Source organism: Brienomyrus brachyistius, chromosome 22 (genome assembly GCF_023856365.1).
Source record: "Brienomyrus brachyistius isolate T26 chromosome 22, BBRACH_0.4, whole genome shotgun sequence".
Classification (NCBI taxonomy): domain Eukaryota; kingdom Metazoa; phylum Chordata; class Actinopteri; order Osteoglossiformes; family Mormyridae; genus Brienomyrus; species Brienomyrus brachyistius.
The window spans coordinates 2,712,326-2,773,273 of record NC_064554.1 but is presented as its reverse complement, the minus strand read 5'-3'; the positions used below and the strand labels follow the sequence as shown (position 1 = coordinate 2,773,273).

Genomic DNA, 60,948 nt, shown 5'->3' with positions numbered 1-60,948 from the left:
TTCCTTGCCACAGTTCTTCACACTAATGGTTCAAAAGTGCTATTCTAATCTGTAGTTATTTCTGTTCAAACAATAATTTCCAGTTACATGTAATGTGCCTCAGGGCCAATGTTCTCCACCCAGCAAGGTTTTCCTCAGATATGATGCTCCACCCTCCTGAGCTGGCCCCTCCCACAGCCAGCAAAGTCACTCCCAAGCCTTGATATGATCAGCGCTCACGTGGATGCTGGTTTTCCTGTTTTTTTTTTTAAACCACAACTGAGAAAAATGGTGCTCTAGTCCACCTGGTGGCCAAGTCTCCCAAATGTGTGCTGAAGGACTCCAGTACTTTCGCTGGCTCAGCCCCAAGACTGGCGATGTCATCTGCATGGTTGAATGTCTTTTGAATCTTTCTTTTTGGGAGCGTGGGCAAAATCAAACTTAATATGCTGTCGAGATTGTCTGATGAAAAGGTTTAAGAGGCACACAGACTAAGTGAGTCAAGGGGCATCCCAGTGCCACTGCAGAGCAAGATGTAGAAGGATTTTCCAAAACGAGACTCATGAATCACAGTGTGAGGATGTTATTGCATTGATGTTTTCATAATATCCATATGAATATATGCATATTATCATGCCTGTGCATGTGTGTATACATATATGAAGTGTGTACAGAAATAATTTGTCAGGCTGACAAAGGCAGACAGCCTGCATGCCTGTATTTGCCTCAGTCAGTGGCAGCATACTGAAGTTGTTAAAGAGCTTAGGTTAGAGTTTAAAAAAAAGCAACACTGAATGCCAGAGAACAGAGATCAAGCAAAAAGCTCCAGGTTTCTTCTTCGCTGTAAAGAAGATCTTCGCTGAGATCTTGCAGCAGCTCAGTAGTGTGAATGGTCACAGCAATGTGACTTTTTAAGTTGAAATATGCTTTTCTGTACCAATGGCTCTATTTTACTAGACCTGCATCTCCCCCCTCCCCACCATCTATATGTACAAATGTTCCAGTTATCAATAAACAGACGAATGTTCTCTCACAGAACTCAAAAATTCAGGATGAAACACAATACATGAATTCAGGCTCCCTGGGATGAGTTGAAAAAATAAAAAAAATCCTGACTGTGGGGTTCAGACCTTTATATATACGTGGTGGAAATGAAATGAAGTCATCATCATTCCATGCCTCTCGGTTATGGCACCATGTCAAACACAGCCGTCTCTGCACTGGTGTTAACTGCTGCCTACACATGGGAGGGTGAGCCCGTAGTCCAGCTGATGCCAGTCCTCGAGACACGGTGCGGGATGACATACTTTACCCATCTTAGGCCTTAATGTGAGAACGGGTACATTTCTGTTCATTTAACTGATATACACTTCACGGGCAAAAAAAAAAGTTGTCATTTGAATTTTTCGTTGGACCACCTTTAGCTTTGATCATGGCGAACATTTGTCTTGGCATTGTTTCCACAAGTTAATGCAGCATCTCACCCTACTTTTCATCCAGATTTCCATTAATTTCTCCCTGAGATCCTGTATTGACAAGTGAGTTGAACCTCCATAAAGCCTCCTTCAGCTCATCCCAAAGACCTTCAATGAGGTTAAGGTCACAACTCTGTGGTGACCAAGTCATCCGTAAAAATGATTTCTCGTGCTCCCTGAACCACTCTTTCACAATTTGAACCCAATGAATCCTGGCATCCTTATCCTGAAATACGCCCATGCCAACAGGGAAGAGAAAACCCCATTGCTGATGGATGGAGGTGTTACCTGGCCAGTCAGTAGATTCAGGTACTCAACTGACTTTACTTTATTGCTGCATAACGTTGCTGATCCAGTCATTGGCTCTTAAGTATTTGCTGATATAAATTCATATGGGGACTTTTTTTTTGGCAGGGCAGTGTATTTAATATATATTTGAAATATTTAATTATATTTTCCAATCTAAATGTAAGTAAACTCACGTTCACTTTTAAAAATGTTCATTGCCCTTAGGGAAACAATGTTTCTCTCGGCATGTTGCCATCTTGCAATACACTGTATAGGAACTTAGGTTCAATTCAACTGCAGTACTCGTATTTGCCACAAGATGGTAGGATGGTAAAAAATATGACGTAAAAATTATTTTCATAGACCCAAGTACTGGAACTCTGCTTCCACATTACAAACGATTATATGTCTGTTTTTGAGGAGATGTTGATTGTTACATTATAGACATCAATAAATATTCTTAAAGCATTATTCCTTTGCACTTTTGCGAGTACCATTTAAGGTTTATGAGGTCACAAATACTGGCAAGATGGGCTGTTTGTTTAATACAATGAGGAATACATCAGTTGCTGGCATATTAATGAAATGTAACGGCTTGCCAAAATTTTAAACATTTATTCAGTTACAGGTGCCCCCTATTTGAATTATGTATGATATAAGGTACTACTGTAGTCCTATGTATCACGCCATTTCTAACAAAGAAAATACTCATATTGGCATTTCTAGAGAGAATATATATAATCTGACAAGTTCTGAGATTTGTTCAATAGCAGCAGTACGTCTAAAGAGCCTGTAGATAATGATGTATTATAAAATGTGTTACGAAGTCACATAATATTGTGAATAAGTGATTAAGAATAGCTGCTCTGCACTGCAGTTGTTACTGCACATTTCCTGCTGGGTTTTGCACCGTGACCAGAACCAATGTGCCCCGAATTTTAAACATTTCGTGATGGCCTTTAGTTAAATGGCAGTTTAGGCTGAATTAGGCGGCCTGAATGGTCAGTTAAACGGCATTAGGGGAGAGCGCTTCGTCTGTTTTAGGCTTATGTGCTTTTAGGGGTGAGTATGGAAATTCCGCCAATGCGTGGGAGACACGGATCAATCTACTATAGTGTTCGTTTCCGCGGGAAAACTGCTATAAAGAAACGACGAAGGGAATACATTAATTACCTGATAGGACAAACCTAAAACATGTTACCGACTTAATACTTCAAAAATTACAAAGGCAATTCCTTCATCCGCCAGTCGACTAATTGTATGATTTTGTCATTTGGACAAACTGCATTTTCAAACATATCAAGTCATACATCTTATAAAATAAAACCTCGTCATGCTGTTCATTAGGACGTCAGATAAGTTTGTAGCTTAACGTGCTTCAAACGCAGCTGTCTGGGTAAGATATTATTCTAGACAAGATTTATTCTTGAAATGAACTATAATTACAGGTTTGATTTGCATTGGGGGCACATTATGCACATCCATGTTTATTGTTTATACTTAGAAAATAAAATATCAAGTATACATCGTGTGCATTTGCACCGACCTTGTTTCGTGGCGACCTGGCGCCTCTGCATTTTCTAAAGCTGCTTCAGAGCTCAAGATTAACACGAACATTCATATATTGATAGACCTGTGTCGACCAAAGTGTAATATTGAGAGGTATTTCGTCCCTAAAACAGTTATTTAAAGGTATGAGTATTAGGAGACATTAAAGATCGTCTCCCTCGCGGGTAACTGGAGTCCAGCTGCTGTTAGAATCGATCCTGCGTAGTAATTCATTATCGAAGTAAACTTTTTATTTGGGTATAAGTTAAGGTAAACCTTGATGTTTTGTTGTTTATTTCTCTAGTACACGATCTAGTACACGAAAAGGCGAGCTTGTGCCGAATATAGGCCTAGTATGAATCTACAGTAGAAAAGACCTTTCCTCAATCCTTGAGACAAAGAAACATACGTGTTTTTATTGTCCTAACTCGTAAATAATGAGGAAAAATGTATTTTAAAACACGTTAAAGTCTAGCATTAGGCTAATTTGATTGAAGTTAGAAGGGGACAATGCATAGTACAAAATAATGTAGCTTAGTGATTAGCTGTGTCAGGAACTTTGCTTTCAGTTGTCGCTGAACTAAACGTGATGTTAATTTTCTCATTCATCTGCTGTCTTATGAAAGATACATCAATCTGTTATCCAGCTGCTTATGACACTGGGGGTTGTTCTATGAAACTAGATTTCTGTTTGGCTGGGTTAACTCGAGCTAGAAGCCATGATTGTCCAATATGAGCTTAGGTAAGGAGCATTGCTATCGGAGTCACCATTGTCTAATAAAAGTTTAGGTAAGGAGCATTCCTATTGGACAGTCATCGTCTTCCAATAAGAATTTAGGTAAGGAGCATTCCTATTGGACAATCTTCATCGTCGTCCAATGAGAGTTCAGGTAAGGAACATATCTACTGGACAGTCATGATTACTAGGTTAAGTTAACACAGCTAACTGAGAAATGCAGGCTGGGTTACACCCTAGATGGGATGCCAGCTGATCACCAACCGTGCGTGACATGGGGCAAAGGTGCAAACTTCACACCCACAATGTGATGCAAAACCAATGTGAGACATCAGTGTAGTCCATTACATTTTTTTTTAAATTACAAATGCAATATAATGTTTGTTCCTTATTATCTCCCTATATTAATAAGTACATATTCTTGCATTAACTTACCGGCCACACGGGTGCAGTATTAGCCATCGCTTGTGTTCACGGATGAAAAATGAGCAATAGTTGTCAAAAACCTCTGGGTGTCGCTGCCAGAGTTTCAGAAAAATACTGAGGCTGCATCGACGAATAATGTAATGCATTTGCACAATTTATGTTGCTGACAATTATTAATGCCTTGTTTCCTTTTCGGGTAGTTGTACATCTTTGGCCCAAATGTGTTTGGAATGCTGCTTATTGCCGTTGTCCATTTTTTCACATTACATAACATAAAGCATTGTTTTTCTGGCAGAGTCTACTGGCACCAGAATCGAAAACGGGAGTATGGAGTCAGAATGAAGACATAAAGGGAAAGGAAATATGTAAAAGGGTGCTGTAGGAGGGGAACGAGATGCAGATGAGGTGATGGAGTGAGAGACGGAGGGGAAGCTGCTAGGAGAAAGGGATGGAGGAGGAAAGACATGAGAGGGAGACGCAAGCGAGGAGGTTGACAGAGAGGAGATGGGAATAGAAACTGGGTGTGTACAGACATTCAAGTATGTCTGTGGAATATCTGTCCTTGATGGGCTGGCTGTGTTGTGAACCAGCCATAAGGCAAAGGCTGCATAGATTAAAGCAGGTCTGGTTTTCTCTATGTACAGATGATAACAAGAATTCCAGTTTAACCTTAAGTTGCCATGGTAACACTAACCAGAATTACTATTTAAGTGTAAATAAAAAGCAGTTTTTTTAAACTGGATACAAGCATACTAAACATCTAGACTCTTTTGTATGGGTGCTAGAATTGTCATATCGGTTAGGGTGACAGAAAGGCTGTATTTAGACACTAGCTTGAATTACAAACCAAACTGTCCAAGCACCGCTTCTGACCTGATGTGGAGAACATGGCAGACTGGACTCCCATGAGGTCAGTGGGAAAAGCGAGAATTTCCAAGAAAGTTGCTCTTGCTGAAGGCATCACACGCAATCTGTGATTTCTAGCAGCAGACGGTGTTGTGTTCTATAAATTTATTCCTCGGGGACACACAAATACACTCTGTAAAGACACATCCTCACACTCTTTCACTCTTTTGACCCCCCCCCCCCTGAAAGGACACACCTCCTTTCCTCCCTCACTGCATCTCTTTTTTTCCCTGAGGTGGGTGGGAGCATCCAGAGCACGCTCTCGGCTCAGGGCAGCGATGGCGTACCAGCCCTGCGTCCGGCGCTATCCTGATGCTGCTCCGCGCCGCATGCAATGAGGCTCTGCAGAGACAGATCTCACCGCCGAAAGGACGCTTGTACATCTCTGCATTTTTAAGCTAAGTCTGTGCTTTTTCTGAAGAGGCATCGGAAAGCTGTTGGCGGTGAGGGGCAGGGGGGTTAATGCCTGAGAACCCCCCTCCTTAAAAAGATATAACGGAAATCTCCGGAGTATTCATACTTCTGTTCCGCTGCTTCTTCTTCATCATCCTCATCGTGCTGCTTGGGGGCACTCTGTCACTTCACCTCTTTACACTCTCCCTCCTCTGCCTCCTTATCTATTTCTCCATCTACCTGCTCTACAATTTTTTCCTTTTGCGAGCACCGTGAGGATTAGGGGGGCTGACGGGGGAGAACACTTGATTTCGCATCTCTTTCCCTCATCATCCCCATCCTGGGCTCGCCAGTCTCTCTACTCCTCTCACTTTTAACCCCACCCCCCCCTCCCCCACTTTCCCACACCCCTTTCTAAATGCAGCCCATTTAAACTGAGATTTGCCTTTTTTTCTTTTTATTTTTTAAACGCCCACCTCTCCATTGGTGTCACCCGCATCCTGGCTTTCACTCTCTGCTCCTTGCCTCACTCTTCCTGGGATCCTTTATTAGCCTTTTAGGTAGGTTTGTTCACACTCTGTTCTCCATCTGTCACTCCCGTGTGCACTTCTGTGTGTGCAGCACATTTGCGTCAGACGCTTGCCGGCGAGCTCTGAAGTATGGCTGAGAGAAGTTCTGGTTTGCCCAGCTCAGTCGGTCCATGTGTCGCCGTTTTCCATGATAAATTCCGCCCCCTCCCTCCTATCACTCTATCCAGCTCCTCTCTGACATGCAACAAAGAACTACCTTCTCATGCTGTGACTTTAAGAGTAGACACTTGTTCCTTTCTGTCTTGCCGGTGTTTTCATTAAAGTCTGCCCGCCGTGTGCCTCATTTCCTCCCCCCTCTCCATCTCTTTCTCTCTTTCTTTCAACCGCTCCCGCTCAGTCAGACCCTCCATCAAAGTCCCGGAGGCCTTCACTGCCGCGATCTCAGCATGACCAAAGTGCCATTTCAAAGGCTTTTCATATGACACATGCCAGCCGGTCCTTCCAGGATGGCGTCCATGTTGCCGTTTCGTGCTCACTAACCTGTAATCTGCTTCTCGAGCTGCACTTTTTAATGACAGCCTCTTAGCATCTGCCGCAGCACTATTTTCCAGGCTGTCTCTATGTCTGTTCTCCTACTCTACTGGTCCGTCACCTGTGCCCCCCTCTCTTCGTCTCTCTCTCTCTCCCTCTCTCCCTCCCTTTCTCTCTCTCCCTCCCCTTCTCTCCCTCGCTCTCTCTCTCTCTCTCTCTTTCTTGCGCTCTCTCACTCTTCCTCTGACACACACGCACAAGCACTGAAATAGAATGGACTAAAACCCTCGCTGATTTTTTTTTTACCTTTTTAAAGGATTTTTTTTCTTTTCTCCCCTCATACTTTCTCTCTGTCACCCCTTTTTCATCCCTTCATCTCTATACAGCCATTTCTTTCCTTCATTGACTTTATCCGGTTCATCCGTTGATTTGTTTTGTTTTATTTATTTTATTTTTTTTTTTTACATTCGATAATCATAAATAGGCATTGTGGTCTCCGCCTCCATGAAACTCCATTCATTTCACAGTTTCATTTGGGTTCATTTAAAGGGGGGGATGCTTTTGTGTTTGAGTAAGTGTTTTTAAAAAATCATTTTTAGCAATACGAGGATAGGAGGGTGGGGGTTTTGCAGAAAATTTTAACTGGATTACCAGCCGACCAAAAACTTATACCAGAATTAGTGTGTGTGTGAGGCAGAATTTTGGACATAGCTGGATAAGTGCAGAAATTTATTCTGCCACCTCATAGTTTCTATGCTGATGTTTTGCCTCTTCTGCTAAGAATAAATGTTCCACCTCAGCTGTGTTTGAAGTTCGCCGGAGAGGTTTTATAGAGCTTGGTTTAATAACTGTGATTAAATGAATTTTGGATTGTCTTTTTTTTATTTGTATGTTTAATTTTTTGAGGAGTATATGTATGACTGGGAACGAATTCCTGTTTGAAACAGTCATATTCTTTTCAATTCTGGACTGTATTTTTCTCTACTGGACTAAAAACTGATTTTAATACTTTTTTCTACTATTAATTTTGAATGGAATTTTCCCATCCAGGAATAAGGACCACATTTTCAGTTTTTAGCATTAGTATTGATACAAATATGATGTAATACTTTTCTCTCTTGAGACATCTGAAATGCAAGCAGTGCATGGAAGGGGTTAATTAGGTGAGTACCGATTCCCTCCTTCCTATACATCTGCTGTATGCAGTGTGTGTGTGTGTGTGTGTGTGTGTGTGTGTGTGTGTGTGTGTGCGCGTGCTCAAGCGATATATGTGTGTGTTCATGGTGTAATGATCTTTTTATATATTGCACTCCATAGCATCACTGAGTGTGTTTCACATGCAGGTGTGTGTGTCTGTTTCTAATGGTACCCTTAGTGTTAGTGTGCCAGTACAGTAATGCTGCGTTTTTTTGTGTGTGGGTCAGTATATTACTTTTGGTATATGTCAGGGTATGGCTGTGTGTGTGTGTGTGTGTGTGTGTGTGTGTGTCTTTGTGCCAGGGTGGGATTGAATGTAGGTGGGCTGTTGAATCACAGTCTCCTTTTTCTAAACACTTCCCCTTTTCTTCCCTGCTGACCCTTTCTTTTCATATCTCCCCGTTACTAAAAATGCGCCTGTCAGATAGCTGGGCTCCCGATGCCTGTCTCTCCCTGTCTTTCATGCGCTTATGTAACCTGCATCTTCATATGTCATACCGAAGCGTCCTTCCCTTACGCTCTTCTCCCACACCTATTCCGGCTCTCCGTGCAGCTGTTGGATACATTGTTAATTCAGAGCTGTGTGTGTGTGTGTGTGTGTGTGTGTGTGTGTGTGTGTGTGTGTGTGTAAATGTCTGCTTTCAGGCTTCTGCCTTCCCTTCCGGCGTTCTGCCTGTCACACTCTAGCCTGCGGAGCTCGATGCAAATCTCGCCGTCGCCCCGCGATCTGCGTTCCCGGGAAGTGCTCGCGTGCGGCCGATTCCCCCCCCGCCCCCTCGCACTTCTGCTGTGGCTCAGTCGTCCAGCCTCAGCATGCTCGCCAATTAACCTAGCAGTCATTTTGGCAAGGCGACGGATTGGGGGGTGGGTGGGTAATCGCTCCTCTGCTGTCGTTGCGGTCAAGGTTACACTCGTGGTTTACTCAGGAGCTGCTTGGAATCTCTGCGATCCCCATCGTCATCCGGCCCGGTCCGTCATGTGTTCCCCAGGTCTGTGTGGCTTCAGATGACCTGTCGCCGTGTCCCATTTTCCAGCCGGCTGTGTGATGCGGTCATGTGACTAAATGCTTCAATTTGGGGGGGGGGGGGGTTAGGTGATGGAGCATCTCTTAGATGCACCTCTTACCAAATCTGCCCACGTACGTTACCCCTGGCAGGGGGAAGGCGAGGGGCTCTGGAATTGGCTCAGGGGACGGTTGCCACTCTGTCTCGTTAGCGACTCACTAAGCCTGCCAGCTCTGGAGCAGACTGAGGAGTGGACACCTTCGGAGCGTGGAGCCATCGAAAGCCCCAGTGGTTAATGGGATGGATCGGGATGCGGCGCTCAGGCGGCAAGAGTCCGCCGGTGTCCGCTGGGACGGAGTTAAAACGAGCCAAACGCCTTAAAGCAGAGACCTTAGTGGCCAAGTTAGAGTCCACTGATGATGGACGAGCCTTCAGGTGTGAATGTTGCACGTGGAGCCAGAATTAAAGCGAATCCATCACTCAGAATCAGCGTTTAATTAGACTGTCCAACATGACGTGATTAATTAATTTCAGAGGTTAATTCTTACAGTGCTGTCGCGTTCCGCTGCCCCCTGAAGGGGTTGAATTGTCATAAGTGGTTTGCTATTCTGTTAGTGAATCGCGCGGACAGGCCGCGTGGAAATGGCAGCGATGCCGAGCGCTGCTCGGGGAGGCGCTTAGACCACATGACTGCTCTTTGGAATCCTGGGTAGAACTCTGACCCTTTCAGTTAACATTCGCTTGAGTAAGTAGGTGGTATTGGATGAATTTATCTTTCTGGTATCGCTATAAATTTAAACGTGCTTCCATTCAGTGATTAAATCATCATAATCATCTTCTGTTATGGAAGAGCTACAGTGTATATCAGGCACACGGCCCCGCTGTGTATAGCACTAAGACATTGTGTGAAAAGGCTACTTTTGAGTCCTGAGGCCTAACATCTCAAAGATCTGTGTAAGGATCTGTGGAATATAATGCCCTCCCTGTCTTCTTCGCCAATGCCGAGCATCATCCTTTCCTCTCCAGCTCTCATGCTGCACCTTCACAAATGTGAATTATGAACCGGAACCAAGCCCTCCTTCTCCGAAGATGCCGTTTATCTCTGCGGCTGACGGGACCGTATCGCAGTCTGATAATTCATTCTTGGAGGATAATGCTGACAGAGTGACAACCTCAGCACTTGTCATTCGGAACCTGTGGGCTGACCGTCATTCCTGTAACCTTCCTCCTCGTGGTTTCGGCCGTGTGTCTTATGTGTGCCGTTTACCCGTGTTTGAAAACTTAATGTGTGTGTGTGTGATAGAGAAAGATATTATCAATTTATAAAATATAGAAACCACAATCTGCTGCCTCGAGGCCAGTGTTCATTATTAATCTGCATTTTTAATTTATTACTTATTTACCTAGAGTGCTGTCTTTTCCAGTAGAATCTAGATCGGTCCTACCACCTGCTCAGACCGTTTTAGGGATGGGACCCTATAAACAGATGTGTATGTGCGTGTAATTAACGTTACTAGAAGTTAATCACACCACCACTGAACTAGTTTTGGGTAATTAGAGCGAGCAGGAGAGGGAATTTTGTACATAAATCTGGGTAGAATACATAATTTATCACATTGCCTGGCTGGATCAAAATTATTCTCACACAGCCTTGATCTCCTCTGTCTCTTCCAAGAAAGGGGGGGGGGGGGCAGCGAAAGACAGAAAGAGGTGGACGCCCACTTTAGGACAGAGAAGAGGAAAATAATGGCTGGGATTATAATTTTTTTTGGTTCCTAAGAGCTTGCAACTATGATGATGCCGAAACACACGGACGGCGTCTGCAGGACAAGCATTTCAAAAAGCATTTCTGTAAAGTGTCGGTTTGACTCAGTCTGAGTCATGCCGGACTCTTGACAGAAGCGTGATTTGAGTTTGCCGACCTTTTTCATATCAACTTTTTTTTTGATTTTCATTTAATGTTATGCGGTGGATGATGAGTAATCGCAACTGTTGTTTCCTACAGACTGCCGCAGTGAAGCACCAAGCCGAACAACACGACAGTTTCGGCGGCGATGAAATAAAGCAGTGAAGACGGACGCAGGACAGCAGAAGAAAGAGAAAACAGCAAGTCTGTTCCACCCGCTTCTTTGGACATTCCGGAAACTTCCCCCATACGTTTCCTTCAGCTGCTGTGAGTTTGGTTACAATGGAGGAGCTAAGAAACTTGAATCACCACTGAGAAATGATTTGAGGAGTGATGACTGAAAAGGAACAGCCCAAATCATTTCTGTCCTCCATGTCCTGTCTCTCTTTGAGTGCACAGTTACATACTTTCAACGAATCATAAGTAAATCACTACTCACACATATTAATTCTCAGTCTGATGTTTATATTCTTTGACCGTTCACTGTTATTTTTTTACCTTGCACTTCCATTTAAAAAATACATGAACCAGAATGGCAAACCAACTATGTGATTAACTGTAGAACAGCCGCTGATTTGAATACAGTGAATAAAAGTGTCATTTTGTCATATTTTTGGGGGGGTCCTTCCTGTCTTCTCCTTCTCACATGTGGTACTCCGCAGTTTGTGCAGTTCAGCCCCCTCACTCTTCTTTTCTCTCCTTGCTATTGTCTCGTCTCCAGCTGTTATCAGTTCACCCTCCCTCTGTCTGGGGCTATGAGAGGGAGAGCGGAGTTCCTGGTCACTCCATCATGCCAGTTCTGAGAAGCAGGGATGAGATCCGGGCTGGCAGTTCACAAGGTGAGGCAGTCGGATGCAATGTGTGTCCCCCCCAAACACCCCTGCCCCTCTAATTTCCTCCGACACTACTCTTGAATGTGCCTCCGTATCCATGTGTGCCCTTAGACCCTGGAAAGAGGGGATGACTGTTTGACCTTGTGGTTGGCAGTATCGCTGTTCACCCAGAGTTCCCTGGGATTGTGCAGTCCTGGCTTCCCTGTTTAACAGGTCGCCGATGGATCGATGGACAGCACGGCCGTGTGGGGGACTGGAGAAGGTGTCAAGGCCCAGTCTGTATCGAGTATCGGACTCATTTGCATGGCTTTACAAATATCGAAAAATCAGTTAAAGCAGTGTTTCCCAATCCGATCCTCAGGGACCCACAGACAGTCCATATTTTTACTCCCTCCCACCTCCGGCAAGCTGGGAGGGAGCAAAAATGTGGATAGTCGTGCAGAGGGAGGGTTCAAGACATTGAGTTAAAGGATTCGTTGAGCAGGGTTGTTTTCATCTGTATGATCTGTCCTTTTCTGTGCCCGTTTCCGAACCAGTGAGATGGCGGAGCAGACAGGACAGTCCCTGACTGGATGCGTATCCCGTGTCTTTATCTCGTGGTATAGCGTATTTCGGCACCTTCGGTGAAAATCGGTCATGTGACGCTCGGAGACATAACACCCACCGCCAGTGGGCCTCCCTGCCAGCCGGTTCTCGTTCTTGCTGGTTGATAATTTCCTGTTTTTCCCCCTGGTGTTCACTGAAGCTACTGTTACACCCCCTCACTGTTTTAATTCTACAGTCAGTTGGCCAAGCAGAGATTTTTAAGTGGCAAAGCAGAGGCACTGTATGGGGTCGCGGAATAAATACCCCCATTAGTTCCTCTAATGCTTCATTGCCGTTTCTGTCCTCATTCCTATCATGGCCTCCAGGAGGTGTATGACTTACAACACCAGGAAACCATTTGCTGTTTCAAATACCGGGGATAACCTGAAGATTACTCCATCCGCCACCCGTATCTGTTTGAAATATTCAAGGTTTATTTTTGACTTTGTCAAGATGGTAGCGGATTTCTGCTCCATGCCGGCTTTCCGAAGGTGACAGCAGAAGGCGTTGATTTCAGGGCCCTCAGCTTCTTGGCCACCTTGCCCGTCCCCAAGCTGTCCCGCCCAGCCGGGGTGGGGGCTTTGGGTGGCGTTTGGGACTCTCTGATGTTCGGGAAGAGCGCGATTGAAGAGTAGCAACATGGCTGGGAGCTTGAGTCAGCTTGAGATGGAGACAAAGACTGAGAGAAGGAAGGCAATTCGCCCATGTGTGTGGGAAGAAGGAACAGGCTGTGCGGTGATGCGTTTGAGGCGGAATGGCGTGAACGTGTTATTTAAAGGGAAATGCCATATAAGTCAAATAATTCTTCGTCGTATTCCCCAATGGTCACGGTCAGTGCCAAATAACGACATGTCGTGGTGAAAAATGACATTTTGCCTTTCTGTCCTTTGAGTCTTCGTCCTAGGATCGCGCTCCGAGAGTACAGCACCAACTGTCCGTCTGACTCAGCCTGCGCACAAGACACTTGAATTGTCGATAACCAACGGCAGATTAAAGAGTGAAGCTGTAGATTTTTAAAACCATTTCTCATAAAAACAGCAGCAGCAGCAACAGTCACATAGATGACAAATTAACATGACCCCGCTGTGATTCGACTGCTTCGATCTCCTGTATGTATAAGTCATCAAGTCCTTTGTTTACGTCCTTGGTAATGTCGGAAATGCTACAAACGTGGATTTGATTGTATTGTAATGGAATCGATGTCATCAGTTTAACTGGATCTCACGGTAACATTTAATGACATGGAGGCTGAACACCTGCAAATAGGGACAATCAATTGATTTGGTTTGTGTGCGCTTTGAGGAAAAGACGCTGCCTTATGGCGGATTAGCTTGCTGTCAGCAATGCAGCTACTTAAAGACTTTTCTCTCTGGAACAAAACATTTGGAACAGCAAAATGGCTCTGAAATATAGAAGCGGCCAAATCAGCCGCATGTTAAACGGGAAGTTTTGGTATAGAAAATGGATGGATGGATGCATGGATGGATGTACTTGTCAGTAGTACATTTGATTTCCTAAATGAAAATAAACTATAAGCAGTTTACAAAACCTCTGTGCATGGATGGGTTAAAAAAGCAATCTGGTCACATACATTGGCATAAACAATTGTTATGCTGTGACGAAGCTTTTCTTGTACATTTTCTTTTTTTTTAAGTAGGACAGAGAAATTATTCACCTTTTTTGTGCCTTAAGCTGATGTTTCTCAAGCCATATCTGTTCCGGGAGCTGGGAGGGAGAAAATTGTGGACCGTCTGGAGGTCCCCATGGACCGGACCGAAACATACTGCCTTAAGCGTGGAGCAGCTGGGGGGGACTGAGGTGTGCGTCCGAGTTCGGTCCCGACTGGAATCTGGCCCGGCAGGGACCCTGCATGAAGCGTCAGGAGCCGGGTGTGTGCTGGACCTGAAGACATTGCGGGCCTACAGCTGCCGCAATTTGGGAACAGCTTGCTTATTAATTAACAATGACTGGAGAGGGGCAAAAGGGGGCTGTTAAAGACAGTGGTAAGGTAAGTGGGGGGGGCGATGGTTCCGGGGGGGCTGGAGGGGACAGGCGGCAGCAACAGCCCAATAACTTGCCCCCTAGGCAAATGAGACAATTACGATAAGTCCGTCCACAGCCCCCAGTGCACGGCTTTATCTGTGAATCAGCTCTGCCTTAAATATAAGGATCAGTGCCGCGACAATAAAGCAGAAATCCAAAGTAAGGACACGGTGAATCCTTGAGAAAATGGCAGGGTTGCGTCGGTGCCACAGAAGCAGGCCAACGACCTGAGCTCTTGACCTCGGGGCCCATGACTCATTAAAGCTGCCCGTCACCCACTGATGGATTTGGCTTTTTGGAGAAATTATGGCTCATGAAAGAGGGAGAACCTGATTTGCCAGCAGCTCCACTGGGCTGTGGCGGATGGACGGTGGTTTCACTGCAGCAGGTGTATGTGTGCCCCCCCCCCCCGACAGTGAACTTTGTCCTGTTCAGCAGTCACTCGTCACCTGCGGAAAAGCGCCATAGACAGAATGTGCAGGCCGGGCAATCGATAGAGCCATTTCCATATTTGTGTGTGTGGTGTGTGTGTATCAGTGGGAACATATATCTGAACGCTTGGATTTATATGATTGTTCCTGTCTATGTTTTATCAGTAATTTACGTTATTTATGTCAGGCACGGAGGTGACTCTGCTTATCATGTAATACATAAGCGTTTGTTAAATATCAAAGCTGGAGAATGTCCTGTGAGCTTTTATAATGGCGGAAAATCAATCAGGTAAAATGACAGAGGGAGAGAGGTGCTAGAGAAAGAGGGAGAGGAATGGCCACACTGCTTTAACACGTGGAAAATGGAAGACGACAATAAAGAAATATAATGAACTACCTACAGAGGTGATGCAGGCCTGTAGTTCTATTCAATTTATTTTTATATAGCGCCTTTCGCCACAGAGTTGCCCCAAGGCGCTTTACATGGGTAAGAGAGAATAATTCAAAATTGTTGTCAGAGCATTTCTCTTTCTTTGAATCCTTTCACTCCTCTCTGCTGCTCTCCCATAAGCCTCTAACCTCTCCTCCACTTTCCACCACAGTCCCCTTCTGTATCTCCTCCCCCCCCCACCCTGCTCCCTATTTCCCTCTCCCTCTCTTGCTGACTTTCCGCTGCCTCTTTAATTAAAATCGCTCAACACCGGCGGGGCCTCGGCGTAGCTGTGATTTAAACAAGAGAGTGACACACGGTTGACGTCGCCGTCAGGTGCAAAGCGCGTCACGTTGGCCATAAAGAGGTACCACTGCATCGGCTTTTCTCACAGCATGCGGGCATCATTTACAGTGCGGGATGTGCGTGCGTCGTTTGCCGATCCCTCCCATGGGGGACTAGGCAGCTACGCTTCTGTGTTTTTTTTTTATTTATTTTTTTCCTCAAATTCGGTTTTTGGGCGGATAGCTTTCAGTCCCAGCAATGGCTGAAGCTCACGGAGGCCGTCGGCATGATGGTACAGTCCGTTTGACCAGCATACAGGCACTTTTAGGGAGGAATCTGCCCAAGGGTCCTAGCTCAAGGAACTAGCATCTACTCAAGATCATGGCAGGAGAAGGAAAGTAGACAGATGTAACCAGGGGCACCATCCCTAGCTGAAAAATGATTGGCCCCCGTGTTGGCCCCGCCCCTTCACTCACCTATTCAAAACATACCATTGGCTAATGATAAGGTTGGCCCCTCTGTATGAATTATGACTCCCTCATAAAATGATCCTAGAATTCCTCCTGAGTGTTATGAAACTTATAAGCCGTGTTATTCTTTCCTGAGGTTGGTCATATTATGAGAGCAATAACAGTATCACTGCCAGCATAATTATAATTATGATAATACTGCTGCTACTAATAATGATAACAACAATTATAATTGTATTGTGTGTAAAACAATCAGCGGTTTGGCCTGACCCTCTATATATCATGTGGGTCGCGAGGGAGCGTCTCGGTTGCGAGCTCCCGGAATCGCTCAGGCGACGGCCACCACATAAATGGTTAGGTTAGAGCTGGTGATCCGCCTGCCTCATCACCGAAATCCACACTGGTGTTCTCATGCATCTGACAGCGAACTCTGTGCATCCCATTCGACACTCGCTTGTCACCTGCAGAAAAGCGCTATAGACAGAATACACAGGGCGGGCCAGTCGGCTGAGCTGGTCATTGTCAGCGGTTACTATTGCGACATTAAACATGGCCACAGATGGCACCGGGGCCTCCACGCTAAATGGGCTTAGAGCGTGTGCCGCAGTGAAGCGCTACTTCTGGGTGGAGCTTTCTAGTGAAGAACACAGCAGAAGGAGAAGCGCACAGCCAGTAAGGTCAGGCGCGTCGCTGGAATGAATCAACATTAATTCTGCTGATGGCGCTCGGGGTCACAGGGCTGGCGAGCTCATCAGACACGTGCTCCGGAAAAACCGAATGACATGTCCTACACGGCACCACGCGTGCCTTGGGGCGGGGGCCGCCATCACGTTCAGGTCCTGCTGCCAGGAGCCAGAGTATATGCGGAAAGGCGCGGCAGCCCTGTCCCACCGACTGAATGTGGTTTGCAGTGACCGCAGAGGAATTGCTCATGAGCGCCCCCTGCCTTTAAAGATGGGTGGAGTATAGCTTATAGAAGAAATGGAGAAGACCAGCGAATAAAACACAATAATTTATTTGGCATTCAGATGAACGAAGCCTGATGGCCTTTGTGTAAACATGGCTGTTTACTTATGAATAAGGAGCAATTCCTTTTCAAATGGATAATGAGCTACTAAGGGACCAAGACGAGTCATTTTCCCCTCTGCAGTGCAGTAACTTCAGTTGTTCCTCAGAATCATTTACACTTTCAAAAAATGTAGTTTCTCGTTTGCTGTTGACATTCAGGTTATTGTATTTCAGTGGATGAAGCATCAACAATTTCGGAATTTTTACAAGTCTGAATTCACAGATTTTATGGTATTCGATTATTTCCATCACAGGTTTTGTTGAGTTTTCACCCACTGTGTACCTCTGCTGCAGCGTAGAGAGGAGTAAACCTTCATCCATCTGTTAGGGAAACACAGACGCTGCAGAAGATGGCAGCTTATCCGCCCGCTTTCTCGTGTTTGCTGCTGGGAGCAGCACGGACAGCAGCACTGATGGCCCCATCTTTGTAATTAGCTATCAGCCAAGGAGGTTGGAGTTCGCGGTAAATTCCCGCTTGCGTCCTGACGACTACCTCCTGTCCATGCGCTGGGAGATCGCGCACTGCCTCTCGCGCTTAAATGTACTCGTTAATCCCAGGCTGGCCGAGCCAGAGTCCTAAAAATAACAGTTTGGAATGAGATGGACCGAACGGGAGAGATTAGCGCGGTGCTAATCTGCGAAAAGCTGTCAATAAAACACATTTTGTGCGATTAGAGGAAGGCGTTCATGGGGGGTCATTTTGGTTTCTTTGTCATGTCTTGGCTCGTCAGGCTCGGTCTCTGTATATGAACGGAGTGGCATGTGTCCAGGCCCTAATGGGACTAAACCAATGACCTTTTTAGACAGTAATGATATGAACCAGTTATCACAAGGCGAGACACAAGACAGTGATTGAATATGTTGTCTTTTTGGCAAAAATAAAAGAGGAGGGTGAACAAGTGTAAATGAATTCTAAGCCGAATGAATTCTGTGAGCATTGTCTGGGCCGGACCAAGAGGTGTTTGAGATTTAGCTTGTGGCCCAGTGGGGCTGTGCAGTTAGACTGGCGTGTAGAGTGACCTTCTTTAAACTACCGCACCTACACTCATTCAAGACCCCAGACTTTACTTCCCAACCCATCTCAGCTTCTAGAAAGCTGAAACCAGCTCTGATGGCGTAACTGTGGAGCGGCTTCTCTGTAACCTCTACCCTCTACCACCAAGGCCATCCTCCTCCAGCTTGTCTTTCGGTCACCCCGCTGTGGCGGATTTAATTTGCGTTACTTATGCTTACCTTTCTGGGGTGGCGTAGTGGCACGGTAGCACAGTGGTTAGCGCTGTTGCCTTAGACCTCTGGGACCAGGGTTCAAGTCTCTAAATTGCCCATAGGTGTGCATGTGTGAGTGTGATGGGTTTGCGCCCCATCCTGGGTTATTCCCTGCCTTGCTCCCATAGGCCCCGAACCCCTGTGACCCTACGTAGTGGATACAGAAAAGACTGGACGGATGGATATTTACATTTCAGGCTCTCATCATGAAATCTTCTCCCGGGTGCTTTGCTGGTACTTATACTGTCTTAAAAAAAGGCAGAGAGGTAAAGGTCTCTGTGATGTAATTATCCCTGCCGCTTGGCCCTGATTTCGCGTCCTCCCTGTGGCCTCTAAGGACAGCGAGCATCCCGGGGAGAGATCGCTGACTTTGTGGGACAGCCGCCGTCGCGAGCTCTGCACGTAATCCATTCACTTCAAAAGCTGGTATTCCGTTGGGGGGAGGCGATTCGCCGGCGATGCCGGGATTGAAGCAGCTTACAACGAGCATCTTTTACTGCACACCTCCTCATGTACTCTATCTTACACGAGCACTTTGAATGCTGCATGAAAACGCTTATAAGATTGTAACCCCCACCCCCATCCCCGGGTAAATTCTTCAGGTTGTGAATCAGACATGTCATTCACGGCAGAGGCAGCGTCGAGGTATATCATGCGACCAGCTGCCGCTTCTAACCTGTCCGGCGTTTCACTGAGGCAGCGTCTCCGCTGCTAGCTGTGCACCTATATTTCCTGCTCCTTTCCAATCTTTGGTATTATTTGGCCCGTTTGAGGACAGTCACACTTGTTCGGCCCTCTGAGGAGAGCCACACTGCTTCTGTCTGCTTTGCTTGCTGTATATGTATCCCTGAATACTCACAATGAAGCTGCTCAGGCTGAACTGCCCTGTCGTTTGCCCCAGGCCAGACTCTGCTGCTAAGGGGGTCCGTTCCAGTTGCCAGGAAGCTCACGGGCGTGTGAAACGGATCTGGCCACGGTCGCCACATCCCGCCCCCCCAGGCAGGTTAGGAGAGGCTTTCCCCTCCCCGTACGCGTGCCAGTGGTGGGAGGGCACCGTACGTGCCAAGTTATCGGCTGTGCTAAGAGAAGCCGGCCCCGCATTGCCCATGTGTGGTGCTCGCCGGTGCCCTCCAGTGGGCGGGCGGATGAGCGTGTGGGACATGCGGATTTGTTTGTGTCGGGGAACGCTGGTGTGTGAGGGGTACCAACGTGTATCTCTGTGTCCATCATCAGCGTTACACTGAGAGGGCCTATTTTAACAGTTGCTATGGAAACTGAGTGCTGTTGGAGAAGTAGATTCAAATGGAGCATCTCTCTCCGTCTCACTCTCCATCTCTCTCTTGCCCTGTACCTCCCTCCTTTCCTCAGTCCTCTTCCTGCTGCTCCATCTATCTGTTGCTGATTTTCTCTTCCCTCTTTCTGTCATTCTCTCACCCTGTCTTTAATTCCCCCTCTTCCCTGAATCCGAATCCCCATCTTGGTTCCGCTTTCCATCCTCTTCCTTCTACCCCTTCGTTACAGGCCCCATCCCCCCGCCACCCCCCTTGGACTTACACCCCCACGTCATTTTCCACCCTTAGGAAGAGTGTGCAGTTGACAATTAACACAGGGACCTGTAATTAACCCTGACGAACTTCTAGCAATTAGTTCTCTTAAAGGAGCCCTTCTGCTCTCTCAAACCCCCATGTTCCTGTCCCTGTTTATCTGTTCTCTCTCTTTCCATCTTTCTCACTCCATCATGCGGTGTGTTTGTTGTGCGTTTCTATGTTTTCATCTCTATCCCCCCTTTTCCCCCCTGTGTTTCAGGTTGGGAACCCCAACCGGAAACACACACAGACATATATGCACATGTACATATACACACATATACATACACAAAACATGCCTGTCAGAACACAAGCTGTGCATACTCTTTCGTTCGCACTTTGTCATTCACTCCCCCTCTTCCCTCCCCCTCTTCCTGCATCACTGTTAATGGAAAGGTCTATAAATAATGGTTAGAGATTTGTGGTCATTCAGAGAGAGGGAGAAAGAGTGCAGCAGAACAGAGGGGCGTGGAGGCAGGGTCAGACAGTCTATCAGTCAGTCCCTGAATCTGTCCGTCTGTCAGTCTGATAGTCAGTTAATCAATCTCAGAGCTGCTCTGAGTCGCCCTGTCGGCGCATCACTCAGCCCATGGGTCTGTCCTTTAGAGAGTCGATAAAAATCCCTTTTTCCCCCCCATCTCCCATCATATATCCTCTCTGTTCTTATTCATCCTCTCCCCTCCATCTCCTTTACCTCCTTTCTCTCATTTGGTGTCACATCATCTGTGCTTTTTCCAGCATTCCGTCATTTGCGCCTTTGTGCGAATGCAGTCAGTCTGTCTGTCTGCCTGTCAGTTTGTCGATCAGTTTGTCTGTCAGTTTGCCCATCAGTGTGCCTGTCTGTCTGCTTGTCAGTTTTCCTGTCCATAAAATTGTCCAGTTCTCTTTCATACTGCCCATCAGCCTGTCTCTTAGTCTGTTTGCCAGTCTGTCCATCCATTTGTCTACCTGTCAGTTGGCCTGTCTGCCATACTGTCCATCAGTTTGTCAATCTGCCCATCAGTATGTCTGTCTGCCTGTCGGTTTGACTGTCTGCCATACTGTCCATCAGTCTGTCTGTCAGTCTGTTCATCAGTCTCTTAGTCTGCCTGCTGGTTTGCCTGTCTGTCAGGTCGCCTGTCTATCACCTTGCACCTCGCCCTGCAGTGGCCCAGTTTCTCTGGCTCTGTTATGCGCCGGCATGTGTGATAGAGGCGCTGCTGTGTCTGCTGTGGTAAATTAGCGCTGATCACACAGCTCCTGCACTAACTGCTTTTGCTCACCTTTCCTTCTGTTCCCTCTGCCCAGGGATTACGTCTCCACTCCTCCGTCATGCCTGTGTGCCACGGTCGTACGTCCTCCGCCTCCCAGGACCGCCGTGTCTTTCCCAGGGGCTCCCTGCATCTCTCCCCACATTTCTTCCTCCTCTTCTTGTACGTCCTGTCACTGGCCACCCCAGGCATGTGTCGGCGGGACAAGGGCGGACCCGGCGGACAGGAGAGGGGCGGACCGCACTACATCCCTGTGGCACCGCCCCCCCCGCCGCCCAACAAGCTAACGCAGGGCCTGAGTATTGCTGTGGTGCTAGTGGGCAACTCCAGCGAACTGGCGCTGGCTGAGGGCCGCGAAAAGGACGATTTCCAGCACATGCCACTGCCACCCAACGTGGAGCTGGTCACCATGAATGAGACGGACCCCAAGAGCATCATCACGCGCATCTGCGATCTGATGACCAAGCACTGGCTGCAGGGTGTGGTTTTCGGTGATGATACCGACCAGGAGGCCATCGCCCAGATCCTGGACTTCATCTCTGCCCAGACGCACATCCCCATCCTGGGCATCCGTGGCGGCTCATCCATGATCATGGCGGCCAAGGTAGGCTGGCTCCGTGAGGGGTTGATTGAGGGGCCAGGGGGCTCGGAGACGACTGGAGGACATTGGATTAAGTTGCAGACTGAATTGCTGAGAGAGGGACGAGTGACAGGGATGGGGGGGGGTTATGGGTAGGAGACACAGAACAGTGACTCGGAAACTTGTCCTCGGTGGCATGACGTGGCAGAGAGAGCTGGCTGAGTGATGGGGGGCCACCTTTTTATCCTGCCTCTGCAAACAAAACTGCGAGAACAGACAACTTTCCATACCACAGAGTGTCCCTACTGGCTGAAACACGCATTCACACCTGCACCTGCATACTCAGAGTATCCCAACTGGCTTACACACACACATGCACATATCCTTGTACATTTGGTGCGTGATTACAGATAATTTCCGATGGCTTCCAGGTTGAGGGTTTGCAACTCATATTGACTATACTAGCCTTTAGCAAAGAACAGCCAAAGGGGAGGCCAGGTATGAAAAGTTCACTTCCGTTTGTATCTACGGACAGAGTATTTGCGCTGACATTGGGGGGGAGAGGGGGATGGCATCAGACTGGGGCCGTAAGCAAAACGGTACATTGCCTCCACTTTGACTGAGGTAGTTAACAGCCTGGAATAATTTAACGGAATTAACTCAGTATGCATCACGTCTGCTGCTCCCGGGTGCCAGATCCAGGCGGGATCACGGAGACGCTCCGCGTTCTTCATTTAACCGATTACCTGCACCGCCACGCAAGCAACACCAGAGCGGGACCATAGGTGGGGAATGTGCTGATGGGGGTCTGGTAATGGTAAACAAATGGGAGGTGAGGGAGGCGCAGTGTGGAGGGGAGGAGGACAAGGAGGAGGTTGTGCGGGAGGAGCAATGCACTCCTCAGTCACTCGCCTAGCTATTATTACCCCACCCCGACACGAGGCCAAGTACTCCTGGCGTGGTTGGCATGGCAATGGCTCACACATCTACACATGTAGAACGTAGAACCTGGGTGTATGGTGGGAGTTCCTCATTCATCCACTGATGGAGAGGGATAAACGGACTGACGTTGAAGGAAGGAGGAAGGAGCTGACCGCGACTTGGAGGGGATGTAGTGATGGATCGAGGCGGAAGAGAGAGAAGAGGAGACAGGAAGTGTGGCGGCATTCGAGCATGATAGCAAGAGCAGAGGTAGAAAAATGGGGCCATGAAGGTGGTGTGGGCAGCACAGGTGAGGCTCAGATTAATTAGGGGGAGATGGAGACGGAGATGGGTAAGCAGGGGAGCGACACGCTCCTTTAATCTGGTGGCTGGGGGGTGGGGCTGTGCTGCTGTGCTGTGAGAGGCCTGCCAGGGGGAACGTGATTTCGATTTATTCTGTAAAATGCTGAAGGGCATTGGAAGCGTGTGCCTGTAGGGGGTGGCTGTGCCAGGGCATGATGGGAAGTGTGTGGCATAATTTTTTGAGGCCACTGAATATTTATCTGTTTCGCCAGCACTTTTATCCAACTCACTGTACAATTACGAAAGCAGGGTCAGCCACTTCCCTGGGGTTATGGGTCTTGCTCGGGGACCCAGCAGCAAAATCACTCTGCCGACCTGGGGATTTGAACCGACAACCTTCCGTTCACAGGCGTGGAGTCCTGTCCCACTGAGCTGCACAGTGTCCCCTAGCATATATGTGTGGTGTTTTGTGTTTCTCTGTGTGCCGTGTGTTTCAGCACCTGAGCGCCCATGACAGCGAACAGATCTCCATGTGCTCCCCTGTACACCGGGCACTGGGTTTTGTGTTTGTTTGTTTTAATCCCACCACTGAATGATGCCAGTGGAAGGGCGCAACAAAACTCAAGAGGCAGTTTAACGCTCAAGAGTGCCCCGCCGTTTCCGTGTTGGACCCCCACGCAGCCCCTGCACCGTGTTCATGGCGTAACGCAACACTTCATCAGTCCAGAACTGCCCGGCCCTCAGAGGTGTGACTGAGGTGATTAATTTATTCCTGGAGCGGTTTCGTGGCAGTCGGGAATGAGATGTACCGAACCTGAATGCTGACGGATGTGACCTGTGTCTGGCACATATTCCCATTTTGGGGGGTGGGGGATAAAACTGTTTTGCTGGGGCCAGCCCTGCTACGAGCTCAATTCAGAGAGGAGCTATTTTTCGGGGTCACCTCGCCTGAGGCAGGGTTTGGCTAGCTGTCACCGTTGGCAACGCCCAGTCAGCGGGGTTTTAATCAGCCCAGCCGATCCTGTCCGTCCGTAAATGCGATCCATCACCGGCCGACTTGTTTTACGACAGCGGTTAATGAGGTCTAGCACCGTTTCGCTGTGATACACTCTCCTGCTCTCTGAAAAACACGTGCGGTTGGGCAGCCCCCTCAGGACGCCCAAGCTGCCCAGCCTCTCTCATTCCCCTGTCACGCGCTGCTTCTCCTCAGTCACCGACCCCTGTGTTATAATATTCCCTTTCTGTTTTTTTGCCTTCCCTCTATCAATACTCTCTCTCGTTCTGTCCTGATTTCAAGATGTGGCTGTCCAGCTAGCATGCTTTTAAGAAAGAGAGAGAGCCCTAAATATGTGTCCTATTTTTCCTGCCTCTTTTCGTCCATTTCAAACATGAATGTTAAGACTTACTTATAACTTTTCTTGTTTCGTGGGACATGTTTTGTGAACAATCTGTAGAAAGCATGTCCTATGCCCTGTAGACAGCATGTCCTGTGCCCTGTAGACAGCATGTCTTGTGCCCCACAGACAGTGTGTACTGTGCCCCATAGACATCATATCCTATACCCTGTAGACAGTGCATCCTTTGCAACAGTCACAATCCTATCCTGTGTCCTACAGACAGTTTGTCCTGTGCCCCATAGACAGTGTGTCCAGTGCCTTACAGACAGCGTGTCTTGTGCCCTGTTCACAGGATAGCTTATGTTTTGTAGATGGATTATCCAGTATCCTTTAAACGGGATACTTTGTGCTCTGTAGATGGGATGTCTTGTGCCTTGTGGACAGGATGTCCTTTGCCCTGTAGACAGGATGTCCTGCGCTCTGTAGACAGGATGTTCTGCACTCTGTAGATCAGATGCCATGTGCCTCTGTAACAGAGCATACATGTGATCCATTGGGTTATTTGTGGAGAAATGTTTTATCAGGGACAATCATAAGCACAGGCAATTTTCATGGCTTTAAAGAGCGTTTTATTGGCAGTACCACCCTGAACTCCTGACTGCCGCAGATGCAGAACAAACTCACCCCCCTCAGAAGCACCACAAAGTGTTCTGGTTTACAGTGTTCAGGATGGCCAGTTGGACATGTAATCGGAAGGGTTTTTATTCATCTTTGGGTTTTGGTGATTTTGCACTGACCAGGCTGTTGTGGGGAGGTGCCTGATTCCTTCTATAATTTATGTATTTGTCTTCTCTGTGGTTAAAAGCTAGCAGCAGTAATTGGAGGATTTAATTGCATATTGATAATGTATGGTACTGTCTGTGGACGCTTTATTCTTGATGGAATGGAGCTACCCATGGCTGGCTCAGGGAGACTGTCCTCCTATTTAGGGAGTATGACTCACTTGGTCCCGGATGGCCGTGGGTACAAACTGAACCCCACTGCACTGTTTGCCCCACTTCCCCATCAATCTTGGCTCTCCTCTTAATTTTAATTTATTTTTCACATTCCTTCCTTTTTTTTCTTTCTCTGAGGCCTCTGCGACAGAATGCCAGTGTCTTTCAGGCCCTTTTCTTCTTCCTGTGAAGTTCTGATGGACAGTATGGTTATTGCCCCCCCACACACACACTCTCTGTCACACACACACACACACATGTAGGGTATACCTATCCTTATGGGGCCCGGTCATTCACTTCTATGGGAAAAATGCTAACGCTAACTATGACAACCTTAACCCCCACCCTGCCCTAACCATAAGAAACTGAGCAAAATACAAGAGTTTTTGCATTTTTAGTTTTTTCATAGCAGTCACCGATTTTTATAAGAATAGAGTTTTCCCTTATGGGGACCAGGAAACCAGTCCCCATATGGGAAAAAAATGGTTCCTTATGTCCCCATAAGGATAGGTATACCTGCGCACACACACACACAGAAGTCTCACGTGATATAAACATTCAGCATGACTCTATCAGGCCTGATAGCCCCACCCATGCCCACTCACTCATCAGTCTCCTTCCTCCTCTATCTTTCATCTTTCACCCCCCTTTTCGTTTTTTTCCATCACTTTCTCATTATGCCCCCCCCCCCCCGGTCCTTCTCTTTTTGTTTTCTTTCTCTGGCTCTGTCACTTTGTTCCGGCTGCTGCGCTGCTTCTCGTTCTCCATCCCCTTACACCCACGTTTGCCCTTCGCTCGTCCTGCCTCCACTCCCCCCCCACGCCTCTGGCCTTCCCCTGTGATGCCGTAAGTGCTGAGTACTGCGTGTTGTACAGTCTGGACCAGAGATCACAGGCTTCGATTCCCCTGGAGGGGAGCCGAGTGGCGGGGGGGGGGCATAAAGACAAAGAGGGAACGGGTGACAGTGAGACGAGTCACACCCGGTCAGTTGGGATGTCGACTTCATGTCAGATTGACATGTGCAGTGACAAATGCACACGCAGTGTCACGTGACCTGCATTTGCACAGCATGTTAAATGCAGTATGAGCCGCAATACTGTCCCATCAACTTGCCGCACATGTCGCGGCGTCCCACTGTCCTTGGGCCCTTGGCGGGCGGCCGCAGCCTCCGCTCTCTGGCGTCCCATCGCCTGAGCCGCCCTCTGGCAGGTCCAGCAGGCTCCTTTCTGTTTAAGATCACAGAGCCGTGATGGAGACCCGAAGGAGAAGCAGCAGGTCGCTGCCCCCTGTCACATCTCCATGTCGATTGACCCCCACCACCACCAAATCTTGCTCAAATGGCTGCCCAGCGATAGCACCATGGAAGTGACTCTTCCCATTAACGGGAGTGATAAATGGGGGTGTGACATCAGGTGGGGGGTGGGGTGGGGATACTCCTCCTCCCGCACTACCTGCATACGTGGCGTGACGTGGCGCCGGCCCGGAGGCGAGCGGTTCTGATCAGCCCCCAGCTGCCTCGCCGCCATGTGCCCATGTGTGCTTGTGCGCGCTAGTATCTGCGTACAGGGCCAACGGTGGCTGAGTAGATATTTTCGTTCGCACTAATGGCATCTTTAACGAGACCGTTTCGATGGAAACCATGTTGCCATGGAGACATAGCCTGTCTCTTTGAATTAGAAATATTCCTCCATCTCCCCCTTTTTCTCTCGCTCTCTCTCTCTCTCTCTCTCTCTCTCTCTTTGTCTACCCAGCTGATGATACAGCTGTTGTCAGTCAAGAGGTGTACAGATAAAAAAGTGGGGGGGGGGGGGGGGGTGGAGACAAAGGGGTTCAAGAGGGTCCAAGGAATGATGTTTTGGAGCTTAGGTATCACATAATCTTTTGATAGAGCGGGAGAAAGATGTGAGAAGGAATAAGGTAGTGTGTGTGTGTGTGTGTGTGTGTGTGTATGTGTGTGTGTGTGTGTGTGTGTGTATGTGTGTGTGTGTGTATGTGTGTGTGTGTGTGAGTGTGTGTGTGTGTGTTTATATGTGTGTGTGTGTGAGTGTATATGTGTGTGTGTGTGTATGTGTGTGTGTGTGTGTGAGCGAGAGATTGATTATGTTCCTCTAAGTGCTTCTGGCAGCCTTGAGACCATGTCGTACTCCCATCTAGCCAATCTGAATGAACATAGCAGAGAGTGATGGGGATGCTTCACCACAGCGGTGGGAGCACAGGTGAAACATGGAGGCAACTCACGTGTTGGACTTTGGGGGAGAGGGACTGAGAGGAAGGGAGCGGCGGGGCAGAGAGAGGCAGAGATGAGCAGGCGCAGGACTGACAAGGCCATGACCTTTTCATCTGCTGGCGTCAATCATAGTTAAATCATCTTCCCCATCTCCTTTTTTTTCAGGAGTGATAAAACAAACACACGCTCGCACACTCACTTATACACACACAGTGATTAGGTGCATATCTATACTGTACTTGTCTTAGTATCTTTGTGGGGACTCTCCATTCATGTCTAACCCTATTCCCAACTATGACAACCCACACACACACACACAGGCCTGCCTTCATCTCAGGGTTATCTGGCCCATTTTTCACTTGTGTGTGTCCACGATGAAGGTATCAGTATGTCCCAAAGTGAATAATCAATGTTAATTAACTCCCGCTGACACACAAGATAATAGCCTTAAGAGTGAAGTGGTTTTGCCACCCATCCACCCCACCCCCCCAAGTCATTTTGCGTAAATACTGGCATGTCAAACAGGCAGACGTACTGTTAATCACTTATTAATTATGATGAGATATTGGCTGTAGGGGGATGGTAGCTGGGATACCGAATCCACTGACCCATGCCCCGGCCCACTCACATCATCACACCCAAACAGGCCCTGAGCATGCCCTCTGCCCTGTGAGCTACTGGCATGGCCGCTGCAGGGCTGACGTTGTTCCTGGTGGTTTCTCTCCAGGGCACCGCCCTTCAAAATGAATTAACATGCATTGGGGGCGTCCATGCTGTTCTGCTGCTGCGTTAGTGTGCATCTGCAGCAGAGCGATGCCTCACCTGCGGTGGCGTGTGGAGATGGAGCATCACTGCAGCTTATGTGAGGCTGTGCAAGTGTAGTGGAGGCAGGCATGCAAATCTCTGGTGTGAGTCTGTGGCGTCAGTTTGCGTTTGTGTGTCTGTGGAGTCAGTTTGTGTCTGTTTGTGGTATCAGTTTGTGCGTTTGCCTGTGGTATTAATTTACATGCATGTGTCTGTAGTATCTGTTTGTGTCTGTGGTGTCAGTTTCAGATGTTAGCGTGCGGTGCTTCAGTCTGTGTCTGTGGCATCAGTTTGTATATGTTGTTCATCTCTATCAGAGTGTTCCTGGTAATTTTAGGAATTGCTGAAAAATTGATGCTCTTCAGTAGATAATCAACAGGGGACAGGGAAGGTTTTCAGGATGGAAACTGAGACTGGGGGGGGGGGGGGGCAAGTAAAGTGAATGTGTATGAAGAAGGGCAGCCCCAGGAATCAAAAACGTCAGTTGAGGGAGAGTCGTTAAGTTTTAAAGGGCTTCTCTGGGGTGCAACCATCTCGCTGTAAAGCTCAGTGTTAATCAGAGTGTGAGAGCGGCGTGAGGGATTTATGTTTTATCCGGTAACAGATTTCAGCGCACAGCTCTTAACAGCTGGTGTCTGTTAAAAAAAAAAAAGAAGAAGCCCACCTGAGTCTGTAGCACTCAGGCAGCCCACGGACCGGTGTGTTTCTCAGTGACACGGGCCGGAAGCATGGCGATGGACGCCAACGGCTCCACTGAGTCACACTGTGAGGCGAGTGGCGCCGGAGAGTGTCCGCATACCCCAGCTGCAGCAGGTCATGGGTTGGACGGGGGGGTGGGTTAGAAATGTCTGTCCTGCCTTCTGTGTCTACATTTTTCCCAGCTTCAGCCAACAGAATCCCCTTTTTTCCGTTCATGGAGGCGATAAGGATCCTATGAAAGCTTTACTTTGGACATCTGTGGTCTCTTTAGTTGTGAATTTGCTTCTCTCTGTCAACCCTGACAAATGGCGAGCCAGCCGCCTGTGCCGTTCGTGGTTTTCTTCCGGGATCCTTTAGCTCAGAAGAGCCTGGCGCTGTCTGGTGCTGTATGACACAGAGAGCTGGGGAAAAGATAAGTAAAGAGAGCTGATAGTCATCTAGGTGCCACGAGTCACACTGCCAGGCAAATAGGTCAGTCTTGGGTGAGGAAGCTGCAGGACGGATCTACAGTTATATTCATTTAGCAGATGCTTATGTCCAAAGTGAAGCAGATACAGCTTCAAAGAGCATAGAGCTGTCAAGTAGGCAACATCGGTACATGTGCAGCTGTGCCAAGCATCCAGTGAGTGACCAGTGAGAATTGGAGCTCAAGTTGCACCAGAGATTGGTAGAACCCAACATCAGAAAAACTAGTCAAATTCATATATCATGAGGACTAGTTGGTAAAAGAGCATCCAGTGTTGCTAAGAAAGTATGAACCAAGAACAGCTGGTGAAGGTCAGTAAGTGGGAGAGTTAGTTGAGTTAATCCTAGAAAATGTGGTTCTTGAGACAGTTCTTAGAGGTTCAGAGGGACTCTTGACGTGGATGGTTGGCCCATTCTTACATCGAGGAACCACACATGAGATATTATCATATCTAGAGTTATTATTATGTGATGAAGGGAACACTAGGTATAGTTGACTTGCTCACTGATGAGGTTGAGATGGGATGCAGGTTTATTTAGTGTAGGTAGGTGCTGTTCCATTAACAGCTCTGAAAGCAAGGACCTCGGACTTGAACTTCATGCAAATGCTTAAAGGAAGCCGATGAAAAGAGATGGAGAGGTGTAACACGAGAGCATTTCAGCAGATTGAATACATGCTGCTGCATTTTCAATCATCTGCGGTGGTTTCACAGCACACGCTGGCAGCCCTGTTGGTAAAGTGTTACAGTAGTCCAGTCGAGAGATGGCAAGTACCTGGACTAGGTGCTGAGCTGCATATTCTGATAAATAAGGTCTAAGCTTCCTGATATTATACAGAGTGAATCTGTGAGCAGGAGATAGCCGCTATGTGATCAGTAAGGATAGTTGGTCATTTATCATTATCCCTAGGTTCCTGGCAGACCTTGATGGAGACAGTGTCAGATCCAAGTTGTGCAGTGTTGTCATGGTGATTGGTAGGCTTGGCAGAGTAGAAAAGAAGCTATGTCTTTGAAAGGTTCAGATGGAGATGGGGATTCCTCATTAGGGCTGTGATGTCAGCGAGGCGTGTGGATATCTGAGGGAAGAATAGGCAGAGCTGGTTGTCATCCACAGAGTAGTGTTAGGGGAAGCCGTGTGATTGTGAAGTGGAGGGGGCCGAGACTGGCAGCTCTGTACATTGGGGTCCTGTGTTGAATGGGGATACTAACTGTTTTGTGTACAGACACAACAAGGGTGTGGATGGGGGTCAGATTAGTGGGTTGTGGAGCACAGCTGGGGGCTTGGGTTATGGTTCCTTTGTGATGCCTGAGAACTTCCTGTTCCTGTGTGATAGCTGTGTGGGTTTCCCATTGCTGTGTGATGACTGTGCGGGTTTCCTGGTCCTGTGTGAAGACTGTCGGTTTATTGTTCTTGTGTGATGACTGTGTGGGTAACCCCTTCCTGTGTGATGACTGTGTGTGTTTCCTGTTTTAGTGTGATGATTGTGAATTTTTTGTTCCTGTGTGTTGACTGTGTTGGTTTCCCGTTCCTGTGAAATGACTTTGTGGGGTTCCTGTGTGATGACTGTGTGAGTTTCCCATTCTTGTGTGATGACAGTGTGGGTTTTCTGTTTCAATGTGATGCTTGTGAGTTTTTTTCTTCCTGTATGATGACTTTGTGGGTTACCTGTTCCTGCATGATGCCTGTGAGTTCCTTATTCCTGTGTGGGTTTCCCGTTCTTGTGTGATGACTGTGTAAGTTTCCCATTCCTGTGTGATGACTATGCTGGGTTTCCTCTTCCGGTGTAGTTACCTTGTGGGTTTCCTGTTCTTGCTTGACTATGTGGGTCTCCTGTTCCTGTGTAGTGACTGCGTGGGTTTGCTGTTCCTGTCTGATGACTGTGTGGGTTTGCACTCTTGTGGGTTCGAATGAGTGATGAATAAAACTACATAAATGAAACCAGCTTGGTGTGATGAGTGGCAGCTGATGCACAATCCCATCGCAGGTATAATAACCCCACACCCTCCCCAATTTCATCCTTCTAAATTAGCTTTATTGCCACCTAAAACACTGACATCCCAGGCAGGGTGTAACATGGCGGCATGAGGGTGTGTCGCGGGATTCTAGCACTTTCCGAAGCAGCTGGACTCTTCTTGGTGGTAACAGCAATAAGAGTATAAAACAACAACCGTTTAGCAAGGAGACACCTTCACCTGGTTTGTGGCTGGGGGCAGTCATGCAGGGAGAGGGTGAAAAGTCCCACACTCACTAGAAAAGCCATCACCTGCTTTATGATCTGCTCATGATAATCAAGTTAGGGGCTAAATTGACCAAATATTTTAATTACGGGCCAGGATTTTAAATTCATCTTTTAAATGTGAAATAAGGTCACTGCTAATTAGATGATGACCTGACAAATGTGTGAACTAATTAAGTCTGTGTGTATTTGATTAAAGGTTAGTTTTTTTCTTAATGGCACTTAAAAATGAGGCAGGAAGTAGAAGCAGGAAATAGACAGATGGATAGATAGATGGATAGTTTTCTTGTGTTCACTTGTTGGTGTTTTATTGTGCACTGTTGAGTGATGACTGACATGTTTGATGTTTCACAAATTGATTTCTAAATTTGTCTCTCATTGTGTCTTTATTTGCGTTTGTATGTGTGCGTCAATATCCCATGTATATGTGTTGTGTCCTGCTGCCACTCCCCTTTCCCCGCCCCTCCCACTCCCCTTTCCCCGCCCCTCCCACTCCCCTTTACCCGCCCCTCCCACTCCCCTTTACCCGCCCCTCCCACTCCCCTTTCCCCGCCCCTCCCACTCCCCTTTCCCCGCCCCTCCCACTCCCCTTTCCCCGCCCCTCCCACTCCCCCTTCCCCGCCCCCCCCCCCCACTCCCCTTTCCCCGCCCCTCCCACTCCCCTTTCCCCGCCCCTCCCACTCCCCTTTCCCCACCCCCCACTCCCCTTTCCCCGCCCCTCCCACTCCCCTTTCCCCGCCCCCCACTCCCCTTTCCCCGCCCCTCCCACTCCCCTTTCCCCGCCCCTCCCACTCCCCTTTCCCCGCCCCTCCCACTCCCCTCTCGCTCGCAGCTCAGCGCCCTCCTTCTGACCTCATCCCATCCCACGCCAGGGTCCTCTGTGTGCCACACCACCCACTTCCTTCTCTTGTATGCGGGTTCCAGACGAGCCTGCTTGGCACGGGAAGTGTACGCAATGCCAAAATTTTTCTGAAATCGCTTACATTCCCCTTTGCGGAAGAAGCGGGGAGCAAGTTTCAGGGGACGAACCGGCGCTCTCATTCACATGCACACAAACACGGGAGGATAAGAATCGGTCCTTCATGTGCGTCAGAGACGCACGCAGCCTTTCCGCATTTATGTTTTTGAGGACATCACTGAAATCATGGCCTTCTTGTTTGGTCCTGGTATGACAGCCCTATGTGTCAGGAGCCCTGACATCAGAATCGAGCCGCAGTCACTGGACCGGCTCTCAGCTGCTGTTCCTGCCTTTCCTTTCTGGTGCCTCTTTCCCACCTCTCTGGGTTTGGGTTGCACAGAGCACTGGCTTCATGTGGCCTCACATCTGCACCGTGCATGTGCCTTCACTCTGCTAAGGGGTCACAGCAGCTCAAAAAAAGCTTCTAGAAAGTGTCCAGGATGTGGGTGGCACTTGTACACGAGGGCCCGCCACTCCCGATTGATATAGCCGTCCTCGGGATGCCCGGGCGCCCCGGCGAGGCATTACAGGGAGGGGAACTGGACACAGGGTCTCTGCGGTGCTGCTGTTTGTGTTTTAATTATATAATGGAGATGTCGAGCTCACAAAGTGACCGGGCCGAGCAGAACACCTCAGCGCTGCTCCTTTCAGGGGGTGACGCGCAGACCTGGGAATTCAATTATATTTGTGTCCTGGCAGTAATTTCAGTAGAATAAATAGGCCAGGGACAGGGAGTGGAGTGCCACGAGAGGCAGCGGCAGGGAGAAAAACTCCAGGCAGACCGGGAGTCAAAGGGGCGGGCGTGGAGGTTAAGGGGGAGAAATGAGGGCATCCGTGAGATAGAGGAAGTGAGACTCAACTTACAGGCTCAGACAGAGAAGTGATGGCCAGAGCTAATGTACATTAATGTTTCACACTAACCTGTGCTACTCCCCCGCCCATGCTATTTAATTGGTATCTCTCAGTCTCCTTAATGCGGAAACAAGGTAACAGATCGACCCAACCCTGTCCCCAGTGGGGAAGATCTTTGATGTTGAACGAGACGCATCGTCCTAAGCCAAAGACATTCTGGTCTTCTCCCTGGCTGTCAGAAGCGCAGTCTGATATACCAATAGACTTATTTTTCCCAAAATAAACTCAAAGCTCCTGTACAGGTGCAGGTTTGCCAGGGTGTGCAGTCTCCCCCCCTCCCGCCGCTTCCGACGCCCAGTCCAAGCAGGCAGGGCTCACGTCGCTAACATTCCTGTCTTGTCTCCTTTCCCTTTTCCATCTCAGGATGACAACTCCATGTTCTTCCAGTTCGGTCCGTCCATCGAGCAGCAGGCGTCAGTCATGTTGAACATCATGGAGGAGTACGACTGGTACATTTTTTCAATCGTCACCACCTACTATCCTGGCAATAAAGACTTTGTGAACAAGGTAACCCGTTTACCAACTGCTCAGAACCGGCTGTTCTCAAGATATATATATGTGTGTGTGTGTGTGTGTGTGTGTGTGTGTATACAGGGGCGCTGCTAAGGATTTTGGGCCCCATGAAAAGAATCTTGACAGGGCACCCAACACAGTTTATTGGGGGCTTCTCTGGGCCCCCTCTCAGTCATGGGCCCCGAGAATCGTCATCATTTACCCCCCCTTTACAGCGCCCCTGTGTGTATATGTGTGTGCAGTCCAGGTATACCAAATGTCCCCACAATGTGAACACCTTTTTTTTTGTTTTTTTTACTTCATGCAGACCTCATGACTGCATTCAAAAAAATGAAAAATCGAAAACTCTTGTATTTTCTCTGGTTACTGTGGTGTATGTGCACGCGTGTGAGTGTGTGTGTTTGTGTTGTCGTTCTTTCCCTCCTGCCTCAGAGGGCCTCTCAGTCCCCATGAGATAGGGCCTCCTATGAAGCTCCTCCCCTGGGCCGCTCAGTGCAGTCAGCTCGTTGCGTTCCCCAGCACTCCTCCCTGCTCCTGCTTTTGAAGCGCGCCGACCTGCGGGGTTTCCAGGCCGCGGCTGGTCCCCATCGCTGTCGCTATGACGTAGAGTGGGCTCCTTTGGGCCGGGGCTCAAACAGCTGCTCCTCTCCCTCCCCCACAGATCCGCAGCACCATCGAGAACAGCTTCGTGGGCTGGGAGCTGGAGGAGGTGCTGCTGCTGGACATGTCGGTGGACGACGGTGACTCCAAGATCCAGAACCAGCTGAAGAAGCTGCAGAGCCCCGTCATCCTGCTCTACTGCACCAAGGAGGAGGCAACCACGATCTTTGGGGTTGCCCACTCCGTGGGCCTCACGGGATATGGCTACACCTGGATTGTGCCATCGCTGGTAGCCGGGGATGCCGACAACGTGCCTGCGGAGTTCCCCACGGGTACACTAGGGTCCCGGGGAGGGTGACCTAGCAGATTCTTTATGGTCTCCATGGCTGAACATGGGATTCAGAGATTTTTGTCCCCCATAAATACGGGATTGTGGTTCGATCCAATTGGGGGAAGAGTCGACACTGGCGGGGGTTTCTGGCTATTAAAAAGGATCTGGGTTCAGGAACATAATGTATCATGGCTGGGGGGGGGGGGGGCAGTTGTGGGGGAGTATTGTGATGAGTGTGAGCTGGGGGCGGAGCAGAGGTCCCGCTTCCGCGCTGTAGTGCGACACAGCAGTCAGATTTACAGCTTTGAGCCTCTAGGTAATTCTCCTGATTCATCTCTTGAATTACATAAAGCAGCTGTGCACCAGCGTGGCCCCCCCTCACTCTCCCCCCTCCCCCCTCCATGTTTTATCACACTGTGAGACGCAGAACCGCAGAGCAGATCCATCTGGGTGTCGGCCGCTCGCATCTCCCATCCCGCCTGGTAATAATGGCGGAGTTCTTATTTGCTTGTTTAGCGGATGCTTTGTGTTCAGAGCGGTGGTGCTGTCGCCCTCCGACTCTCCGCTGGCGGCAATTGCTGTCCGTGCCCAACGAGTGCCCAACCTTTCCATTCACATTCCTTTGTCGTGCAGAATCCTTTCACATTCCTTTCACATTCCTTTGTCATTGTACCAAACAGACTACACTGTGTAGAAGGAGAAGACTCCGTACCCGCGAAATGTGGCGTCTTGCAGAGACTGCCCGCCCCCGCAGCCAATGTAGACAAGGTCGCCTGTCACGTGACACCTGTCACATGACAGTGTTTTCCAGCTTGTAGTGGTCTCTGCTTGTTTCGGTGTCTCGGTTCTGCATTTCAAATTTCAAAACTCAGATAGGATGTGTATATAGTTCTGATAGAACCCTCACTGTTTTAAGGGTTGGGGCTGTGAGTTTTAGTGACGCGGAGGATATACATCTGATGCTGTCGGTTCTGCCGACAGCACTCTCATTCTTACTTTCTGACCAAGTTCCTTCCCCAAACTGCGTGTGGGGGGGGGGGGGGGGGTCCTGTGTTTTCTAAACTATTATTTTCTCTGTGCTGATATTTGATCCAGGTCTAACATCAGCAGTATAACATCACTGCTCCCTCTGACTCCCTCTCACCCCAGGTCTGATCTCTGTGTCATACGATGAGTGGGACTACACCCTGGAGGCCCGGGTTCGTGATGGGGTAGCTGTTATCGCCATGGCGACCTCCACCATGATGCTCGACAGGGGGCCACACACCCTTCTGAAGTCTGAGTGCCATGGAGCCCCGGACAAGAAGGGAACTGGCAATCCTAACGAAGTGCTCAGGTGATGCGATTGCGTCTCGTTTCCCAGGCAACCCCAGCGAGACACAAAAAGCTACTGATGCCGGTGATGTGCCGCAGTGCTCAGCGTTTTAATCAGTCCTGTCGGCATTGGAGACGGAGGACGTCGCCACTGTGGACCTGACTGGCGTATTTGGTTTTATATGCCTGAGTTGTTTTGGTATGAAAGCCGCTGTCGCTTAGGAAGACTGAAGTTCCATTCGTGGACGTTCATCTAAAAGCCTGTCCCTTTCATGGCTTCTTTTCTAGGTCCTTACTGTAATGATGCCTTGTGTGAGTAGTAGGAGCCTTTGTGAGCCTTCCACCTTGACCGTTTCCTGCAGTTCCACCTGGTAGCGGAGAGAGAGGGGTTAAAGAGCCACATTGCTGGGCTATACTTTTAAACTAATTTCAGCTTGTGTTTCTCCACCTGTTTCTGTGTGTTTGGCTTTGCTTTCCCTGTATTTGATTCTTTTTTTGTCATTTAGGTGTCATGTAGCTTAGGTTAATGCAACTGCTTCTTAATTAAATTCATGCATTTATGCACTGGACCTCTTACACCGTGCTCTCCCATTAAACACGTTTGCAGTCTCAGGAAGGCAATTAAGTCCAGTTTAGCACTTAATGTAATTAGCCTCCAGTGTTTCGTAGCCTTATCATGCTAACCTTTACATTTTTCTTATTGACCTGTGTAAAAACATATTCTTGAAGTGAACAAACAAATAAAAATATACGGGTGAAGAAAAACAGCAGTTAAATAAGAATTTTATTGTCATGAATTAAAAAAAAAAATATATATATATATATATATATATATATATATATATATATATATATATAAACATAATGTGCTTTCAGAATAGTAGTAGTTTTCAGGCCATCACCTGTTACGAACATAAAATACTGTCTAGCTACTTTGTCTTAATTTGGACCTTTCTCACCCGTAAACACTCACCCCCAAACAGCAGACGTAAGCGGTACTGTGCGTGTCCAGGTGTAAAATAAATTTCCTAAGGCAGTGAGTAATCACTGCTAAAGGCAGTAAGCGCTCAGCGGACTGTCATCGTTCAAGGTGCCCGCAGATGGCTCTGTTCTAAGCCCTGAACCCTGTTCTTCTCTTAGATTCATTATTAACGGTGCCACATCTGTTACTCCCAGTCCTCACTCATGCTTAGACGTTCCTACAGAGCAGCACAAACAGCCCACAGGTCCCAGGTCCCTAATAACCACCACCCCCCCGTCAGTTTCCACACCCCACCCCCCCTTTGGCCACTTCCCCTAGTCTTGCAGTGTTTCCATTAACACAGTAAACTGCCCTGTTCTCACCTCCGTCTTTCAGCTTAACACGGTGTCTGGTACATGCGAGCGTCCAGCTTGCAAACGTACAAGTCTCCCCCACCCCCACGCCCCCTCGTCGCCTCCGCTGCTCGTTCCCGAGTAGCGAGACAGTGCAGGCAACAAGCATCTCATTTCCATAGGTGCTGGGCACAAACACTCCCCCTATCACCACTATTTGACTAATTGCATCGGAGTTTAATTTATTTCTAATTAATATTGTTGCTCGTCTTTTGAATCCATCCAGTACGTATTTTATGCGGCTGTGTGTGTGCAAACATGGGTGGATGTGTGCGTTAATGTATACTTATTCATGCTTTATTTGGTTATTTGCAAAAACTGGAAGGGAACAAGTAGTTACATGCCTATTTAACTTGTCTGTGTGGGAACGTGTGTGAGAGCAGATAACTGTAGCAGGATGCAACCATATGCTTCTTTAGACATAAAAGTACAGTTGAACAGAGAGGGAGCAGCAACCAGAGTTAAAAAAAAAAAACGGTCTACCTTTTTCTTCCTGCTGCTCTCTCTGTGAGGTTATAGTTGCCATGGCAACACAGCAGCCCGTTTGGATATCGCAGTGGTTGTGGGTACCATGGCAACATGTGTGTAGCACTCCGTACTAAGCGAAGGTCGGCGGCTGTAGGTACAGTGCTGGCACACGTAAGTGGTGCTGCAGGCACTTAAGTAAAAACGTACAAGATGTTCACCTGTAATGACGGCTTCGCCATGTCCTGTTGCCCTGGCAACAGCTGTCCATGGTGCTCCTTTTCTGTAACCGGCAGCCCATTCTTCAGTAGAATGCGGTTCATGTGTAAGTAGTTTGTGTTCCACGTTGCAGGGGCTGTAACGAAGCACACGCTTGTGGACTGCTACTGTATGGGTGGTACTGAGGTCTGTCAGCGGGAGGGGTTGTGGGTAGTGTGACGCAAGTCCGTCAGCATGGAGCCCTCAGCTGAATTATAGTGTGCTGTTTTACCGCGAGCCATATGGGGGGCACGATACACCTGACCCCTTTAAGGAAGGAGCATGCACTTGCGGGCTTAATTTCCTTATTTATTTGTATGTTGTATGCATGTTTTTGAAGTAGAGTGTTGCTATGGAAACAGTTTCCCACAGAGACAGAGGAGGAGACAGCGGGGGGGGGGGGGGGAGCAGATGACAGGAACGCTCACAGAATGCTCATGTAGTGTCTGGCATCAAGCGCAGGATAAGCACGTCATGTACGCGGTAAGCGAGCCGCACGAACATGGCGTTTCTAACACCGGCTCTCTCCGGCTGCCTTGCTCAGGTACCTCATGAACGTGACGTTCGAGGGCCGTAACCTGTCCTTCAGCGAGGATGGTTACCAGATGCACCCCAAGCTGGTTATCATCCTGTTGGACAAGGAGAGGCAGTGGACCAGAGTAAGCGCCGCCCCATCCCACAACACCTCTGGCCTCCTCACGGTTTATCTCTCCTCACTCCCTCGATCTATATTCCATCCTCCGACCAGAGAGCAGGGTGACTTCACACCCAGGGCCTGCCTCATCTTTAACTATCAGGCCCCTTTCCAGATTGCCTTCCTTTGGGTTCTAATGAGCTTTCCTCTGTCTTTACTCCTTTGAAGAGCTGCAAAATGTCCGGGCTGCCCGATTCTCTTGTGGACAATGTTAGCTGTACTCCCCCTCCCCGATCTGGCAGCCCTACTCCCCCATTTCATATCCCTGATGTACTGCAGGGCCCAGACTTTTCCTCGCTGGGCCGCGTCTCGCTCTGATGTCTTTTCGGCCTCCCCGCTCCCCTCCCTCCGGCCCTCGCTGTGGCAGTCCCCTCCCTCTGGCCCTCGCGGTGGCAGTCCCCTCCCTCTGGCCCTCATTGTGGCAGTCCCCTCCCTGTTTTCTCTGCGCCCAGGCCACGATTCGTCATGCAGTTTTGATGACTCGCAGACAGTCGCTCAGAGAAAAGGCTCCGACGTGATTTTTTGTAGTTATTGTGTTAGTATCATCTAGAGATGGAAAGTTCAAGTCCAGAAAGTACAAATCCAGACCAAGATTTTGTTCCAATCAACCAGTACATAGTAAATGTGACTCTGTACTCAACTGATTGACTGAAACACAATCTATGTCTGAATTTGTACTTTCTAAACCTGAGTTTTCCACCTCTGGTTATCACCATTGTCTGAGAAAGCCTGATTACAGGCAGGAAGTTACTATGGAGTTATTTACATATCAATCATTTGATGATGGCGTAATGGTGCAAATCACAGTGAAATCTGATCTGAAGTCACAAATAAAGGACAGACATTGAGGAGAGAAAAGGGTCTTTCCTTCCTTCTGCTCTTTCCTTCCTCTGCTCCTCACCTCTATCCTTTCCTGTCCATATCCCAGGTTGGGAAGTGGGAGAATGGATCGCTGAGCATGAAGTACCACGTGTGGCCTCGCTTTGAACTGTACTCGGATGCCGAGGAGCGCGAGGATGATCACCTGTCCATTGTCACACTGGAGGAAGCGCCCTTCGTCATCGTGGAGGACGTGGACCCGCTGAGTGGCACCTGCATGAGGAACACAGTGCCCTGCAGGAAACAGCTCAAATTCCAGTGAGAGTATATTCCAGTCTTGCCCTCCTCCCACAGCCCCGCCCCGTTTGCATCCCTGTCCCTCCCACAGACACACCCTCCTCCCTCAGTCTTGCCCTGTCCGTCTCACAGCGACATTCTCCTCTCTGTCTTGCCCTGTCCGTCCCACAGCCACACCCTCCTCTCTCAACCCCGCCCTGTATGCAGCCCTGTCCCTCCCACAGACACACTCTCCTCTCTGTCTTGCCCTGTCCCTCTCACAGCGACACTCTCCTCTCTCAGTCTTGCCCTGTCCCTCCCACAGCCTCACTCTCCTCCCTCAGCCCTGCCCCTCCCATAGCCACACCCTCCTCCCCCAGCCCTGCCCCTCCCATAGCCACACCCTCCTCCGTCAGCCTCGTCCTGTCTCTCCCATAGCCACACCTTCCTCCCTCAGCCCCACCCTGACCCTCCTATAGCCACACCCTCCTCCCCCAGCCCTGCCCCTCCCATAGCCATACCCTCCTCCCTCAGCCCAGCCCTGACCCTCCTATAGCCACACCCTCCTCCCTCAGCCCCGCCCTGTCCCTCCCATAGCCACACCCTCCTCCCCCAGCCCTGCCCCTCCCATATCCACACTCTCCTCCCTCAGCTCCGCCCTGACCCTCCCATAGCCGCACCCTCCTCCGTCAGCCTCGTCCTGTCCCTCCCATAGCCACAGCCTCCTCCCTCAGCCCCACCCTGTCCTTCCCTCCATCTATAGCTACACCCTGTTCTGATTTTCTCTGCTGCACCCCCAAACAACTCACCAGTCCTCCATATTTTCATGAAAAGCCATAGTTATAAAGTTTTTTTGTTTGCCCACCCATGTGCCTGCTGACCACTACATCCCCTCTCTGTCCCTCTTTAGCATCACCTTGCCTTCCTCGGTGACTTCCTCCTCCCTTGCCCCTGTCCCCTTTCTTTGTCCCTCTTTCCATACCCTGTTTCTGTATCTATGACCCGATCTCTGTCGCCTGCATTGACCCCTATAACCTTGCACCCTGTCACTTTTATTAAAGCGTTTTCCTGTATTTAAAGTCTGTGCTGTATAGCTTATTCAGCTAAATACTGAATGTAATTTTTGGGAGTTGCTGTCATTTTCATACTATGTTTCTAAAATGCATGACTTGTCTCATTGCTTCTGTTTTATAGGTCATGCACTTACATTGACACACCTCTGAACTAATATGTTATTCCTATTTTTGATTTGATATGGTATTCTGGCTTCAGCAGTATCAGCACATCACTCAGCTCCCTGTGTCCCTGTACTCACCTCTTTGTTGATCTTTTTGACGCTGTACAGATTCTTCCCCTTCACTTTCTTTCCCTCAGCTTCTGTCCTTCATGCCTTTGTAGTTTTCTTTGTTCCCATCATTGACGTTTCCTCTCTCTTTTTGCCTACACCTTGCTCTCTGTCATGCTTTCATTCTCTTCACCTCTTTCATTCTCTGTTGTTTTCTTGTACTAGGCTTGGCTCAAAAGGGGGGGGCTACGGTGGGTCTGGCCTACCGAATCATGAACTTGACCCACCCCAAAGGCTGGGAAAATGCCAGCCAATCACTGAATGATTTGATTATGGTAAACATGAGCATGCCATCACCAACCCAACATCTACACCATGGCCTGACCTCCTTCCTTCAGCTGTTGCTTCGCACATCCCTGCACTCCTCCTCCTTCACTTCTGGACTCCTTGTACAATGCCTCCCTCTCCATCTTTGGCCTCAGCAGCCCTAACGCTTCACCGCTCTCTGTTCCTCACCCCACCTCCTTTCAGCAACCAGACCAAAGAATCCGGCATCTACATCAAGCGTTGCTGTAAGGGCTTCTGCATCGACATCCTCAAGAAGATCGCCAAGTCAGTCAAGTTCACCTACGACCTCTACCTGGTGACCAACGGCAAACATGGCAAGAAGATTAATGGCACGTGGAACGGCATGGTCGGGGAGGTGCGTCGCTGTAATCCTAGTCTGACGTTGATGCACACAATGTTTGTGGAGTCAAACTGCACCAGCTGGACTGAGAAGCCCAATTTGTGGCATTTCCATTAATGACCTGTCTTTGGTGTGGTGGATTTCATCACCTTTTCGTAGCTCCTCCAAATGACCTGAACTGCTTAGGTTACCTCGGCAACATACAGTGCTCACAGAAAGTCTTGGGATACTTGCTTAATTCTGTAACAATTCCATTGTCGAGCAATGTTTAAGATATCTGTACCAATCTTCCACTTTTTATTGTCATTTTTTGACTGACTTATTCAGTGTTGTTCTTACTATTTTGCTATTAATTTCAGTTGTAGTCATTGGCTCTCAAAGACATACAAAACACAAATGTTACGTGATTTATGTTATTGCAACGGTATTACTAAATTAAAAGCGCCCAGTGAGACTGCTTGTCAATGAACCTTTTACTTAGAACAGGTCTTTTAAGATTAAAATTTGGGTTTCAGTTTATTATTACTTCAAATGAATATTTAACTTAAAACTACTGGTTGCTTCTACTATTATATATTTCTTGTAAACAAATGCATAGAGTAATAATGGTGGAAAAAAAAACAATCTGCAATATTTTAATCGAATTAAGCAAGAGTGTCAAAACTTTCTGTAAGCGCTGTATAAAAAACACCGCCCTGTCGAGATGTATGCAGCTGTTCCCTTCAACTGTGATTGAAGCCACGAGCCTTAAGCCCCTTTAGGGTGCTGTAGTGTGCAGTTGGCCCCTGGGGGTGTTTGCATGTGGCTCCGCCCCACATCTCGCCCTCCGTCATGCTGCCTGCTGGCTTTCCCGACAGGGCGTCTGGGTGACATCCAAACCACTGTTCAAATTAGATATATAATTTTTTTTTGTTTTCCCAGCAACCCCCATCGCCTGAAAGCTCAGTGTCTCTCACACTGTTTAAATGTCAACCATCGGCTCAGTAGGGGAATCTTCTCGCTCGAAAGATGGCAATTATGGTTGCCCCGCGCGCAAGGTTGTTAGACAGAGGTTAGACACAGTCGTCTCTCCCTTAGATACATGGGTTATAACAAAACTTGTCGTCCAGGTATTCCCAAGCAAGGAACAGACAGGAACATCTGCTTTTTTTTTGGTTGTCACGCTTTAGTGTCTGTGCAGAACAGACTCCTAAGACCAGAAGGCTTGCTGTGTTGTTAAGGTCCCTGTGTGTGAGATGTCCGTGTTTAGGAACTTGACATGGTAATGCTGCGCTGCGTGTGAACCTTTGCGGTCAGCGCCACGTTACAGGGCGGGTTCATGAAATTGGAGCGGGCGCCTAGATGTGTGAGCAGCCTGTCCATTATCTCAGATCAGCCCCGTCTGAAGGTTTCTGCTTTGTGTAATTTGATTAAACGAGAGAAGCAGGAAGTGACAGGAAGGTTGTGGCGGGGGGGCGGGAACAGGGGCGTTGGTGAAGGTGGGGACCTTGGGGGGACAGGAGCATGGACAGTCAGGAGGAAGCTAGACCAGCAACACACAGAAACAGACACAGCAACACGCTGACAAATTATGAGCAGGACAGCGGCACACGCAAACAGACATGCCAACATCGCCAAACTATAACCATGACAGGGGCACATGTGAACAGACACGTCAACACATCACCAAATTATGAGCAGGACAGCGGCACACGCAAACAGACATGCCAACACCGCCAAACTATAACCATGACAGGGGCACATGTGAACAGACACGTCAACACATCACCAAATTATGAGCAGGACAGCGGCACACGCAAACAGACATGCCAACACCGCCAAACTATAACCATGACAGGGGCACATGTGAACAGACACGTCAACACATCACCAAATTATGAGCAGGACAGCGGCACACGCAAACAGACATGCCAACACCGCCAAACTATAACCATGACAGGGGCACATGTGAACAGACACATCAACACACCACCAAATTATTAGCAGGACAGCCCCACCACTCTCTCTATCTCTTACACACACTCACACACACACACACACACACACACAGACGCGCACGCTTATAGCTTATTAACTCGGACAGTTTCGTCCCACTTTAGTGTAGCACCACAGAGCCCAGGTATTTAGGGCTAAATATACCTGTAGTGATGGTTACTAGGAGGTTAGTGGAGGGGGGTGCCTATTTCGAGCCACCATGACCCACTATAATAACCCAGTTTCACATAGAAACAGTGCCGATGGCCAGCTTGGTCTGGCTGATGGGCGTGTGAGGATCCCTCCCGCACCTTGCTGAGGTCTCACCCTCCTCTCCCCCACATTTACCCCCCCCCAGTTCATTCCTAGTTCAATCCATCAGCACAATCTATGCATCTGTTCACACAATAGCTGAAGTTTTTAAAAAGATGCGGACGAGGCTGTGAGAAGTGTTGGGAGCAGCAGGGTGGGGGATTGCCCCGTCCCTGTAGACGCGCTGCTCACTGCCCACCCAGGGTGCCAGGTACTGCACATCCGGATGGCGATGATGTCACACACTCTGTCCCAGCAAGAGGGCTAACCCCCCCCCCACGCTCTGTTCTCTGTTCCCCCTCCCAGGTGGTGGTGAAGAACGCTCACATGGCGGTGGGCTCCCTCACCATCAACGAGGAGAGGTCAGAGGTCATCGACTTCTCCGTGCCGTTCATAGAGACCGGCATCAGCGTCATGGTCTCCCGCAGCAATGGGACGGTCTCCCCCTCTGCCTTCTTGGGTTCGAGCCAGTCATCCATTTTATCCTTTTCATAAAATCGTTGAGCATCTTCTTACAGCACAGAAAATATGCAGCTGCTTGAGTATTTCTGTTTGCCCTCCGCCCCCCCCCGCTCTCTCTTTCAGAGCCCTTCAGTGCAGATGTGTGGGTGATGATGTTTGTGATGCTGCTGCTGGTGTCGGCGGTCGCTGTCTTCGTGTTCGAGTATTTCAGCCCGGTCGGGTACAACCGCTGTCTGGCAGATGGCAGAGGTGAGGGGGGCTACTGTCAGCAGGGGGCAGCTGGGGCTCACGGTGGGGGTTGGCCACGGCTCAGTGAAAGACTCCCCCAGAGGGACTCCCAGTGATGCCCATCCATCCATCCATCCATCCTTCATGCGCTCATAAGCACACGCTATGGCCAATTCAGGCACCAGCTGCCCTAACCACACGCCTGTGCATTGCGGCAAGAAACCTGATTACCAGGAGATTTTGGCCTGAGCTTCAAGACCAGTGTTTCTCAAACTGGTCCTCAGGGGACCCTCAAACAGTCCACATTTTTGCTAAACCTTGGGCTGTCTGGGGATCCTCAAGGACCGGTTTGCGAAACCTGTAGACTTCTATACCTGATGTGTTTTTCCTTTTTCATTTTAGTTACACAAATTTTTCAGTTTATTTCATTAAATTCGGTCAATATATTATTATGTATTATTTATGCCCAGAGCTCGTACTCACCTTTGTTTTGTTTATATTTCCAGTCCATGTTTGTACATTAAGTTTTCTTAACGTGGGCTGTCTGGCAGGGAGCTGGGAGGGAGCAAAAATGTGGACCGTCTGTAGGTTCCCGAGGACCGGGTTGGGAAGCTCTAAATGAATGCTGGTTTTGAACAGACGTGCCTGTTGTGCATGTTATTAAAAGTGCTCTCTGGACAATACAGAAAGCTTAATTAGCTGGTGTGCAGACTCTCGGTTTATTTTGTGCCCTCACGCTCCCGCCCAGCCTCCAGAAGGACCCGTTCCGCTTAAACGCAGCGGGACTGCCAGAGCTCAGTGGTGGGGCACCTCAGAGTTAAAGGACGGGTCCGGGGGGGTTGGCCCTGCAGGCCATAGTTCGCTCTGCAAGTCCTCCTGCAATCCATTGTCTATAATTTGTTTCCCTGTGTGGCAATACAGGCTCCTTGTTCTGTTCTAAAGCTGATTTGGCTCAGTGGGCTAAGTCTCTGTGCCTGTGATTGGAAGGTCGCTGGTTTGAGCCTGGCCTAGGCAGAATAGGCATGCCTGTGGGCCCTTGAGCAAGGCCCTAAACCCTAAGCTCCATGGGTGCCGCTGCAGGTGGCTGTTTTATGCTGCCAAGCTTGCTCTCACCTATGTATATGTCTCTGTGTCATGGAGAGCCAGATGGGGTAGGCGAAAAGGGAATTTGTCAACTGGGATCAGTAAAGCATCATTACTGTTATTATTTTGTGTTGCATCATGGGTACTGGACCATTGTGCACCATTCTGGCTCCACAACCCCCTGGATTCAGCTGTTTCACGGTTTGGCTTCAGTGAAGTAAGCTAGATGCGGTAACCACGACGACGTGATTCACTCTTCACTTTCCCTGCCTGACCCCTTCCCCACCCAGAGCCGGGCGGTCCATCATTCACCATCGGCAAGGCCATCTGGCTGCTCTGGGGTCTGGTGTTCAACAACTCCGTCCCCGTTCAGAACCCCAAGGGAACCACCAGCAAGATCATGGTGTCCGTCTGGGCCTTCTTCGCCGTCATCTTCCTGGCCAGCTACACGGCCAACCTGGCTGCCTTCATGATCCAGGAAGAGTACGTGGACCAGGTGACTGGGCTCAGCGACAAAAAGGTACAGCCGTCCCCAACCGCCTTCTCCAAGTGCTTGCCCCCCCCCATCCCCTGTGATTTCGCACATTTAGAACGAATGGAGTCCAAGTCTGTTTGACTGACAGCAAAGACATGATTAACCTAATGCCATGTTACCAAGCAGTCCATGTGTGTCAGCCATCAGATGCAACATCTCCTGTCATCATGGTTCTTCTACTGCATGTGTATGCCATGTGACTCCTCCCCCCCCCATTATCCCTAACAGCTTTTTGCAAAAGCCCTCTAGATATCTCCTTTTTAACTAACTCCCATCCTAACCTCCCTGCACGCCCGTAGTTCCAGAGGCCGAACGACTACGCACCGCCCTTCCGCTTCGGCACAGTCCCCAACGGCAGCACGGAGAGGAACATCCGGAACAATTACAAAGAGATGCATACCTACATGGTCAAGTTCCACCAGAAGAACGTGGACGAGGCACTGTACAGCCTAAAGACCGGGTGAGTGGCTGCAGGGACCCGGGAGGCGAGGCTGAGAGCAGGGCTACGATAGAAACTGCAGGCTGCTCCTGGATATGCCTGTAGGCGCGAGCCCTAGTACTGATTAGGAGGTTATCTGCCGTCCAGATATCCAGGCTGTGTGGCATCAATAGGTCACAGATCAATTAAGAACCAAGCAGTGAAGATTATTCAGAAGCTATTCGTGCAGAGTTCTGTTGTCCGTCATTTAACTCTACATACTCCTGCCGTCTTTACAGCAAGCTGGATGCCTTCATATATGACGCAGCCGTGCTGAACTACATGGCTGGCAGGGATGAAGGCTGTAAGCTGGTCACCATCGGCAGCGGATACATCTTTGCCACCACAGGCTATGGCATCGCGATTCAGAAGGACTCTGGTTGGAAGAGGTCGGTGGACCTGGCCATCCTGCAGCTCTTCGGAGATGGTAAACCTTCCGTGACCCGGAGCCTGTGCTTCGCTCCACCGTATAAAACCTGCTTCTGGCCAGCCATAAATACACATAACACTGATTTGACACGTGAGTGTGCGTAGCCTCTCCCAAACGTGCTGGGGGGGATATCACGTTCAATCTCATTTATTACCATCGCCGCCTGTCTGTAAGTGGCTGATGGTGGATTGATTCTGGCATGGCCTAAGCCAATCGTGTCACAGCTCTGATACGCGCCATCAGGGCCTCTGTCTATGTCTGCAGAACTGTAATACAGCAGCAGCAGGCAGACCGCTCCACCGGGACGCCCCAAGAGGCTGCCTGCACCCCCTTGTTAGCCAGTGTTTAGTCTCGTTTGTTTTCTAACTTATATTTTCAGCAGCAAGAGGGAAGGGCAGTCGTGGTTAATTTGGGGTGCGTCGTAAAAATATGGTGAGAACTAAAGTTCAGGTCTGTCCTAGGTCCTTGTGCGCTGACAATTCAAACCAGGACACTGTCGCTGCTGGTGCCTCTAGACTGTGTGTGTGCATTTTGTTTGTATGCGAATGTGGGTCAGTTCAGAGTTTAAGCCCACTATGTACAACGTACGGCTGCCTATATTTGGGTCATAGTTTGGTTTGATCCCATTCCTCATTATGTGCCGTATATGTGTGTGTTGTTCCTGAACGTGCCTTATGAACATGTGAGTGGTCTTTGTGTGTATGCGTGCCTTCACCTTCCCAAGTGAATGTGGGCCAGTGCAAAGTGTCTCAGCCCTTCGCCGTAAGTGATCCTCAGTCCTCCCAGAATTTCAAAGTCACTTCGACACACCCGGACGTGCACATTCTCGCCGCGGCCTACTTTAATGACACTGCTGTGCATGCACGCATGCCTCAAGAACGAACGGGACATGGGCAGGCAAGATGTAGGTGTTTTGGGAGTGGGGTAAGGGGCAGTCAGTAAGGGACATGGGTGGTTGGTATCCCAGAAGTCCCTGCAACACAGACTGGTTAACTCTCTCCCTTGCCTTGACTAAACATATAGAAAAATGTTAGTGAGATGTCAAGAGTTAATTGTCTTTTATCAGATCACTGTAACAGGTGTTTTGAATAAAATGCTAAACTTAATCCCCATCTTCTCCATCATCTTTGTTCTTTATTTAACTTCCCATGATTTTCTTCCTCTCAACCTTGAGGGTGAGTGAGCCTCTTGAGTGAGGCCCTCAATAATTAACAATAATCTGCATCTCCCTCACCCCCCCTCCATCTATTCTGCCTTTGTCCTCCCTCCACCAAGGTGAAATGGAGGAACTGGAGGCGCTTTGGCTGACTGGCATCTGCCACCATGAAAAGAACGAGGTGATGAGCAGCCAGCTGGACATCGACAACATGGCGGGGGTTTTCTACATGCTGGGGGCGGCCATGGCGCTCTCGCTCATCACCTTCATCTGCGAGCACCTCTTCTATTGGCAGCTGCGCTTCTGCTTCATGGGTGTCTGCTCCGGCAAGCCCGGCATCACATACTCCATTAGTAGGGTGAGTAGGAGCAGGACCCTGGGGTGGCTGTTTCACTGCCTGTTTTCCTGTAATCTAAGAAATGGGGAAGAAAGAGCCTCACGTCCCGCTGACTTAATCAACATATGAGGAGAACCTCCAGGGTGGCTAATTCACTGCCTGTTTTTCTTTGTTCTAAGAATGAAGGAAGAAAAAGCCTACTCCATCAGCATGACTTATATAGGCGTACCTCCAGGGTGCCTGTGTTACTTTCTGATTTCCTTTCCCAAAACAGATGGCTCTCCTTGTCACCATCTTTACGGGAAATTTCTGGTTTATTATTAAGTTTCTTCTCTTTCATCAAGTTAAAATTAACCCGACCTTGAATAAGAGTATACAGCTGCCTGAGTGTGGGGGTCATTGTACTTTAAGTAGTTTGCCTTTGCCTCCAAAGATGACGTCAGAAGTTAGACGCGACAGGATTCAACTCGGTGTGTGGGCTTAGCAGATTGTCAGATCCCGGTTTCATTCTCGCTCTTTCTGGGCAACGAATAACCCCGCTTTAATGAGGTGTTTACATAAGTGCTCGCAACAAAGTATGTTTCTAGTCATAGTAAATATTTGCACCACACTTGGCCAAACCCAGCGTCGCACTTCGGGACAGGAATACTTGTAGAAATTGCGACGAAGATCGGTCACACTCGGTTGGTTTCACTTTCCCTAAGCACTCCCTCGTAGTCCAAGCCTCTTCTTGGAGCAGACGCTGCGGTGCCAATTCTGTTGACATTTTGAACACAACTCTCAACGCTCCGCACCACCAGGCGACTTCCGCCAGGGCCACTGTGATTTACATGCATGGGAATGTGCATCTTGTACGATGAATCATTGTGACATCATGTAACAGCTCACCAGATGTCTGTAGCAGGGCCCACCTACTGCGTGTCACTTCTTCTTCCACACCTTACCCCTCTTTGGCCTGCTCGTACACCTGGACCCATCCCCCGGGAGTTAATTCTGCGAGACTCTGCCCGAGATTTCTCTCTCTCTCTCTCGACGGCGTCGCCCATTGCTGGAGGAAGGGCTGAAACGGCACATTAATACCTCCCCTGAATCAAAGCGTCCACAGAGAGATGCCGGAGCAATGGAAGGGTAGTGCAGTAAAGGCGGCTCGGCAAAATATTAGACAATAACATCCCAGGGAAAACAATGTTATATTTATAAGCAGGCCAGAGATCAGTGTAGCTGAACAACCTAAAGTGGAAAGACAGCTGGGGGGTGGGGGGTAGCATGCAAACTAGCAGTCAAAGAAGGTCTTGGATATAAACATGGGAGATGCACAATAAAAAATATGGGGGGACAGATACTCTGCCATTCCTAGGTGTCGGGAGGATGAGTGAAAAAGGACAAATTTGCTTGCTAGGACTGTGTATTAAATGGTAATATCCACCCCCCCAGCATCCCCACAAGTCAACTTTGACCTTTACTTTGTTTGCCTTGTATCGTCTTCTGAAGAACAGAGCATTTCTTTTATACGTCTGTCTGTCATGCACCGTTGATTTATGTCTTGTGTGTTATCGTCCGCCGTTGAAAGCGAATGTCCTCCCGTCATTTACTCTGACAATCTCTTTGTGTCGTCTTCTCCACTCCAGTTTTGTACCATGACATGGTCTTGATGGCTCGGTATTAAAGCCCCCATTGTTCTCATGTATCTTAATCATGTTGATTAAGTTCCAGGCAAGTCCCACCAGTCTCTCATGTTCCCCTCCCCAGTCTCTTTCTCTGCCAAGTATGCATTACTCATATGTGTTTTGGATATACTTTATATATTCCAATGTGTCGTCGGTTGGGAATACATACATTTCTCTAGCCCTTCTCCTGATCCCTCCATGCGTCCCCACCTACAGGAAATCTACAGCTGCATCCATGGTGTCCAGATCGAGGAGACCAAGTCACCCATGAATTCGCCCTCAGCCACCATGAACAACACGCATTCCAACATCATGAGGCTGCTGCGAACGGCCAAGAACATGGCCTCGCTCTCGGGAGTCAATGGCTCTCCGCACAGCGCTTTGGACTTCATCCGGCGCGAATCATCTGTCTACGACATCTCAGAGCACCGGCGCAGCCTGGCTGGCCACTCAGACTGCAAGCCGCCCTACCTGGCCGAGGACAACATGTTTAGCGACTACATCAGCGAGGTAGAGAGGACGTTTGGGAACCTGCAATTGAAGGACAGCAACCTGTACCAAGACCACTATCTGCACCACTACCCGGGTTCGGGGTCCGGGCTAGCCTTGGGCATGTCCGGGCCCCCACCCAATAGACCACATAGTCTTGGGAGTGCAAGCTCATTAGAGGGTGGCATGTTTGACTGTGATAGTCTTGGGGGTGGGGTGGCCCCAATTTTCACCACTCAACCTCGACCCTCTCTGACACACAGAAACAATAATAAGTTTGACCTGATTGCTGGCCAGACCCCATCCTCTGGTCAAGGGTTTAAGCAAGGATTAGCGGACCTTTACGGGAAATTCTCTTTCAAAGGTGCAGCCTCCAGCTCTGGGTTTATTGCGGGACAGGACCGGTACTGTGGGGGAGGATTTGGAGGGGGTGGAGACGACGGGAACATTCGGTCAGATGTGTCAGATATTTCCACTCACACGGTCACCTATGGCAACCTGGAAGGGAACGCCAAGAAGCGCAAACAGTATCGGGATAGCCTGAAAAAGAGGCCTGCCTCGGCTAAGTCGAGACGGGAGCTGGATGAGATCGAGCTCGGGTACAGGAGGCGGCCCCACCACTCTGCACACCACCACTACCATGGGTCCCAAGCCCACCGCTCGGCCTCCCCACCCCTGTTTCCATTGGACCGGAAGTCCCAAAGAGGGACAGGAGGTGCTGGTGGTAACTGCTCTTCATATATGTTCCGTGACAAAGAGGGCTTAAGGGACTTCTACTTGGACCAGTTTCGGCCAAAGGAAGGGGTGCCTCAATGGGAGCATGTGGATTTGACTGATGGTCCTGGAGGTGGTGGGGGAGGCCTGGTGAGTGGAGCAGGTGGATGTGGTGCTGGTGGTGTGGCCGGAGCGGGGGGTAACTGTACCAGTCTGGTGCCGGTGGATGACTTCATGAAAGGCAAAGGCAAGAAGCCAGATTGTAAGAGCGGCGTGGTGGGCGGAGTGAATACAGGTGCCTCTGGTCCACAGACTGTCCCAGGGGTCACCAGCGGAGGACTGGCTGGGGGGGATTGGGAGTGCCGAAACTGCCGTGCAGGTGCAGGCGTCAAGCAGATGTCCCTGCATGGGAGTGGGGTAAGTGGGGGTGGAGTGTATTCAGGAGGACCTGGAGTAGGCAGCTGTGGGACCTCAGTGGGCGGAGTAGTGGGTGGTAACAGTCGTCCCAGTTCAGCCACCTGCATGCGGTGTGAAGCCTGCAAGAAGACAAGCAACTTGTATGACATCAGTGAGGACAACAACCACCTTTTGGAACAACTCAGTGGAGGAATGGGAGGCACGGGAGCTGGAGGGGTACAGTCCCAGACCCAGGCCCAGCGGAGAAAATCTGGGCTGGGTGGCAAGGCCTTGCGACGGCAACACTCATATGACACCTTTGTAGACCTGCAGAAAGAGGAGGCTGGCGGGGTTGGGGTCATGGGGGGAGTGGGCATGGGGGGTATGGGAGCTGGAGGTGCAGGGGGGATGTTGCCCCCACCCAGGAGTGTGAGCCTGAAAGACAAAGATCGCTTTGCGGAGGGCGGGAGTCCATATGCCCACATGTTTGAACGACATGGAGGATCGGAAAGAGACCGAGACAGAGATCCACTCTTCTTTGGTGGAGAGAGGGCAAAGGGGGCCTCCCCCTTTGGGCTGTTCCGAGGGGGTGAGGGAGGCCTGCATCGTCGATCATTTGGGGAGAGAGACAGCAGGGATAGGGAGAGCGAGATGATGGGAGGTGGAGGAGGTGGTGGAGGGGCGTATTCCTTGTCTCAATCCCTCTACCCTGACAAGGTGAACCAAAATCCCTTTATCCCTACCTTCGGGGATGACCAGTGCCTCCTTCATGGAGCCAAATCATACTACATAAAGAAGCAGCAGCAGCAGCAGCAACAGCTCATGAAGGGTAGCCGGAGTGACTTCAGGGGCTCTATGGGCGTGACTTCCTTCCTGCCCGCGTCTGCCACAGCCGGGGTGATGGCCAACGTGGCCCCAAGGTTTCCCAAGGAGCTGTGCCTTGGTGGGGTAGGTGGCGGCCTGGGGAACCACCTCGGGGGCCCCAGCAACAACAAGCTCCTGCCCTCCCGGGACGGGCTGGGCTTGGGCCAGGTACAGAGGTCCTTCAACACCTCCAGCAATGGGCACGTGTATGAGAAGCTGTCCAGCATAGAGTCTGATGTGTGAGGGGCTGGGGCGGGGGTAGGGGGTTGTTTTGACATGACGGGAGCTGGGCTCGAAGGGGCGAGGATAGCCACACAGTAACCACCACTGTCAAAAAAGCAAAGGAGTGAGAATCATAGGGTGGGGGAGGGGAGCAAGATAGAGTGAGTGTGAAGAAAATCAGGAAAATGAGAAGAGAGAGCAGTCTGTTGCATAGGGGCCAGGATGTCTTACCTTCCAACGTGGGATCAGCTGAACGAGATTGAAACCGCAACATGGACGGCTGTGATTTCTGTCTGCCTCCAGTGCAGCTTGGTGTCCGCTTGCCGTCATGACAGAAGAGTCTCAAGTGTAGCCATCCAGGAGAACGACAATGAAAAAGGGCTGTTTGAACAACATGAAGAAACGGGGGCTTCAGTGTCTTACCGCTGAATTCCAAGCCAGACAGCAGATAAAAAGTGCGGAAATAAAGGGGGGCACATGATCAAAATGGTTTCTCAGGCAGAAGTTAACAGCTCTGGAGAAATTTGTTTAATCCACATATCCATCCATAGCTCTCTTCTTTTTCCTTTACACCAAAACAAGAGTCATTGATCCTTGTTATGAAAATTACAATCATTAATGGAAATAATTCTTACTAATTCATGCTGAAGCGACAGGGTAAAAGCAACATTAATGCTAATTGTGAATAATGACGATAGTACTGATGTTCATAATAATGCTTAAGGTTGATTTTGAATTCTTTACGCTGTTTAGTATTTGTTGCTGTTTATTAGCTGACTACTGCAGGAAGCTCAATGTTTAATTAAATGAACAAACTGGAAGACAGAGAAAGCTATTAAGTTTTATGCTTTATTTTTATGATATCCATGCTCATCTCTTTGAAGTTTTCGAACAGTGCGAAAGGTGAAAGATTTGCACAGTGCAAATAGTACATGGAGGCTATGGTTGGGACAGTGTTTTTCTGGCATTTTTTCTGGCATATCTGTGAAATGCTTAAAGGGGTGTCTTGCTAAAGGATCTTTAAGTAGGATGTGCCTTATGCAGTCAAAGAGTTGAACAACTGAGTGGCATGATGATCATTGTAATTGTGAAACATCTTGTCTGAGAGTATTTGGCTGAATGGGTTTGCAGTATTCCGTGCGTGCCATAGGTTTGCGGTATCTTTAGGTTGTATGTGCCATAGGTTTGCAATATTCTATGGTATATTCTGTGGCTTTGAGGTGTTCTGTGGTATATACCTTAGGTTTGCAGAATTCTGTGTTATATGGCATAAGCTGCAGTATTCTATGGTAGGGGCTCCCAACCTTTTGGTGTCAGTGGAGCAGTTTACGTTGTACAAAAACATCATGGGTTGGTTAAACGCCAGCGGGCAGGGGGTGATTGTGGGTGGATCAGTCACTGATTTCATAAGTTGGACAGTTTTCTTTTATTTCAGATGTGAACAGAACATTTGAAGGTGAAGGGTCATACATTTTTTTTAAGTTTATAGTTTATTTTTGGAAATTTAACTAACCTCTCCACAAAACCCCCAGATTTCCATTGAGTGATGGAATACTAGCAATGGACCGGTTCCATTAGTTTGGGAGCCCCTATCCTATGGTATATGCCGTAAATTTGCAGAATTCTATGGTATATGCCATAGGTTTGCGGTATTCTATGGTATATGCCGTAAGTTTGCAGCATTTTATGGTACACGCTGTAGGTTTGCAGTATTTTGCGGTGTATGCTCCATATATATTGCAGTACAGCACAGACTGCTATTTGAGAAACACCAGCTGTATGGATAAGAAAGATAGAACCCTTAAAGCAGACTGACTCACACGTCTTAAAACATTATACTTTCCTTTAGATTCATAAAGCCTGGCTGTTTACACAAGCTCTTCTGGTTAAGTGTGTCACCCAAGGGTACAACTGCAGCATCCGTGCTGGAATTACATCCCAGAACTTGCTGGTCACATGTTAAAGTCAGAGCAGGTCATACAGTGTTCTGGAAGTTACCGAAAATGAATACGCTGATGTTTAAAGGAAAGTTCTTTTCTGCGTCAGGTGGTTGAAAATGGTAGACGAGGGTATTGAAAATTAACATATCTGTAGTGTCGGGTAGTTTAAATATAAATATACTGATAAATAGATTTCAGACTGAACAGAGCATATATTATCTGTTGGTTAAATATGAAGTGTGTCCTCAAGGCGTGTCTGAATTTTAAGGGCTGCAGGAGGAAGAGTTAAAGGGCTGAATGGAAAATAAAAATGTGAAAAAGGATGTTTTGTTGAAAGACTGTGTGACCAAGACAGTTTCCAGGTTGAGGGTGGTCTGAAATGCTCATTAACACATTACATTGGGAGCCGATGGAAGATAGCTAGTTGATTAGTAGTGTTTATATAAACCTACTGACAGAAGAACCGATTATTTCACTTTTCCTCCCGTCTCTAAATAGCTCTATAAATATCTTTTGCATTTTGTATAAAGTCTTTTAAACAGTTTTCCGAAAGGATGAAGTTTTGGAAAGGAATAAAGGAAGGTTGTTAAAATTGGTGGGCGTCAGCTAAAGTATGTTAATTTTTTTTCTTCACTGTAAATACATTTAAAAAGACTTCATGCTGTACAGTTAGATGACAGCCAGGATGTAAGATGTATGTTTTAAGAAATGAAGCAGAATAAAAAAAAAATTAAATCATAAAAATGGAAAAGAAAAATATGCAAATGACAAAAATATTTACAATTATGGAAATAAGTTACTATTTTGTTTTTAAATATCATGCTTATTACTTAATTGTTCATTACTGTTGTTATTTTAAGAATATACTTTTGCTTATTTTTATCAGGGTATTGAAAACAGGATGTAATAAATATAGAAGTTCAGTGTGAAAAGAAAAATGTAGTTTAGGGGTAACTGCAGAAATTCCCTCATCTTAGCGTCATTAATGCATAAGGAACACATTCATCGAAAGCATATTACGTCTATACATGCATGTAATATAGTATTATGTGTATGTATGGGGACTCCTGAAGTGTCGTAATCCTTCATGTATACAGTAATTCTTCATTTTAAATAGCACTCTATAGTTGTGGGCAACTACCGTAATTACAGGCATTGGCTGCTGAGCCGGTTTTGATAATGACTCAAAGTAAGAAACTGGCTCAATGTCTGCAACTGAAGGTACCAGCAAGTTCTCTAAATACGAAGTTAGATACTCTGCAATAGCATACAGTATAGTTAACCTTTTCCTATTGGTTACAGATACACTTGTGACAATTAGCTGTCTAAAACTGTGGTGCGCAAAATTGGTTTATTACATGCATTACGATACAAATTTGTCCGTTTTTTTATTATTAATGCGAAGTAGAAATATTTTTTGCAAACATCACGAAATATTCAAATATAGGCCATATCTATATATAGTATATAATCATGTAGTTAAAAAAACACACGTGGATATTGCCATATATAAAACCGATTTTTTTTTTCAGGGACCATTTGCTGACGGTAGATAAAAGAAATGTCATTTATAAGCTATATATACTGAGGAAGTTATATGGATTTTATTTTATAGATTCTCCGTCTTTAACGTCGGCATTAAAATGAGGATTATTGGTGTGTTTGATGTCAGGATTCCTATTATAGCCCGCAGTCCCGTTTTTTATTTTTTATCTATTTTCCGTCTTGGGGGGATCTTGGAAAGGGCGCCAACATCGACGTGAAACATTTCAGACAAATGTTTTGGTTGCCGGTCTGTTAAGATGTATTCATGTCTACTGGGTGTCTGCGTACTGAAAATTGCTGTGGTGACTGCACAGGCTATGAACTTTTATCGATGAAAAGTTTGTTTTTGTTACCCGACTTGATTAATTGATAGCTATTCATTTGCAATAAACCACATGGCCTCTTAGAGTAATTCATTCTGAACAGTTTCTATCCATTAATTTCAAGCTAACTAATTCCTGCTAGTAGGATCGAAATGTGTGATTGGGATTGATAGTGGTGCCCCAGAAATATACGTCTTTAGTACATTACTGGCCAACATATTTTAGAACTTCTTTTAATTTCTGAGAAATTGCTTTGACAGTATATGCTCGTGATTCGGGTGTAATTACTTTAACAATTGCGCCATCTACAAAGTGCAGCTAAACATTCATAATCGATATCTATATTTACTCTGTCTGGAATGACCAGGCTTGTAAGTGGTCCAAATTAAGCGGCCGCTTATCCTTCAATGACGTCAGCGGAGTACAAAGCAACAACTGCAGGTTCGGCTGGAAGCTGGGTGGGCGCAGGCATAAATAAAGGATGAAGCCGTGTGGCGGGCCTATACTCAGTGGGAACTTGCCGAAATGTCTGCTGTTAAAAATAGCAGTATTACATATAGGTACACCTACAGATGTTACCCAGGAATTATGTGAAACCATATACGGAATATGTGCATTTACAGTTTCAGATATTTATATAAAATTTTTTCATAGTAATGACGATTTATAACAATAACGGTCCTGTTAATATTAACCATAATAGCTGTGTACATTGTAGTGATTTGTTCTGTTGTTAAATTTTAAGCCTATTGAAATTTATTTGCCCTCATTTGGGGTGAATTCGATTTTGAATATATCAATCAAAACGGCAGTGATAGGGACGATTAAAAACATAGTCACTGGATGTAGAATAGGCCTACACGACGTTGTCTTTTTCTTCTTTTTAATTTTCTATGAAAACGTCCGCCATTCACGTGAGCGGTGTACGGGTGAGAGCCGCTTTACCCTCCTCAGATGTACACGTGCTGTCCGCCTTCCGCCGCCCCCCTTCGTTATTATGGTTGATGCTCTTGGTGTGCGCGCGCGGTCGCTCGTGCCAGACTAAACGTCCGCGAAAAGTGCGTGTGTGTGAACAAGGCTGTGAGTATTCGCTTTGCCCCGATTCTTTCTGTAAATAATAATTTCCATTACAGTTCGTGTCCTGATGTCTTTGCATAATAAAAAAAAATAAAAAAAATGTGTGTTTTTTTTTTTGTAACAAAAGTCGTTTTAAAAGGGTAACATTTTGGGGTTTAGGGTTGACTGGAAGAGTATTTTCTAAAAAAGGAAAAATAACACGAAAAATGGATGGTGAGTTTTCAGAGAGCGCAATCGGTGGTCTAAAAATACCTGCCCACTGAATATGACCAATTAACCATTGGGCCTTTCTCTGTATATCCTCCTACCTTAATCACGCCTGTCACTGGCAGAGGCACGTGACAGGATCATGTACTCTCCACTTAATACTTTTTATTCAGTCTATTTTTTTTTGTTCATTTGGTCGTCCCTTCAAAATGTTACCAAAATTTTCACAACGTAAAATGAAAACCAATCAAAAAATTAATAACTGTACAGATTGTGTAAATATGAATATGGGAAATGACATTTATTCCTTCATTTTTTGTATTGAAGTAAATAAACCACAATAATAAATTAACTAATTAATTGCAAAAAAGCAAAATGTATTCAGAATGGTACTTATAATATCGACAATACTGACATGTACGACAATAAGTGCTAAAATATGATTCTTCTGTCTCTTTGTACAAAATAAACAAATTAAAAGTGTTGAGTATTAAAAAATACATTTTGGTGTTTTTGTTGGTCCCTATTTGCTTCTTTTATTACCTTTGTCAATATTCTACCTATTGTAAAAACCCCTTCCTCTCTTTTATTATAGGCCTAATCATGTATTTAAAATGTGAAGAGACTATTTTGCACATTTTTGTGTATTTCAAATGCTTAAATCGTTTTACTAGGACCATCTTTTTGGTTTTGAGATTTATCCTGTTATAATTGTGTCCAAATATGACTCACCCGTATTCAGACACTTAATTCACATGGCAAACACATTTTTGTTGCCAGTGTGAGTATGACAAACAAATAGCACAATCAAACAATGAATGGTAATTAAGATGAACACCTAAAAATAATGCACCGACAAACTACAATGAAAAAGATAAGGATTAAAAATCACAACCAATGATGTCTTTGACGGATCTAACGATGTACATGAGAGGTTGATGTGAAATTCAATATAAAATCCCAGAGATTTAATACTGTGCTTCTTTGTCAATGTGTGGAGAATGAAAAAACAGTCAACAGCACTTTTGTGCCAAGTACTGTCCTTTGGGGTGGGGCTACTGGATGTTCACCTGACCAGGGTGACGACCCTATATTTCATGACGTCTTTGGTGTTGATGCAGCATTCTGTGCCCGTGTGTCACTGAGCGCTGCGTGGAGCACCGAGGCCAGATGTGACCCTTATCTGTGACCAGGTGGGCAACGGTGGTTCAGGGCTGTGTGCGTCGCAGGCAATCTTGCTGTCATGCAGAACTGCCTTCCGATGGCAGAGCTATCTTGCGCAAGCCTTGCGTAGTTCTCTATAATTTCCCCCTTTCACATCATGCCTCACTACGCCCAATAGTCGGTGCAGGGTTAGGGGCCGTTTGGCGTTTGCACGGCACCTCGCTGACACCGAGGTACGATGGGTCGCCGGAGCCCAGGCACAATGTCAAGGTGACGAGAAAACAGGTGGACAATAATTTAACCCACCCTGCCTCGTGGCCTTCACTCTCCTTCCCAAGGTGCACTTGTATAATGTGTCAGCATGAATTACTGTGAAGCAGGAAGGCGGGGGAGGTCATGTGACTCGGGAGGCAAGGAATTATTTATGGGCACGAGGGATGAGCCATAGGTGTGAGACTGAAGCATGACAAGAGCAGGAAACAAAGCAAAAGAGGGGAAATCAGCAGCTTACTTTTGTTGTTCATCATGCAAACAGCCAAATCTATTTATTTTATTTCCATTTTTTTATCCCTTAGATCAGCCGATGCTTCAACCAAAAATCTCTCCCCCCCCGTATTCTCTTTTATTATGCTGTCTTTTCTCTCCTCCAGTCACCCTTCCTACATCACTCACCCCCACAGTCCAAAGATCCATCGCAACACACACTTTTTTGACAATTAGCTGTTACTTAGCAACAGAATGTTTGAGAGGGGAAAATGCAGAATAGAGCAATGCAAACCAGCCGGCGTTTCTCGAGAAAATGCGCTTGGCATCTTTAGGCGCACGGGCGTCGATGAACGGCACACTCTTATAGGGATGGCAAAAAAAAAAACGAAATGGTAGTAAGAATATGGTCTTTAATCGTGAAACTAGGTGTTAGTTCTTAGGAAACAATGGTGTGGTAGCATCATAATACAGTGTGTTATGCCAAAAGTGTCAATCTCTGACTCCTTGGGGGGGGGGGGTGTAATTACTGTATTTTTGGCAAGCTCAGCTCCCTCTAGCTCACTCCTACATAAACATATATATAAATAAAATGTACTGAAAATTTCAATGAAAATCACCTACAATGTTTGTGACACGTAA

General features: G+C 47.8%; 1 protein-coding gene across 9 annotated transcripts; it reads left to right on the top strand.

The window, feature by feature from the left end:
* Positions 1-2,925: 2,925 nt before the first annotated feature.
* Positions 2,926-53,588, top strand: LOC125718277 (glutamate receptor ionotropic, NMDA 2B-like). 9 transcript variants are annotated; one of them, XM_048991990.1, is made up of 20 exons: positions 2,926-3,138; positions 3,917-4,180; positions 4,748-4,973; positions 8,914-8,998; positions 11,019-11,186; positions 11,641-11,758; positions 21,204-21,770; positions 33,967-34,110; positions 34,778-35,048; positions 36,197-36,383; positions 39,003-39,117; positions 40,081-40,289; positions 42,064-42,235; positions 44,813-44,966; positions 45,092-45,217; positions 46,570-46,799; positions 47,114-47,274; positions 47,532-47,719; positions 48,998-49,236; positions 51,099-53,588. In XM_048991990.1, exons 6-20 carry the CDS (start codon positions 11,732-11,734, stop codon positions 53,586-53,588), a joined length of 5,280 nt encoding a protein of 1,759 aa, XP_048847947.1. In that variant the 5' UTR covers positions 2,926-3,138; positions 3,917-4,180; positions 4,748-4,973; positions 8,914-8,998; positions 11,019-11,186; positions 11,641-11,731. The 9 variants fall into 9 exon arrangements, with proteins under 9 accessions (XP_048847947.1, XP_048847948.1, XP_048847946.1 ...); XM_048991991.1 differs by lacking the exon at positions 3,917-4,180; XM_048991989.1 differs by lacking the exon at positions 2,926-3,138 and having other exon boundaries at positions 3,210-4,180.
* The last annotated feature ends 7,360 nt before the right edge of the window (positions 53,589-60,948 follow it).

What these genes read in the sequence shown, in the direction of transcription:
- LOC125718277 (XM_048991991.1), top strand. Translation starts at nt 11,732, where the DNA reads ATGAGATCCGGGCTGGCAGTTCACAAG. An exon ending in AGGAGAGGCAGTGGACCAGA is followed by an intron (nt 39,118 to 40,080) that starts GTAAGCGCCGCC and finishes TCCATATCCCAG; the next exon opens with GTTGGGAAGTGGGAGAATGG. An exon ending in CTCCCCCTCTGCCTTCTTGG is followed by an intron (nt 44,967 to 45,091) that starts GTTCGAGCCAGT and finishes TCTCTCTTTCAG; the next exon opens with AGCCCTTCAGTGCAGATGTG.